The 72,089-nt window shown below is 34.5% G+C and overlaps 1 pseudogene; it reads right to left on the bottom strand.

The window, feature by feature from the left end:
- Positions 1-26,355: 26,355 nt before the first annotated feature.
- On the bottom strand, positions 26,356-27,355 carry LOC110210201 (splicing factor 3A subunit 2 pseudogene; annotated as a pseudogene).
- Positions 27,356-72,089: the final 44,734 nt, after the last annotated feature.

The raw sequence follows: 72,089 nt of genomic DNA on the forward strand, positions 1-72,089 counted from the left end.
AATTAAACTCTCAGTGCTCTAAATAATGCCTTAAACTTTGAAATTGCAGAGAAAGTGCCAATCTGTTTTGGCAGGAGGAGCTTCGTATATCAACAAAATACCATGTCTGAATCCCATTGCTATTATGTGAATTATTATGTATTCTGTTCTGGTTGATGGGGTCAATTTAAGAATAAATGAAACATGACCCCTGTCCTCAAGGAAATCTTAGGATTGCCGTGAAATAATCAAGTATATCTTCCTCAGGGAAAATATATATTTTAGAAAAGGCAGTAATAATGGCCTACATCCAGCAAAATGCATCAACTCATGTTAGCCTGTGTTGTTCCCTCAAGGTCTTGTCCCTTGAAGCATTTTGTTTGCCTAGAAAGAGTTTCTTTTCCACCCAGTTGTTGTTCGTCCTTCATTAGCCAAACTCTTTATAATAAACAGCAGATCATCCAAAATAGCTAATGCTTGCTTCCTAATTGAATGTTTGGATCTTCTTCAGAGACTTCTCTCTACTTTATGTGACTATTCTAAATACTTATTAACTTTTAATCCCTTTAGGATATAGTCTGTATACACTTACACAAGTATACATGTTATCTTCTCAAAATGACACCTTTTTGAGGGCAGCATTTGTTTCATGTGTCTTTGGACTTCCAGTGCTTAGCATAATTTCTTGCGTGTAGAAGGCTCACAATAAGTCCTTGTGGATTTATTATTTGCCCAATAGTAATCAAATATCTCTAGGATTTGGTGTTCCCCAGTTTGCAAAAATTATCATTTTCATTTTCCCAAGTAGATGAATGGCAGACGTGTCAAAATCTCAGCCAGGGCCTACAAGGGGACTGCAAACCAAGCCAGATTAAAACATAATTAGGAAATCTTTCATAAAATATCTGATTATACAATACAATATAGATAATGTTAATTCATGTTTTTCTAAGTCAATATGCAGCCCACAGGGATTCATTTCTTTTTTGGTTTGAAAAACCATTGGTTTAGAAAGAGCATGTAAAGATAATTCCCTCCTTGTTTCTGGTATGTGCTGCTTGCTCAGCATATTCTTGAATCCTCATAGACTGTGTAGCTAATCAAATTCTGAAATCTGCTTTATACCTCATATATAGCATTTACGGAGACAAGGAAATACAGTGTATTGATGGTCCAACTTACCAGCCTGCATTCCTTCAGATTCATAATTATGCCCCAGAAATCTCTTTATCTTGGAAGATCACTTTGTATCTAGAATTTGCACGTCTCAAATATTATCCACTTGGGATCCCTCCCTCTGAAAGAAGAGGGATCCTCCCAGAACCTCCATAGAAGGAAGACACCTAGATCAAACATCTCTTCCTTCCCATCAGGTTGCATTAACCTGGACTCCATCATCTGTGGCAGGTACATACCCCCAACTAATTTTCAACCTCCTTTTTTGTGTGTTGTCTTTCCCATTCAAACATAAATTCCTTGAGGGCAGAAACTTACTTACTGTGTTTCTTTTTGTCTTTTTTGCATTTATTTATATTCTCACCACTACCTGGCATGTAGTAAGAATTTAATAAATATTTCATAGTTGACTGTCTGGCAATGTCATTGTTACTCATACATGACACTCCATTTATTCTCTGCTTTTGCATTTTCCATGCATCTTATCTCATCTCTACCTTCCAGTCTCACTATTTACCATCAACATTTAGTTCAAGCACCAATTTATACAATGTACATGAATTGTTTTCTTCTCCCCTGCCCCAAGCTGCTGGTAGATCCAGTATCTTTTTATCTAGTTTGAATTAAAATCTCTGTATATATTTTGTTCATTTTGGTTATCCAGATAGATTGTAATCTCCTTGAAGTCAGGGGTTATTTCACTTTTATAGTTATGTATATACAACCAAACAGAGTGTTTGGTTAATAAATGATTATCAATTGATGCAAGTTTATGCAAAATAGTTATGAGAGAATGAATGGAAATGAAATATATTGTTGAAGTAGAATCAATAATATATGGCAACATAAAATATAGGTAGCAAATGGGAATAAATAAAGATTGGGTTGTTAAACTTGAGTGATCAGAAAAATTGTGCCATTTTCAACCAAGAAAGAAGTTTGATGGTGGGTCAGACATAAAGTAGAAGGAAATTACTTTTATTTGGAACATTTTGAATTAGAAATATGCTTGGCAAATCTAGGTGGAGATGTGTAACAAGCAGTTGGTCATATGAGAGTAGATCTTAAGAGAGAGAGATTGGGGCAGTTGTACAGATTTGGAAGTCCCCTTCAGAGACATGATCACTGGACCCATGGGAAGAAACAAGATCACCAAGAGAAGGTTTAGAGAAATGTGAGAAGACCCAGTTCTGAGCCTTAAGGAATATACATTGTCAAGGAACACACAGTGAAGAAGACTGAGAAGGAATGGATTAGATAGGCAGTAGGATAACATGATAGGTTTATGAAAGAAAAAAAAAAGGTATCCAGGAAGAGAGGAAGTGGTTTACAATAACAATAATAATAGCTCACATTTATATAAAACGTTACTTACATTATTTCATTTTTTCATACAGTAATCCTACAAGCAAATTCTTCCATTATCCTCATTTTATAAATGAGGAAAATGATATTCAGAGAGATTTAGTGATTTGCCCAGAGTCACACTTGTAGGAAGCAGCTAAGGTTTCCTTCAAGTTTGAGGTTTTTTTTTTTTCTGACAAGTCCAGCACTCTTCCCATTGTTCCTTCTCAACAGGGTTAAAAATGCAGACAGATCAATAAATGAATGCTGAAGAAGTATGATTGAATTTAGCAATAAAAAGATTCTTAGTAACTAACAGGTAGAACTGAATTGATGATCCAAGACTCATTTCAGAACTTCCACATAACAGGGGGGCATTTACTTAACACTACTAAGTTTCTATGCAAATCAGTACTTTTAAAAAAAGCATAGAATAACTATACATAAAAGATCTGAGAGATAGAGACAGAGACAGAGAAAGAGACAAAGAAAGACTCAGGTAAAGACAAAGATGGAGAGATCAAGATCCCGGCAACTAATTTGATTGAACTGAAGGGTTGCACAAAATGTTTTCACTGAAGCTAAGTAAGAATGATTGATTTTTGTTTAAATTAAGAAATAAGAAAGGTTCATTTTTTCATTTCTTTTTTTCCTGGGATCCATTTTTAAGTTTTAATTGCTTATGGACATTGTAGAACATCAAAAACTATTTGAAAGACAAAAGTTCTAGAGTTCTTTTAAATAATGATAATTCTCTACAAAAATTTTATTTTAAAAATAGATTCTGAGTCTCAATTTTGAAATTTTTTTCAAAGGCAATCAATTATGTATACATCTACTTAAAATATGATATACACACGATGATTTTAAGATAGAAATAGGAGATCACCTCATCCCTATCTTGTCTTCCCAAAGTTCCTTATAAGGTTATTTAAAATCTATTAGAATGGTGCATTATTCCTTGTGAAATAATAGGGATGCACCTGTCTAAACACCTGCCTTTAAATGCTGTAGCAATTACATTGACAATTGAGGAGCAGTGAAAATGAAAATTGCGTTGTAGGTAGATAGATGGAAAATCAAATACCAAATTGCAATGATTTTTGAAAGCTTTCCACAAAAAGTAATTTGCATATATTTATAATCAAATCACATTTAATTATATATTTAAAATAAAAGCTTGTTCTTTGAATAAATTGTGAAAAATATTTTCAATTTTTGCTTTTTATTTCTTTTCTAAAGATTTTTCTTTTGCTTTATGTAAATGTAGTAATATTGATTTTATGTTTGTATGAAAAAGAGGAATCATACAATAGGGCATTGGTCTAATTTCATAATGTAAATAGCAAATAAAAACAGATATTTATAAAATTAAGCATATTTGGTACTTGATATAGAAATAAGTTTGGAATAAAGGGTAGTGCTTTTACAAAATCATATACATATGCATATATAACATATTTGCTTTTGTAGAAGCACTACCCATTATTCCAAAGATAGATAGATAGATAGATAGATAGATAGATAGATAGATAGATAGATAGATAAATAGATAGATAGATAGATAGATAGGTAGAAGTGCTCTCACTATGGCAAATTAGCAATTTTGGCTGGAAAAAAAGTGAGAAAAGGAAATTAATTCAAAATAATTCTGGAAAGGTAGATGGGAACTGGGTTGTAAAGGGCTTTAAATGTTAAACAGAAGATTTTATAGTATAATCTTATAGGATCATACAGAGCAACTGAATGTTCTTAAAGAATGGAGTAATACGGTAAGATTCTTACCTTACAAATATCAATTTAACAGTTTTTAGGAGTATGGATTGCATATGAGTGTGCATGGGATCAAAAGATCAGTTAATTTTGATTATTTCCTAATCTGTAAAAGAAGAAATGAGAAGTTAAAAGAGCATAGTGGTCAAATTACAGCAGCTAAGGGAATGAAATATTATATAGAGGGGGAATCAGTAATTTGTAGCCTACAAATTTGATTTGTAGTTAGTAAGATATGTAGCAAGCAATGGTAAGGTTGAGAATGATTCTAAGATTCCGTAGCTGGGTGTCTTAAAAGTCTTTTATGTTTTCAATATTAATAGACCTAACAATGTTTTAGAATGACTGCTCTGCATATAGCCTATGTGGTTTTAGATGGGTTATGTTAAGCAGTATACTAGTCAACAATCACTCAAAGTACTTACCCCTCAACCAGCTACTTGACTAATTACTTTATTCCAATCCAGGGGTTGTCAAACTATAGCCTGAAGGCCAAATCTGACTTGACACCTGATTTTGTAGGGTCAGGGAATATACCAAATCTAAAAAATCATTCCTAACTCATAGACCAAACAAAAACAATGTCGATCTGCCTTTGTCCTTCAGGCCTTAGTAGGCCAACCCAATGAATTCAATGTTATTAGAAAACCATGAGGTATAGTCTGATATTTTATAATAAGTTAATAGAATTTATATTTTCTTGCATTAGTCAATTGACCCTGAGCCCATATTCCATTTTTTAATGAAGAATGTTTTCTTTTTTTTCCCATAAACTTTCACTCATCTTTCTCTTAATATCAACCCACCAAATCTGATTGGCTCAAATAAGCATCTATGTAACTATCTATTAGAATTAATCAACAATGAAATAAATAATAAATATTATTAACAAATATAAAATATATTAATAAAATAAAATATATATAAAATAAATAATATAAAATACAAAATATATGAAATATAAATACAAAAAATAGGATTAATAATATAAAATATTTCAGGATTCCAACAGTGTATTACATTACAGAGATCAGAGACAGAGGTACATCTGCCCATCAACTGTGGTAGCTGACTTCTCGACTGTGGATATAGAGCCCTCAAATTCAGATCTCTCAGGATGACAGTCATGGTTTTTAAGGAATCTTCTTCAAGATAACTTCTCTTATAGCATATCTTCTCCCCAGGATGAGTTAAACTCATTCTTTCAGCGAAGAAGTTTTCTTTGTCCTTTCTCTCCTCAGACATTCTCTCTCCAACTATGATAGTATGGTAGTGAAATATCCTCTCCCAAGATTTTACTCCATTTTGAAGATGCAATTAGAGTGCTGAGAATACTTAAAGAAGATTCTCCCAAAACTAGTGTTTCATAGGTGGTTAAGATAAGGATTGGACAAAGAGCGATTTGGGAGAACAGATAATGAGCTCTGTGATAAGATAAATTATGTGTTAAGTATGATGGTTATGAGATATGCCACTGAAAATGTCTGGCAGGCAGGTGATGATATAGGAGATTCTTAACAAATGGGCATCCTGACTTCCCTCAGAGATCTGTAGTGAGGGAGAATGCATAGCCTCAAGCAAAGTTATTTCACTTTTAGAAAAGTTTAATTGTTATTATTTTGATTTTCCTTATATCAACGCTAAATCGAGTTCTCTGTAACTTCTAAGTTGTCCTTTGTGGTCAAAGAGAATGAATTTAACTCCCTCAAATATTTGGCTTAGTCCAGGGGAGAGTTATAACAGCTGTTGTTTAGTGATTTAGTTCTTTTCTATGACTCTCTTTGATACCATTTGGGATTTTCTTGGTAAAGATGCTGAAATGGTTTTCCACTTCCTTCTTCAGCTCATTTTACAGATGAAGAAATTGAGGCAAACAGGGTTAAGTGACTTGCCCAAGGTCACACAGCTAGTGCCTGAGGACAAATTTGAACTCAGGTCTGCCTGATTCCAGGCCTAGCACTCTATCCACTGCAACACCTAGCCTCCCCTTCTCCAGATTAAATATATTTGGTCTTTTTAATTGGTATTCCTTTTTCATGATCTTGATGTCTTTCTCTAGCCTGGTTTCCCTCTGCTGAATGCTATTAGCTTATTGATGTTCTTTCTATTTCTCTAGGCTTTCCTTCTATCTCTAGAGATCATCTGTCCTACAGCTACATTTCCATCTTGCTCCATTCAATTTTTCATTTATTGCCAGTGGGGCTACCAAGATCCAAGTTCATGATAAATGTTATTGTATCCATATAATTTATTTGATGAATCCCTGAGACATATATGGTAGATAGGAAATCAGAAATACCAAAATTCAAATTCCACTTCAGACATATGTTCATGATATAACCTTAGCCAAGTGACATAACCACCCTCAGCCTCAGTTTTCTCATTTATAAAATGGGAATTATAATGACACCTATATAAAAATATTTACATAAGAATCAAGTGAGATTGGGTGTCTGCATACACACATATATCTATGTAATGTACTCATATATGTGTATATATACATACATGTTTGTATAATAAACTTACATAATGTTTTACAAGTCTTGAAGCACTACATAAATGTTAGTTATTATCATAATTGTAATTAATTTTGCTGCATGGCATAATCATCCAGTCATATCTGTTATCTTTTCTGTCTCTTAAATCCCTTTATTCCGTTTATACAAAATATCCTTCTCCAGGATCTTGGCACCTCAAACCTGAGTTATTGCAATAACCTCCTGTTGATCGCTCCAAATCAACCTGTGTACGTGTGTCAGACTTAACCACCTTCAAACACTGAGCATTATGTTAATATATTCTTAAGATAGTGCCTATAACAATTTAAATATCACCTACCAGGTTAGATATCTAAACTTTTGCGATTATCTTTGACACCGTCTGCTAACGGTAATGTTGGTGCCACCTCAGTTTATCTCATTAAACTCATTTCTCATGGCTGTTCTTGCCATCACTTATGTTATATTTTGTTGTTGTTGTTAGTAGATACTGGAGTGGATTTCCATTTCCTTCTTCAGCTCATTTTACAGATGAGGAAACTGAAGAAAATAAGGTTAAGTGACTTGCCCGGGGTCACACAGCTAGTAGGTGTCTGAGGTCATATTTGAATTGGATCACATTTTGAGGTCACATTTGAACTCAAGAAGATGAGTCTTACTGACTCCAGACCCTGCACTATATCCACAGAGCCATCTAGCATCCCATATCATATTTAATTAATCATCTCAGTGCTTCTGTGTATGTTGTTCCTTTCACCTAGAATGTTCTTCTCCCTCTTTTTTTTCCAATCATGCCCCTAAACTCACCCAGAAACTTTTGGTTACTAGCCACTGTCTACTACAAAATACTTCCTCAATTTGATTTAATTTTCCCTTTATAATAATTTTATTTTAAAGATGCTCCTCTGTTTTATGCATTGTGTGTATGTGCAGGTTGGGGTGGAGATCTAACTTTTGCTCCTACAGAATGTAAACTCTTAGAAGACAGGTACCTTGTTAACACTACTTTTTTAAAGAAGAAAACAGGCTTCTAAATGTTTCTGGTACAAGATATTTATGTCTACATATAGCTATCTATAGGTAATTAATTCTAGTTCTAACTCTAAATCTACAAAATCATGTACTATACACACACCAGTGTGGGGTACTCCCTAGTATGCACAGTCCTTCCACAAATACAAGTCCGCAAGTTTCTGTAATTTAGGATCTTAGAAAGTTGGCTATGATGCTGAACATATAGGTGACTTGCTTATGGCCATCAGAATAGTGTGTGTTAGAAACAAAGCCTGAATCAAGGTATTCCTCACTCCAAATCTCCCCCTTAGCCTCCTTGCAATAATAATGATAATAATAAACAGAAGACTGCTATAGTACCCTATGGTTTCCAAGAGTCTCAGGAAGCAGGCTTGTGGGGTATTCAGGAAGGACTAACACCTCTGATATGAAGGCTTTGCTGAGCTCTTTTCAGGGCTGTTAATCCATCTTTGGTGTCCACCTGCCACCCAGTAAAAACCTTTGGCTACAAGAAGCTCTAGTATGCACTCCAGTCACATGCTAGTAAAACCATCTCAGCAGCTGGGCTAAACTAGGTTGCAAGTGACCAACAGGCCTCAAACATATCAATGACTTAGGTGATTGTCTACCCCAAGCATATGAAGACTTCCCCTGGTGGAATGGATGAATGAGAACAATTTGTTCCAATGGGCCATGAAGGCAATTAAAGCAGGCACTATGGAGCACTTAGAGCTTGGTCAGACATCAAAGACACCAAGGTCATCCATTGAATCCTGGGCCATCTTAATTTTTGTATTGCCACTGGACTTTGATGACTCTAGAAGAGAGAGTGGAGCTGATGACTTTGTGCAACTCTGCTTCACTTTAATCTGATTCAAGTACAAGTCAAGACATTACCCAATGATGTCATTGGTCCTCTTCCAAAACAAAGAATGAACAAACATCTGAGGAAGCAAAACTGGATACAACACTAAGGATTAAGCAATTTATATAGAGACAGAGTTTTTCTTCTCAGAGTTTTCTTTATTCTGGCTTAAAGATTTTTAAATGTCTCTAGTGAGAGGTAGCCAGGTAGCTCTGAGAAAGGTGGTCAACACACGCCTATTACTTCAGTTGATAATGTGTAAAAATTTCTTCACCCACACTTAGTCTAAGACATTGTATAAATTATTCTTCTCCATTTTTTAAAACCAATATTTGTTTTGCTTTATCAAACCAAGAATGTTTTCTAACATTTTCTTGTGGCATATACTATTCTATATGTTTGGTTCCTTTTCTTTATGTTATAGCAATCTCTGGCACTAATGCCTAATCTGTGAAGTTACTATATATAGGAAATTTTCTTGACCAGCAATTCTCAAACTTTTTGGTCTCAGTACCCTTTCATGCTCTTCAAAACTATTGAAGACTCCTTTGTTTATGTGAGTTATATCTAACTGTATTTTCTATGTTATAAATGGAAATTGGTAATTTTAAAATAAATATTTATTTTAAATATCCAAAAGCCCATTATATGTTAGCATAACATTTTATGAAAAAAATTCCAAAGCAAAAATAATGAGAAGAGTAGCATTATTTTACATATGAATGTATGAATATGAATGAATATATGAATGAACAAAATGAACAATATGAATGAACAAAAAGTTCATTGTCCAACTTAATAGAAGACAGCAGGATTCTCATATCTGATTCTTCATGCATTCTGTTGCTATATGTTGTTTTGGTTGAAGTATATAAGGAAAATTTTGTTTCAGGCATATTATAGTTGGGTAAGAGAGAAGTATTTTGACAGGGAAATTATGTGTTAGTATCATTATAAAATAATTGTAATACCACAGACTCCCTGAAATGATTTTTAGGCCATCTGGGGGTCCATTTACCACACTTTGAGAATGACTATTTTTGATAAATCTGCTAGAAGACTTCAACTATGTCTCTTTCTGCCATTCTAATATTCCTGGAAATTAAATGGGTTTCTTTGTCTCCTTCCAAAGGATAATGTATAACAATTTAGTAACTCTTTCCTGTTCAGAGTCAACATTATACCTTTTAAAAAATAATATCACCCAAGAAAAGCTTAAATGAAAAATTACTTTCAATCTTGCAAAGGAGAATGTTTTTATGCCATGTTGCTTCTTGAGTGGAGAGGTCCATATATTTTGTAGACATGTTTGGGACCACTGAACTATCAAATTGTGGATGAAGTTACTAGATGTGATTTGGCTAAATGCTATAAAGTAAAAGCATATATCTTTTAGTGCAAAGTAGTAATATTTTTAAAGCATTGCTCCCTGAATGCTAATTCATTTTCTTCTCTTCAAAGCTTATAGAAGTAGAATTTTGTGTATAAAGGCATGAGAATCATATTTACATAGGTTTGTTTTCAGGTAAATTAATGAGACGTGATATATTTGTGTGTATATGCATTTGTGTATATCTATACACATGTATGTTATGTATCTATATGTGTATATTAGTCAATATCTATCTATCCATCTATCCATGAATCCATCCATCCATCTGTCCATCCATCCATCCATCTATCTATCTATCTATCTATCTATCTATCTATCTATCTATCTATCTATCTATCTGTCTGTCTGTCTGTCTATACAGCAAATGTTCAGTCTTGCTGGTGATTGTTTTTATTCGTTTATTTGATGACATTTTTAACAGTACCACTGTCATATATTTGACAGTTACATACACCAGTTGATTATACTCTATACATTTATTCCTTTAGCCACACTGGAAGATTAATATTTGCTGCCTCCTTGGCCTTTCAGGGTCTATTTGCTCCCTTATGGCCCAGTTGAAATGCCTGCTCCATTATGAAACCTTTCTTGATTTCCCCAAACTGAAATCGTTCCCCTCTTGCCCCTGAGATATTACTAGGAAACTTTGTCTCTCCTAGCCCCTTGCATTCTTTTTTTTTCAAAGATTTTAAGATCATAGATGTAAGGGACCTCAGACGCCATCTAAGCCAATGTCTCTAATTTTAAAGAGGAGCAAACAGATCCAGGGAAATTAACTGTTGTGTCCAAGGTCACATATGTAGTAAACAACCAAGGTTAGGATTTGAACTCAAATGCACTGTGTTCACGTCACTGTGTCATGCTCTCTTGGGGCTCCAACGTATATTCCAATATACTTCTTTGTGTTTATGACGTACTTGTAAGCTGCTTGAGGGCAAAAATATATGTATCTTGTATCTTATCTTGTATGTCCAATACCAAGCACATAGTAGAAGATTGATAAGCTTTCAGGCACAGTGAAGTTCAGTTAAATATCCCTGCTTATCACATATAGCATTCTATCACTTGTTTCCAGGACTTTGTAGTGATTTATCCCAAAAGGCCTTAAATTTACTTCTTCCTCACTGACGTTGCTTAGAATCTAAATTCTAAGAGTTCAAGTGCTATCTCCAACATAAGGCCTTCCCTAATTCTTTCTGTAACTGATGCCTTTCTACACCCTAACATTAGGTTGCATACAAGTTTTATTCACACAAAGCACACACACACACACACACACACACACACACACACACACACACACACCTCCCATCCTCTACTCTCCCAGGTACCTTTTTTATATTACCCTTCTCTAGTACCCCTTTCCAATACATTGATCATATATTATTTTCTAGTCACATCATGCTTTAAACATGGCACTTGGTAATAAATGGGTGTTGAGTTGAAATGATACATGGGGTTACCCAGAGGTTGAATGATATAACCTAGGTCCAAATCTCAGCCCCTACCATGTAATACTTGTGTGGCACTGATCAAGTCACTTAACCCCTGCCTGTGGTGCTCATCCTCAATTGTAATGCAAGAGGAGAAGGGAAAGGGATGGAAAGAAATAAGTGTGTGTGTGTGTATACATATATACATATATATACATGTGTATATATATGTATATATGTACATATTCATGTGCATATCCTATTATGTACAAGGGACTGTGCTAAGCAATTTACAATTTTTATCTCATTTTCATTGGGTAGAGAACACATGTTTCAAAGTTTCCTTCCGGACCTTAAGTTATGATCCTATGAATTATGTCTGACTTTTATGATCTCACTAGGTTATGGCTAGTGACTTATTAGTTTTCTGATCATATTTTTTACTTAAAACTATAAGAACAAAGATTGAGAGCTGGAAAATACCTTAGAGACCTTTGAGTGCAAACTTCTTATTTTTCTAATGTGTAAACTAAGGCCTAAGAGAGGTGAAATTTGTCCAGTTTTACACAACTGGTAATTATCCACAGCAGAATGTGAACCTATGCCTTCCTGATTCCAAGTCTTATGCCCCATGTATGCCACTAATAAATGTGAATTGAATTAAAGAATATTGTGGAGCTAATATGAATGTGTGTGTGTATGTGTGGGTGTGCATGTGTAGGTCCTTATGTGTGCACTATAATGTAATCTAGGACAAATCACTAGCCCACAGGTCTCAGTTACCACATCTGTAACATTAAGCTAGTTGATCTCTTAAACCTTACAAATTCAAATGAACTAACCTTATGATATCAATCTGATTCAAATATGTGCCATTATATTTTTATAATGTCAACAAATTGGCCAGGTTTTTAATGTGTGTGAAATTAATTCACATAACTCTAAAACCACATAGGAAAGGAATAGGGAGGAAGCCCCTCCCTATGTTTTCTTTCTTCAGACCTTAAAAAAATACACTATACACTATAAAATATTAAAATAATCATCCACTTTGAAGAACTAACAGTATCTTCTTTCACTGAAGTTCATGAAGGGCAATATCAACTTATCATTGGTTTAATAATTTTTATTGTTTGTTGTATATCATTCTGCCTATTCTTAAGAACAATTCGTAATATGGACCATATCAATATGGTCACAACTTGTGACATTTGTTTAATATGATGTTAACTGCTTTGCCAAGTCTAATAGAAGAGGGGTTTCATGACCTGGAGCTTAGGAAAACCAATGACATATTTTTAATGCAATTTTGAAGATGAATGCCAGGTGAGCTTTATAGGAAGCTGATTAAAAATGTAATTCCAAAATAAATAGAATGATTGCTGTAGAGGTGAACTCTAAAACCATTATTGTTGATCCATGGGCTCAGGAAAAGAAATTTGAAAGTCCATTTATTCTACAAATGTCTCCTAAGATAAATTTTCCATCCCACATAGGCACTCTGCTTTCCGGAAATGTTGTGAAAGAACGCTTAACACAATATTTAGTGCCTTGTGACTTATGGCACTTGCAAAACCTGAGTGCAAACATGCAGTGAAATAATTCAAATCCCATGCTAATTCATAGAAAATCCATTTCTAGCTTCTTCAGAAGAATACACTAAGCTAAAGGTCACCATACAACATTTCTCAAAAACGCCAAGCCTAGCTTTGGCAGCCAGCATTAGTGATAAAGAACTCAAGGCACCTAGGAGAGAATAAATGGGGCTCTGATTCATTTTAATTTTGTGCCAATCAGAAATGTTTGTGCTACCTGTCTCTTGATTCCTTGTTCCCTTCTCTCCTTTCTTCCTGCCTTCTTGTTTCACTGCTTGAACCGCTGCACACATGTGAAAGAAACTGCCTTTACTATTTAACACATCTCTCATATCTAACCTTTGCCCTGACATTACCCATGACTGGAATGTATACCTTCCTCACCCTTTTTAGAATTTCTAATTTCCTTCATAATTCAGGTCAAATAACATCTTCTACATGAAGTCTGTGCTTAATTCCTCCAGAAACCATCTCCTCAAAAATCATGTCATATTGATTTTGTACATACAATGTTTATAGTTTTACATGTATAAGTTGGTTGCCTGCTTCATGAAATTTAAGGAACTTTTTTTCCCCTTTTTATTCCCAGTATCAAGCACAATGTTTGACCCCCAGTAAGTACTCAATAAATGCTTGTTATTTCCAACCTATTTTCCTGTCTCCCTTCCTCCATACTTCCCTCCTTCTTTCCTTCCTTCTTTTTTCCCTTCCTTGTCTCTCCTCCATTGTTCCTTCCTAACCTCATTTTCTCTCTTCCTTTCCTCCTTCTCTCCCTTCATTAGCTCTCCAGCTAAGGGAGTTCTCCAGCTTTTTTTGAAATTGAAGGTAATTTCAGAAAGAAGGCACCAAGATTAAGGAAAGGTTACTGGCAGAGGTTAAAACATTAGCTAAGATTTGAAGGAAGTCATGAAGTGAAGATGAGGAGGGAGACAGTTCCAGTTATGAGGGCCAGGCAGGGATTATTTTTTCCTTCTTTCCTTCCTTCCTTCCTTCCTTCCTTCCTTCCTTCCTTCCTTCCTTCCTTCCTTCCTTCCTTCCTTCCTTCCTTCCTTCCTTCCTTCATTCTTTCCTTCTTTTCTTTGTTCTTTCCTTTCCCCCTTCCTTCCCTTCTTTTTTTGAGTCTGACAATCCATTTGGTTTCATAGTAAAACCATCAGGCTTCATGGTCTCTAGGGTTGATCTGACACAGTAGTCTTCCAAATGAAGATCCATGTATGTCACACAAAAAAGTCCAGCATAGAATTGTTGCCAATGTAACTGGCCCATTCAGGAACATTAGGCTATTGTACATAGCTTCAGATTTTGAATACATTGTCCCTACATATCATTCTATACCCTACCCTCTCCAACCTCCCACTCTCACATTAGGCCTATCATCTTTCTTTGAACCCTTCCTCATTATTCCCTCTCTACCTTATTTTTTTTTTTCAAATTTAGGACCAGCAGAGAATAAACATCCGTTTCTGAATAGAGGGCATGTGTGAAGGTTGAGCTTTATGTCAATACAGGTTATTCATATAACTCCTATTGCTACATGCTAAAGTTTCAGACTGCCCCATCTGGGCTCTCGTTCAAGAGTAGAGCCAGTCATTTTTGGGTAGGTAGCATGACTTTGTTCCATTTTGAATAAGATAAAATTAAGCAGTATTGTCTAAAACTATGAGGAATTTGGGCTATTCAAGGCATTTATGCTTAATAAAGGGTGATTATTTGTTTGAAACTCATAGACATCTGAATAAAACAAGATCAATAAGAAATGTTATCTTTTGAAGAGATGCCCACCTTTGCAAGTGACCCCATATGTTTATTTCCTTACTCTGTGTAAATCTTATCCATGTCCTTCCATTAATTTCCCAAAGAGGACCTATCCAATACATTTGATGTCTTTCTCTGGGCCTTTTCATTCTGTGGGTACTAGTTTAGTAGTCAGGCTGCCTATCTATCACTTTCTCCTGCAATAGAACTAGCTGGCCTCATTCTCCACATGATTAGTGATTATGTCTTTTTCATTACTTTTTTGTTGTTCAGTTGTTTCAGTTGGGGCTGACTCTTCCTGACCCCATCTGGGGTTTTCTTGGCAAAGGTCCTGGAGTGGTTTGCCATTTTATTCTCCAGCTCATTTTACAGATAAAGAAACTGAAGCAAACATTGTTAAGTGACTTGCCCAGGGTTAAACAGTTAATGTCTGAAGCCAGGTTTGAACTCAGGAAGATCAGTCTTCCTGACTCTAGGCCTGGTCCTCTAGGCACTGGGCCATCTAGCTGCCCCGTTACTTCTTGTAGTCAAAACAGAGGTTTTATATACTATAGCTTATGTACATTGACAATGGTCCTTTGAGTTAATTTTTTTTCTCTTATGCATGTTCTTTCATTTCGTGGCAAGGATGACACAGGTTGGAAAGTTAAGGGAACTAATTCGAAGGCTTGTATGACACACAGAAGTATAGATTGTGACTGTTTTCAGAGATGGAATGAATTTTATAGTTAAATAACCTCATTTTATATGTGAGGAAAGTGAGGCCACAAGAATCAAAGAGTAAGTTAGTTTCAAGTAGGGGACTAGATAAAAGATGGAAAAAGCAGAATAAAAACACTGGACAGAGTTACTTTTAAAAAAACCCTCTTTTTACTTACTGTTCATATTCTACTGCATGGTGAGATGTAATAGGTGAGTAGGTGAGAAGAAGAGAATAAAAATGTAGCCCTTTCCAATTAAATTTAAACAATACCATTAATTCTACTTGTGCTTACATAGTTATTAGTAAATAGGCCTTCAGAAAATACACTTTGATTAGTGTATTTTTCTGTATTATTGGGAATATAAAGCAATCAGCTACTATATTTATATTCAAAAATGTCATTCAATTGAATTTTTTAAAATGTTCATGTTTGTTCATGGAATCTGGAAATAAATACACATTTTAAAAACAAATTGGCTATAGTCATGATTATTGGATTTAAATCCTTTCTTATAAACTGGAGTAATGGCTTAGAGGTAACAAGCAAAATCCAATACGATACTTCCACATGATACAAATGCCTTACTTTTTGGTAGACTGATTTTGCCAATGATTGTTCATATTTATCAGAGGGGTATATGATTTTGTCTACGTGGTCACCTGACCAGTAACCTCAAATAAAGGAATCAGACTATGTTGCCTTAAGATTTTCTTTATTTCAGAAAGTGCATGTTTCTAATTGCCTAAATGAAAAGCATATAAATAAGAAGGGATCTGTGATTTCTTTACCAGTGGAAAGTCTGATTTATAAAAGGGGGAATTTGAACTCTGGTCTTACTCATTCTGAGATTTGTACCCCATTTACTACAGTAGCCTGTACAATAAGTAAACAAGGACAGGTAATGAAAAAAAGGTATAATAAAAAAAATTGAACAGTATGACTCTATGAAGTTCAAATATCACTTCTCTGTTACTATTTGTATGAACTTAGGCAAGTTACTTCATCTCTCCTGATCTCAGTTTCCTCATCTATGAAGTAATATAGTTTCACTCAATGACCTCTAAAGTCCCTTTTCTCTGTATAACTATGATACTATGTTGCTCAGAGAAACTAGACATGCACTGCATTACTTTGGTGGGTGGCTTTCATGTCCTTTCTAGTTTTCTGCACGTATATGAGTTCCATGTTCAGATTCTTATTGAAAATGTTCATGCTGTTACTGATAGACACCTTTCAATATTGGAGAATTTTTAAGTTTGGATAATGAACCAATAAGACATCCAACAGATTAAAAGCCCTAATGAAATCTAAAACTGCATTTCATGCTGTTATAGGCTAAAACACTTGTGTGAATCAAGTGTTCTATTTCCCTAGCACTTTGTAGTTTATAAAGGATGTTTCCCAACCAGTGTTCTGGTGAAGGTAGTGTGTATATCATCATTCCTGTTTTATAGATAGGGAAATTGTGGTTTAAAGAGTTGAAATGAATTTCCCAATACTATACTATCTCAGCATGTGCAATGCCTTTTAAGATTATGAGGATTAAGAAAAGGTTCTAAAATTAGAGTAAAATACCATAATGACTAAAGTATTATATTTTTCCTGGCCACATCCTTACACTCTATTCATTAAGAGATATAACATGTAACACTGAACACATTTTATCAAAGTACTTAATTCATATATATCTTTATATTATGTAACCTTTCTAATGATACCTATCATTTTTTTTTCTCTGTTGCCCTGGGAATAAATATGATGAAACATATGTCTGAGTCACATTTATAATGGCAGCAAAAGCTTAAAAATTGTGAATTTTAAAGAAACATGTTAACTTTGTGATTGGATATTAAAATTCATAGCAAGCCACATAACATCATTGCAAAGAAACTTTTATTTTCCTATTTGATTTTTTAAAGCTTTTTTTTAAAGTCCTAAGGAATAGTAATAATAACAGTTCAACTCAATAGCCATCCCAAGTTCTACATCAGGACAATAATATGCAGAGTTTTTATTTCTTTAATTATTTTCTGAGATGCTGGAAACTATCAACTTTGAAAAAAGTGTAAAAAAACAGGAGAGAAGACATAAATATAACTGAAAAAATAATCTAAAAGAGAATAGCGAATTATCAAATCATTTACAGAAGCAACATGACATTGTGGAGAGAGTGCTGACTGTTGTAGGACTTGACCTTGAATATGAAATCTATCAGACTTATTTGGAAAATAAGGGAGTCAAACTTATTGTCCTCTTAGGTTCCATCCAACTTGAGAATCTGTAAAGCATTTTGTTTTTCAGTGACCAAAATATCTTTATATTTGCTGTAGGAATGGTAATATTCACTCTGAGATGCTTATTTCATTTCACTCGGAGGGGATCATACTTTTCCCCATAATTAATAAGTCAGATTAACATCTTTGTTGGCTATTAGTAAACTTCCTGTGACTTCAAGTCATGAAAAAAGGCAAGGTCACTAATAATGAGGTTCAGAAGCCAATAATCCATTTCACCTTTGGAGTTATGCCCACTGAAATTCATTTTAGAAAGACTGAATGTATTGGAATCTTAATAATTAACAAGTCACTTAAAGAAGGCCTAGATATCAAGCGAAATCAAGGCATCTATGAGCAAGATAGATAGGAATCTGGAACATTGAAAGATGTTGTGAAGGCCCTTATCATACATGATGCAATTCCTGTTTTCTGATTATCATCATTATCAGAGCAACCTTGTCAGAGCATAACTACTTATAAAAGACCAGGAACAAAACTTTGCCTAAAAGAGAGAATACTTTGACCTTTCTTTCTGAAACATTTATGTGGGACAGTGGATAGAGCACTAGACCCAGAGTCAGCAAGTCCTGAGTTTAAATCCAGTACCAAGTACTCATACCATGAGTAAGTCACTTAATCTCCAACTGCCTCAATTTCCTCAATTGCAAAATGGGCTAAGTAATAACATCTGCCTTCCAGGATGGTTGTAAATACAGTATGTGTCATGCTTTAAAATGCTTTGCAAACCTTAAGGCATTATATAAATACTAGTGATTACTATTACTATCATCATTATTATTACCTTACTTAAGCTCTAGTGTCTCTTTGGATGTCAGATACTGTTGCTCAGAAATGTGGCTGTGGAAATGGAATCTTATAGCTCATGAAAACCAGAAAGAAGTACGCTGGATTTTTTTCCCCCTTATTAACACTACAGTAAGAAGTGTGGACAATACAGGCTTGAAATGTCATTGCATATAGCTAAATGACCTAACTAAATACCACACAATACATTGAGCCAACTATTTGAGTTGTCTTAGTTGACTGAAATGAATCACAAAAATGGTTGGAGAGCAAATCATGCAATAATGCCATGTAGTTTTGTGATATTTCATGATTCACTAAGCATTTTTCTCACATCAGGATTGTGAGGTAGACAGTACAACCATAATTATAACCATTTTGCTAAATACATGACAGAGGTTCAGAGGAGTAAAGGACTTACCAATGGGCATATGTCTAATAAGTTGTAGAGCCATAACTGAATCAGTCAACTAATAAAAATTAATTAGATGCCTATGATATGCCAGGTACTATGCTAGGAAAGTATTTAGAATGCAACAACCTCTATATCTAAGGAACTTACATTCTAATGAGCAAAACAACATGTACGTATGTGAACATATATGTAGCATACAAGATAGATAATAAGTATGTACAATGTACATTTAAAATATACACAGAATAAATATAAAATTGATAAATGCATGCTACAAATGCATACAAAAATAGTCAAATACAAGGTAGTTTTGGAGGGAAGACACTAAATGTTGAAAAGGGGGATCAGAAAAAACTACCTGCAGAAAATGATCTCTAGACACATTTTATAGAAAAGTCTATGAGGCAAAGGTAAGAGGGAGAAAAGTATATTCCAGACATGTGAGATTGCCACTGCAGAGGCAAAGAGATGGGAAGTGGGATATTGTTTGTGAGGAAATGACAGAACGCTAGTTTGGAAGGATTGAAAATGAGATGGGGAATGATGTTTAAAGAGGATAGAAAGGTAGGTAGGAACCAAGTGTTGCAGGACTTTAAAAGTAAAATGGAAGAACTTATCCTTTATTCCAGATGTCATAGGAACATAATGAATTTGTAGAATAGGGCAATGGTGTTAAACTCAAATAGGAACAAATCCTGCTCGCTGCATATTGACTTAGAAAATCAGAAATTAACATCATCTGTGTTATATCATATTTTTATTTATTTTGCTAAAAAATTTTCATTTACATTTTAATCTGGTTCAAAATCAGTAAAGGATTTTGGAGGCTCTTATAGCCCAGGCTGAAAATTTGACACCTCTGGAGTAGGGCAATCGCATAATCAGATTTTTGATTAAAGAACTTTCCTTTCGTAGAAGTGTATAGAAAGGTCTGGAGTTAATTAGTACCTACTATGTAGCAGAGAGTGAACTATTCTAAGCACTTTGCAAATACTGTCTCATTTGATTATCACAACAACCTAGTGAAATGGGTGGTGTTATTTCCTCTGTTTTATGGGGGGAAAGCTAAGTCAAACAGAGATTAAGTGAATTCTCCAGGGTCACAAAGCTGGCAAATATCTGAGTCTGGATTTGAAATCGTCTTCCTGATTTCAGACACAGCATTCTATCCACTGCACCAACCATTTGACTCATAGCTAGATAAAGTGAAGAGTCCAAGATAATACCAAGATTATGAATCTAAGTCTCTAGACTATAAATGCAGAATTCCTTCTATTATTTCACATTGCCTTGACTAACTGTCACCAAGATTGGTAAATTCACTTTCTGTAACTCAACTCAGCTATATCTACTAACCTAAATTATTTTATTTATTTTATGGGTTATTCTTCATCCAGGCAGGTAAAAGTTTAGATAGAAATGTTGGCCATAAAAATATCACTTATAGTATCAAGGGCTTGACCTTGAATGAAGTAAATGCTCAAAATACATTGTTGAGTTTAACTGAATACAAGCTAAAAATATTTGATGGTTTTAAATTTAAGGTATTTACCTATAGTCTCAGTAGCTCCTGGAATAACTCCCATCTACCCATTTTCATGAAGAAACCTGTATTTTCTGACATGATTGCAAATTGTCCTTTTATTTTGCCTGATCCTTTTCAACTTTGTTACTTCAAATATTTAATGTGGTTGTTTCACTGTTTCAGGATTTTTTTTTAATCCTTGGGAATCAAAACACACCAGATATGCATAAACTCTCACATCATCTTGCTACTTCTTTGACTTACCATACACTTCGATTTGTTCCCTAAGTGCTTCCTTTGGAAACACTGAATTAGAGAAGAAAATGTCTGCCCTTTTGGAAATATTTCACACTGGACTGCTGAGAGGAAAGATACACCTTGGGGATTTTGGCTGTGGCAGACAAGAGAGAAAACTGAAAGAGCTCAGTAAAACTGGTAGATTTTATAGCATTGTTAATGTTATTTGTGAAAAGGGTGGATAGTTTTCCACTGTTGCCACGAGATCTAAAACTCCTTCCATGGTTACTGTGATGAATTAGAACAGATTTCAAATTGCTTAGGGACCTCTTCCAATGTTACAAAAAATTAAAGTTCATTAATAATTGCCATAAAGCCCTCTTGGATACCCAGTGGACTCACTGAGGTATTTAAAGGGCCAACTGAAGGGAGGCTAATTGCTTTTCCCTTGGCATAGTTAGTGTACCTCATTTGTTGGGACATGGTGGCTGCACTAATTTGTAAACTAATTCTGAGAACTTTCTTGTGAAGTTGGCCATTTTTCACAATATTCTTTTTTTCATAGTTCTAATTGAAGGGGATGAATCCTAACTTTGCTCTTGGTTTCACTTTTGACCTTTGGGATGGCATTGGCAAGGTGCCTTTCTATATCTTGGTCAAGTTTCCTTTGTTTCCTGAATGGGTTCCCTGAACCAGACAGGAGTTCTTGGATTACCTACTTCTGCCTTCTTGATCTTGTCTTAGCCACCTATCCTGTTTTCTGATCTGCTTCCCTGGCAGGGATATACAGAGCCATTAGAGATGTAAAATCAGGATGTCTAGGCTTGCTGCTGTCACAAAAGGCAGAAGAGAAATCTAGGGCAGAAAATCTATGAATGAAGGCCCAAGCCAAGCAGCTAAACAAAGGAAATGGAAACGAATTTGTTATAGTAGAAAGATCAAGGAATTTAGAGTCAGAACACTTGGGATCAATGACTACTTCTGATATCACATACAAACTTCAGGGTATAAAGCAAATCACTCCATTCCTCTGGGATTTGGTTTTCTCAAGTGTGATGTAATGGAATATAATGAAATTATTTCTAAAATTTCTTCTGGCTTTTAAACCTATGATCCTGTGAGTTACACCAGAAAATAATGAGGGAGGTAAATAAAGACATTCAAAAGTGGCAATGAGATGGTGCAGTGGATGAACCTCTGGATCTTCAATGAGGAAGACCTGAGTTCATATTCAGCCTCAGACACTCTCTATGCAACCCTTATCAAGTCACTTAATCTCTATCTGCTTCAGTTTCTTCATCTATAAAATGGGAATAATAGCAACTTCTTGCTAGAGTTGATATGAAGATCAAATGATATATGGAGAAGGTGACAAATATTGGAGGGGACATGGAAAAATTGGGACACTACCTTTTTATTAATTTTTTTTCATATTGTGAAAAACTAGTTATATTTCCCTTCATCCTATCCCACACCCAATTTGTTCTGTTCTCTCTTTTGACCCTGTCCCTCTTTAGAAGTGTTTACTTCTGATTACCCCCTGCTCCAATCTGCCCTCCCATCTATCATCATCCTGCTCTCTTGTCCCCTTCCCCTGCTATTTTCTGTAGGGTAAGATAGATTACCATACCCAATTGAATGTGTATTTTATTCTCTTCTTAAGCCTAATCTGATGAGAGTAAGATTCACTCATTCCTTCTCACCTTACCCCCTGTTTCCCCTCCATTGTAAAAGCCTTTTCTTGTCTGTTTTGTGGGACACTACCTTTTGACCCAGCAATAATACTAGTTGGTCTATTTCTAAAGATACTTGGTTCTAGAATGTTTATAGCAGCTGTCTTTGTGGTGGCAAAGAACTGGAAATTCCAGGGATGCCTATCAATTGGGGAATAGTTGAACAAGCTGTGCTATGTGATTGTGATATTACTGCCGTGTAAGAAATGATGAGCTCAATGATTTTAGGGAAAAAAATGGAAAGATTTGCATGAAATATTGAAGACTTAAATGAGCAGAACCAAGAGAATAGTGTATGTGGTAACAGCAATATTGTTTTAAGAACAACTTTGAATAAATTATTTTGAATATTATAAATACCCAAATGACACTACACACATACATTCACCCCTATTTGTGTCTAATGGTATCAATCTCTAGAATGGGAGGTTGAAGGAGAAGAAAAAAAAAGAAATTTACACAATAATTTTGTATGTTTGAAAGGAATAGCATGTTGTGCACAGTAGATTTTGAGTTTCATGTACAATCACCTTTTTTTGTACTGTTATAGAAGCACTTGTTTTATTCCACAAACTAGAAATAAAATTAAAAAATACATGAGATACTTTAAGGTATTTTTTGAAATTTAAAGCACATACATAAGCTTCTTCCTGTGGTTGTTAATTAAAAACAGTTAAGGCCAAAGACAAGGGACTAGATATCAGGCTATCTAAACTCAACTTCAGGCTGTACTTTGCTTAAGGGTCTGTGACTCATGTTCCCATAGGCTCATCTGCCCCTTGAGTTGGATCAGATGGGAACCGCTTAAGGATCATTAAATACATTTCTTATCCCTAAAAAAATGAAATTTGAAGAAGGAAATTTGTAGAAGAAAATGAATTTGGATAAGAAATAATTTGAAGAAGAAAATGAAAATTTAAGCTAAAATCAATATCACAATCTAGGGTCACAGGGCAAATCAAGGAAGGCTGTAGAATTCAGAATGTTATAAATATAAAGAGACTTTTTACTGATTACTGGGCATCTTCTAGTTGACCACCATTTCAATGAGCAGGTACTGGATGTTCAGTGAGGTCTCTTTAGAGAGCAGGTGTAAGCTATTTGGTTTCATAGGTCTCCCAGGGTGCAAAGTCGGTAAGAAAAGTATGAAACAAGGTCATGAAGTCAGACAGAATCTGACAACATTAAGCCAAATAGAATTCCCCAGTCATACTTTATTGCTTCTTGGCCAAAGGCCATCAGAAACTCATAGAGCAAGGAGCAGGTACAGAATGAACTTCTGAGTCAGTTACATTTAGGAAATTTTCGAACATGAAGACATTTGTTATTTTAGAGGTAATTTCATCCAAGGCTAATAGATCACTGAGTTGCTTTATTAGTAGCATCTAAAATAACATTATATATGATTTTGGAAGGAGTGTAAGAACAAAAGTAAGTTATTTATAATCTGACACACACTTGTAGCTTTGTCAGTCAATGAGTAATTCACAGTTTCTGAAATTAATCTTAAATGAATATAATTCATTGTCATATTCTGAAGCCTAGCATTGTTGGTAGAGTTCTGTCAACAGTGGAGTCCGTAGACAAACCGTCTGAAGAGTATACATGAAGTGGGGCAGCTAGGTGAGGCAGCTAGGTGGTGCAGTGGATAGAGCACTGGCCAGGGAGTCAGGAGCACCTGAGTTCAAACCTGGCCTCAGACACTTGATACTTAATAGGTGTGTGACCCTGGGCAAGTCAGTTTTAACCTCATTGCCTAGCCAAAAAAAAAAAAAAAAAGAAAAAGAGAGAGAGAGAGAGAGTATGAAGCAATGACTATAATTATCAGATATTTTTAGTACAATTTCTAAATAAACATATCAACATATTCCAATAAAACAGAACTCAGTTTGGTCAACAGAAGCAAGATTAGCAACAAGGTGAATTTTCTCCAAGCCATGGTAAATTCAGTACAGTGATTTTTTTTAAAAAATAAAATATACATGAAAGAAGTCAAATGTGAGCCAGGTGTCTATCAAGGAACCTTGCTATAGGCTGGGCATGATGTATAACTTCTAAAAAAAATCCCTGTTTTTATGGGAAGCCTTCCCAAAACCCATTTAATTCTAGTCTATCCCCTCTGTTAATTACTTCCGATTTATCCTGCATATAGCTTGCTTTGCATTTATTTATTTGATGATCTCTCAGCCACCAGATTGCAAGCTCCTTGAGGGTAATGACTCTTTTGTTTCTTTTTGTATCCCTAGAATTTAGCACCATGCCTGGCACATAGCAGGTGATTAATAAATGTTTGTTGTTTGATTGATTAATTTATTGATTGATAATACAAGTGAGAAATGTTGTTGCTGGCTGCAATTCAACATCCATTGCACAAACTTTAAATAAGCTTTATATGGAAGTTAAAAGTACTGTAATATCTGTCATATTTCTCAACATCATTTTGGTAACTATAATATTAAAAGTGGACTTTAAAAGTTTATTTTTAAAATAAATGATTCAAAAAAAACAAAGTTTTGGATATCAATAAACAAATGTATTCCCGCACTTAGAATCATGTCCCATGAAAGCAGAAAGATATACTGCTTTGAGAGATGCTGCCAATAAGGCATGTGAAGACTGAAATCTAAAGGGCAAGATTTCCCCAGAAGAGGTATCTCCCAATGTATTTGAAGGTGGATTACATATATTTCAATTTACATGCCTTAGATTTATTTTTCATCATAATCTACATTATTTTAGCTGATTCTTTTGTGAAAAATAATGTGTACAATAAGTGTGCGTGTATTCGAAGAGGGTTAGTGTTATTATGTAATCGAATGGATCAGTGACCTTATCCATCTGAAATTCTTTCCAGTGATGCAGGTTATAATCCATCCATGTTTGTCCAAGCTGAATGACTTTTGTCCATGTCCTCCAATGCTTTTGTGCCAAGGTTGAGGGAGGGATTGATCTACCCAAGGTGCTAAAAGTCTACTCTTTCTCCTGATATTGCAAAGCTATCAGTGGGATAGCTTTACACTAGTTTTCCTTCCATTCACTATGTGGCCAGGTCACCTTCTATCATTGAATTCTTTGACAAAATCTTTTAATCTTTTGGAGTTCCTAATCAGTTGTATGTTGTAGCTTGATCCCACCCAACATGCAATTCTACTGTACCTTCTACTTAGTAATCCTTTTAAAATTCTTCAGAAGCAGTTATATTCTATCTTATTCCTATATGGCAACACGAGTAGAATGCTGTTATTAAGAAAATGACTCTTTTCCTTTGTTGAAAGCTTGGCATCATTAAAGGAGCTTTGCAATTTCCTGAAGAAAATATATCTTACTTTCCTACCTGTATTCAATTTGGCACTAACTCATTTTATTCATTATTCGATAACTCCCAACAGAACAGTTTTTGTGCACAACGTGCTATGTAGCTCAATTGCACCCCAAAATCACACATGTAATAGGTAATCCTTATTTACACATACCCACAACACAACCTTCCCAAATCAACCTAAGGAGACATTAAACACTGGCTGATTCCTATAATCCTTTTAAAAAAAATAAACAAGGTATAAATTTATCTATTTAATCAACTTTGAGGTCAGAGTTTAAACCTCTTTACAAAAATGCCAAAATTTGTCTTTGGGAAAAATGATGCAATGTAAATAAAAACCAACTTGACAAGAGAAAAGGAAAAAAAAAACTTCAATTAGTTGGTGAAGGAGAAATGTTTAAGGTCCTTTGGAGGGAACGGAAAGGCTCAACTTTAGAGGCATAGGAATTAGGGGATGTATTTCTTATTTTTGGAGGTACATACCTGGGACTTGGGAGTGTTCCTCTGAAGCCTAAGGATGAATCCTAGGAGCTTGAGGGTAAACTTCAGTAGCTTGAGGGTATACCTCTAGAGCTTGAGGGGAAATACCAGCTGCTTATGGGTGAACTTGAAGAATTTAGGGGTGTACCCCAGGAGCTGAAGGATGATCTCTTGGAGCTAAAAGGTATACTATGGGTATATACCCTGGGAGCCAGGAGGTATACTCAGGAAATCAGGGGGTATTACTTCAAGAGGTGGAAGATGAACTCCAGATGCATGAGGGATCATCTGAGGAGGCCCAGGAAGGCTGAGAGAGGGGGCAGGACCACTGGTCTCTCACCTGGAAGTGGTGGTGTCAAGGACTCTGGCAAAGGTGGTTGAGGAGGCAAACCATACATCAGTTGAGATGGGGGCCACTTCACTCTAGGAAACCTGTCAGTAAGGGCTAAAAGAATAGGAGTCTTCTCTATCTTAAAAAAATAACTAGAGGGGAAAAAAAAACTTTTTGGGTTCTCTCTTCCAATATGTCCAAAACTTCTCCTCTGCCTTCTCAATCTTTCTGCTTAGCACCTTGAAAGCAATGGTTCTGTAAGGCTTAGCTGCCAATAAAAGATACTGCCAGGATGTCTCTGGGGGTTCAATCCTATGCTCATACAAACATGTGGACCAGTCACATGGCATGATGCTCTCAGCAATATCAAAATACTCACTGTGGAGGAGGAGGCTCTGCAGAGCCATCTCTGTGTTCTCTTGCTTTGTCACTTCATAACCTGGATAACCAATTTTCACAGACTTCTTCTCCTTCACTTCCACTTCCACTTCTCTGGTTCTGACTGGGCTAGAGTCCCCTTGGCCTCTTTTGTTGCTCTCTAAGCCTAACTGATTTTATGATTTAAAAAAAAATTCTTAATATGCACTAAGTTGCTTCCCTCTTTGTGAAATGTCAATCAGACATGGCATTTATAAGAGCAGAAATGATACTGAATAAAGTACAGGTCTTTGTTGATCTCAATATATTCAAGGGACAGTTGTCAGAGGTATTCATGACCATAGGCACTGAAAAAAATTGTTTGCAATGAATTAACTCTGGGGAAAAAATGAGTTTGACCGGGAAGTGTTATCTACTCTGATCATTTTCATTCCTCATGGGAAAAAAAAATAGAAGCAGCTTATGTAAAAACATATCTAGTTAATGAGATTGAGGACTCTTGAAATGTACTGTTAGATACAGGATCATGGGACAATCCTGAGGCTGAAGCATCATCCTGAGAATAGAGTTGAAGTATTCTATAATTGTTATAATGTCAGTTCCTTGCAGTAGCTGGACAAAAGATAATCTTGAAAGTTCCTCAGGTATCATTCAATTTTTCTTCAGTATTTAATTATGGCTCTAACATAAGAGTTTGACTTCTGTTATTCTCACAAGATCATGTATTTCAGATCTGAGAGGGAGGATGGGGCCATATAGTCCAACCTTTACTGCAAGAGAAATCCTTTACAGAGGATTCATGATAAATGATTATTCACCATCAATTGAGAGGGAACTCATTTCTCCTTGAGGCAGCCAGTTCCACTTTTAGACAGCTATAATTGTTAGGACTTTCTTACTATTGCTATTCTATAGCCATTCCAGTGATTTCACAGGTATCATCCTCTGAATCCTCAGAATCACCACCTTCTCCTTGTGTTCTCTGTCTCTCAGTTGCTTCTATCATCTGCTACAGAGATCATTCGATACTGTAGCTACTCATTCTCTGAAGCTGCCATCTGTTGGAACTTCTAGTTTCATCTATGTCTAAGGGAAGGGAAAAGAAAGGAGTATTATTGCTCTCTTGTGACACTGACCCAGGTCAACATACCTCTGAGTGAAATTAATACATTTTGAAATTTTCATTTCTCCTGGTTTTTTGTTTTTGTTTTTTGGTCATGCAAAGGAAGTTAAGTGACTTGCCTAGGGTCACACAGCTGGCAAGTATCATGTGTCTGAGGCTGGATTTGAACTCAGGTCCTCCTGACTGCAAGGCTGGTACTCTATTGACTGTACCTCCTAGCTGCCCCCAATAAAGTAAAGTCTTTTTTTTTGTTGTTGTTGTTTTGTGAAGCAATTGGGGTTAAGCGACTTGCCCAGGGTCACACAGCTAGTAAGTGTCTAGTGTGTGTTCTGAGACTGGATTTGAACTCAGGTCTTCCTGACCCCAGGGCTGGTGCTGTATCCACTGTGCCACCTAGCTGCCCCTCAAATTTTCATAAGAACATAGATCTAGGCAAGAAAGAGGCTTTATAGGCCATTCAATTCCAACCTTTTATTTTCCTGATGTGGAAACTGAGGCCCATAAATGGCATGTGACTTGCCCAAGGATACATGGGCAGTTAATATCAGAAACTCATCATCATTGTCACTGCTCTTTCCACTTAAAAAACAAACAAACATCATCACCCAAAAGACTGACAAGAGAGTCATTCACATAAATCTTCACTCCTTCCTTATTCTTCCTCTTTCCCTCAGTTCTTATTCCCTGTTGAATTAGGTTGCAAGTATTCCTTTCACCTTTTCCTCATGCCCACAGATAGCCTGCAGGGCCCTTATAAGATTCACTACTTCCTTTGGATCTTTCCATGGTTTAATTAAACATATATACCAATTTGTATTTGCCCTATCAAATTCATTATATTCAGTGCCTAGCCCTCACAAATTGCTTTCAAACTTCAATAAATACACAAGAAGGAATTTAGTGATGCTGGAATTCGGGAAGACTAGAACTGGTGGTATTTGTTCTAACTTCCTGAATCATGGCCATTTGCCACAAATTCATGTCATAACAATGCCCTCAAAATGTAATTATAACTACATAAAAGAAATACCTAGAATATTAATATTGTCTATTGCGTCCTCATTAGGTTGTTTCTTGTTTTAGCTCTAAACTCTACTCTTTATTTTTAAAGGATATATAGTCTCATTAATTCTTTTCCAAAATCAAATAATTTTTAGGAAGATATATTTTCAGTGGTCCCCAAGGAAAATTCATATTCTCTGCAGCTTTTAGGAAAAATGAAAGGGAATGACAAGTGCTGGTCCTGAAGCTTACTGCCTTGAATGTTCCATACATTCAACACTGTCCTTGCTATTGAGGTTAAAGTTAAGGCTCTGTCAGTTCTGTACTTAGCCTGGGGGTGTAACCCTGCTGCTTTCAGTAAATAGATCTGACAATAATTGACTTAAGTCCATATAGGATGTCTGCTTATTGTCATGTGTTTAAAATGCCTGTATAAGTAGAGGAATCTAAAAGATATATCATTCTTTCATTCAATAAAAACAACTCATGAAAATCACCAGTTTGAAAAACACATGTTTGTGCTTTAAGCAGGCCATGTGACTTCCGTCACTGGCTTCATTTTTGCACCAGGATGATTTAGCTGTGAAATGCTAACAATTGTTCCCTGTTCCTGCCAGAAGAAATGAGTCATTTGACATAAGTGATGTACCCAATTGAGTAATTCCAAAAAGAAAGACAAAACTTTTCTCTTTCATCAAGCATTGAATTCTTTCCTAGATTGTTTGTTTGATGTACTCTGATGTGACACAAAGTAAACTGAAAATCTAGAATGACTTTCTAAACAATGCTTCTGTGTTTTTGCATCAAATGGTTTTTGATCAATCAATATGTTATTCATATGCCCTACACCATGTAATAGCCTAAGGTCAAAGTAAGCAGCTTCAATTTCTAAAGCAAGGTATTTAAGGATGAGGTTGATATGGTCCCTGCTACAGTGGAATCGTTAGTATTAAAATTGAAGGGCTATACCATTCATTGTCTGTGTAGAAATCTTAGTACAATGTAATTCTTGGAGATAACTGCCTTAATATCACACAATTTATATTGTTTTCTTTATCTTTTTCTCTCTTGAAGTTCACTATACCTTTTTGAAAAGTCCCTTGCTTCTGCTGGTCACCTTCTCTCAAGGCGGTAGTTTAGATTTGATTGAAATTTGTGCCCTTTGACTTGAGCCATTTTGTGAAAGGTTGACGTTTCTGATTTGTAGTGTAATTGGCATCTTTAGTGGGAAAACTTTGAATTTCTGAATTTAAGCTAACAAAACATGTCATGTTGTTCTGAGGTGGCGTTTGACCTTTTTTTTCTGATAATGATTTAGAATACAGTGACCCACATGAATATCTGTTCCCTTTGAAGACTGAGAAGTTGATGAAACATTAAAAAAAGAAATAAAATGTACTCAGCTTTGTGATAGAAACCCATGTAAAAAAGTAAACAAATCACTTTGTTAAATAACTCATTTTCAATTTATTTTCTAGAAATTTTTATGGAAGTAAAGTATGTGAGCCTAGCTTAATGGGTAGTAGTCAGTCTTGGGAATCAGGGAGACTTGGGTCAAAGTGCTGCCTGTGACACGTACTTGATATGTGAACATGGGAAAGTCATTTAAATTCTTATTGCCCACTCCTTCTGTCTCAATCACCACCTGAACCTGAGGCAATTCTTCAAGATTTCTTGCAGAGGATTTGCCTATCTGCATTTCTTAAATGTTGTTCCATATTGGTAGTTCCCCACACAGAAGAAATCATAAGTCTAGAACCCATCTGAGATAGAGATGACCAGAAAACCGGGCTAATCATTTTACTGAGCTGGGGGAAAAGTGCTGCACAACATGAATCCTAAAGCCCTTTTCATCTTTAAACTAGTGATCTTCTTGTGCAAGTACAACTTAATAAACAAACAAATATTTATTAGTCACCTACTACATGTCAGGCATTGTGCTTAATTGTAGATATAAATATAAATAATAAAACAGTCCTATATTTTTGTCATTTAAACAAAGCAAGACAGCATTTTTATAGAGAAGACAACTGTTGTTTGTCCTTCATTTTGAAAAAGGACCAATGACATCATTGGATAATGTCTTAACTCCCAAGTGAATTAGATTTAAGTGAGGCAGAATTGTACAAAGTTGTCAGCCTCTCTTTTTCATTCAGAGTCATCGAAGTTGTGTCAAGACAACAAGTCAAGACAACTGCTGATGGCCCTGGATAAAGCAAATGACCTTGGTATCTTCAATGTCTGACCAAGCTCTAAGCCCTCCATTGCACTTAATTCAACTGCCTTCATGGTCATTGGAATAACCTCTTCTCATCAGCAAGAGGAAATCTTAACATGCTTGAGATAGACATGCCCCATAACTCACAGAAAGGCAGTTACCTTCAACCTGAGTTAACCTATCTGCCAAGATGGTTTTACTGGACTGTGGCTACTGCCCATGCTACAGCTTCTTGAAATCACAGGTGAGAGTTGAGTGCCAAGTGGAAACCAGGGGAGACAAAAATACAGAAAATAATGTAAATGTACTAAAAATAAATTATTACAAGGTAATTAAATTCAAGTTAGGTGGAGGGAGAGGTCATTAACAGAGAGATCAGAATAACCTTCATAAAGAAGACACTTGAGATATATCCCAAAGGAACAGATGGATTCTATGAGGCATAGATGAAGAACCTTACCTCCTACCCTCTCCCTTAAAGGCATGAAGGAAATTCTTTCCTTAGGTATCATAAACCCTTTTTTAAACCGTTTATCTGTCACTTACCAAATTATATTGTGTGCCGGTAGCTATCCATGTAACTCTTTGTGTGTTTTATTTTCCTTCCTAGACTGTAAGCCATTTTGGAACTATGCAAAAGAGCTCTGGATATAGGGTCAAGATGCCTAAGTTCTAATACTTTCTTCCCCACTTATTATCTTTATGACCTTGGCCAAATTATTTAGCTTCTTGGAATGTTTGTTCCTAATCTGTAAAATAAAAAGATTGTTCCAGAATGACCTCTAATGTCCTTTCCAGTTGTTTACTTATGAGCCTTTGATTCTTGAGGACAGAAATACTGACTTACTCATCTTTGTATTTTCCTCAAAGAGCATGGTCATGGTGTCTGGTACCTGAATGTCATCCTAAATGTCTTTTTTTTCCTGAAAACCTACCATTATTTATCTTGCCTCACACAGTGCTCTTGACAAAATGGATGCTCAATATATATTATTCAATTAAAATGTGGGCAAATTTTCCCTTCAACTGGTTTTGGGATTTCCATTAACTTGACTTTATCCTTTCACATTCCCTTCCAAAATTTAACTCCTTTTCTAAACTAGTGCCCACCTGACCTTCATTAATGAATCTTAGAAAATAGCATAATATAAATACTTTATGAGTAGTATTAGTAGTAATATAGAGGTCTCCCTGATAAGGAACCAGAAGAGCTAAGCCCATTTTCAGAGGGAAGACATGAAGAACAGGGAAATGAAGTTTCACCTAGCAAAATCATCTCAAAAACTCTGAAGCCCAAAATGTTGCACCTCTTTGTAGTTTGAATTATAATTATACATGACTTTAGATGCTTTCTGAAACTTAGAATATTTCATGATTTAAAATCACAAAATACTCTATAGAGGTGATTTAGTCATTTGGTTCAATTTAGTTTACCAAAATTGAGGCTCAGATTAAATTATCTCAAATCCTATAACTCCGGACTCAAGCCCATATCTCTGAACTGCAGTTGTCATGTTCTTTCCACCTCACTGTGATACTTTCTCATGTGCTCCTGTTGAAAAACATTGTCATTAGTTATCTTGGGTACTGTCAATCCTATATATCATGAACATTCCTCATGGGGCAGAGGGATATGGTTCTTTCTGTTCTCTTTAATGTCGTGTGTGTCACTCTGTTTCTTGTAGATTATTTCCTCCTCTGATCATGGACAATGTTTCTATAACATTTTCCAAATATTGCTACAATTATTTTTTAAGATTAACTTGACATAAAAAGCCCTCAATAGGATATATAGTAGAAAGAGCAGGAAATTCAACAACTTTATTATGAAAGATCAGCAAAAAATGCATGCTACTGTGTTGTGTCTAGTTTCTCTTTGTGAATGGAATATAATTCAGGCTGTAACTTCCTGCAGCAGTTCAAGTAAATAAGTGCATTGTTGCACTCTTCTGCAGTTTCTACAATCACTAGACATGGGGCAATATGAATTACTTTTGCTTTTATTCGGTATTTAAACATCCCTCTTGTTACATACCCATAATCCATATCTTTCACTTGTATTCACTATGATTCTATAAATATTTAGTTTCTGCCACACTTGCCAATTTAACATGTGGCATTTTCCAAATCTGGTTTTGAAGATCTGCTTTTTCCCTTCAGAAGCTAGGTCTGTGGTGCTATTAATTTGGAAATTCCTTGACATTTCTAGTGGATCAAGTGTTCATCTACTGTATTTCATTACCTCCAATGAGTAAAAAATACTGTTAAATACTACTTGAGAAGAACTGGTTAGTCTGTTGCCCTTAAAGTGAGAAGACCTAGTTACCAATGTCACCTCAGATGCTTACTAGTTGTGTGACCTTTGAAAAGTCACTTACCCCTGTTTGCCTCAGTTCCTCATCTGTAAAATGAACTGGAGAAGTAAAGGGCAAACAACTCCAGTATCATTTCCAAGAAAATCTCAAATGGGGTCACAAAGTCAGACACAACTAAAATGACCAAACAATAAAAACAGATCCTGCACAAGTCATTTAATTTTTCTTGGCCTTAGTTTCCTTATATATAAAATTAGGATGATAATAACTCAAAAGGCTATTATTAGATAGACATATTAGATAGACAAATTGGATACTTCATGTGAAATGCTTTGTAAACTTTAAATTGCTATTTGAATGTTAGGTATTGCTATCATTATAATGATATAAATGCAGCTTTTAGAAGAACAATCTGAACAGGTGATTTGGCAAATATTTTTTTCTTTAGAAAATTTCCTCATTCCTTTTTTTTCTAGTGCACTCTCCTTTCTCCGATTGTTCTTCAGTTTCTTAACTGCATATGGGTACTATTCCTTAGGGCCAGTCATTGTATTTCATATCTTTTTGTCTCCCCAGCCTATACACAATTTCTTGACTATAAGAAGTACTTAATAAATTACATGTAGAAATAAATTAATTAGATCCCCTAATGATGCATCCTCTGATCATATTTTCATTTTAGTTTTTTATCAGTATCTCTTATTTTTACAGCACCATTTTTAATATGTCCCTCCATGACTATTTGTAGCTATACCTTGCAACAACAACATCAATTTAAAAGAAACATGCATTTATTGATGAGGGTGGTGGAACATGCCTGCATTCCCATCTACAGGGGAGCCTAGGATGGGTGGAATTCCTAATCTCAAGAGTTTTGAACTACAGTGGGCTACTTCAATCAGGTTTCCACACTAAATTCAATATTAATATAGTGAGCCCCTGGGAGGGACAGTGAGGCGCCAGTGGAGGGGCAAATTGGCCTAGGTTAAAAAAGTTTCTTTTTTTTAAGTTAAAAAACTCATTTTGACCAGATTTAGCCACTGTACTTCTAGCCTGGGAAGGTAAAAGAGAAACAGTCCTTAAGAAGAGGGAAATGTAAAGGAGGAGAAAAGCAGTCATCAAAACTACCTGATTCATCAACCAAGTCTAACAGTATATGCAATATTCCCATAAAGTCTTACATCAATAATCAAAGGATGGAGGAGTATTTTCTCATTCCTTCATTGAGTACAAACTTGTTCATTATAAATAGAGCATTCACTTAATTTTTTTGGTTATTATTCTATCAATTTACATCATTATAGTGATTGTGTGAAATATTTTCCTAGTTCTGTGCAGTTCACTCTGCTTCAGCTCATATTAATAAGTCCTCTGACTCCATATCCAGTATTATTTTCACATCCAATCTGATCCCAAATAATCACAGAGGGCTCACAAATCCCTCACAAATTAAATTAACTAAAAATGTAAACTAAGCAAAACAGGATACACACACACACACACACGCACACACACATATATGTATATGTAAGATGCATTTGTATGTATATATGTACATGTATGTATGTGTATAATACACATATATGTATAGAGATATACTATATCTATATCCACCTATCGCTATCTCTATCTACACACACACAAACACATGCATATATATATATATATATCTATATATAGATATATAGATATATAGATATCTATATATCTATATATCTATATATAGATATATATATATATATATATATATGGAGAGAGAGACACACACACACACAGACAGAGGCAGAGACAATATAATTGGAAGTAACAACTATAGCAAAATAATACTAATTACTATGAAATTATAATGATCCAGTCATACTCAAAAGTATATGAGACTATGTCTTGTTCCTTTATGGGTATAGTTTTGTTGTCTTTTTTCATTTAAAATTTTATTTATTATATTCTTTGTTTTAAGGGAAGACTTTCTGGGATAGAGAGAGGGGAAGAATACATTGATAAATATAGGTGATGTAAAAATAGAAGGCATCAGTCTGTTTTGAAGAAGAATATAGGATACTGAAACATAGTAATTATGGCCTTATGAAAGAAAAAAAACAAGCCAAATATCATCCATAACATTTAATGTCTTTCTAGTTTTGAGTGATATGTTCCAGAGACATAGAGGAATGAGAGGTGGGCCATATCTTTACTGCTTTGAGAATTTTGTTTATATCATTCATCACATTATTAATAAAAAATAACATGAAGCATTTCCATGATTATTGCTATTAGCTAGTATATTGAGGATATAATTATTTTTTATAGTATTAAGGAAAATAATAGTGTGAGATTCAGTATTTTGAGTTTCTAGCTTTGTCATAAACTCATACTATGACCTAGGAGAAGTCAGAACCTCCCTGAGATATAATCTCATTTATGAAATGGACAGAGTTAGGATATAAAATTTCTAAGACATCTTCTACCTCTAAGATTCTGTGATTTTCTCAAAATGTATCGCAAAGATTCAGGATCCCTACATTCTACCATAGCTAACATTTGCTACATGTAGAAAATTATCATCTCTGAAAGTTTCTTCTCAAAAAAATGCAACATAAAGTTGACATCAAAAAGTAGGAAGCATCATTTTTCTCAGTATAAAGAAAAGAATCCAGATCTCTGAATAACACCTGTAAAAAAAAGATGCTATAAATTCTTTCCATAGTAGAAGGTTCTCAGAATTTCTTTTTTGAATGACTACATAAAGATTGCATTCAAATTCACAGTGCTTTTCCTGATTCATATATGCAAAAGCCAGAAACAAGTCAATTTAGGCTCTCTGGTTCCTTCTGTTCAGTCTATGCAATTTTGTGAATTTCCCTTAAGTTTTATGATAAAACCAAGATAAGGGAGTGGGTAGAGGGGGAAGATTATGTTTTGGTGAGTAATTTCAACTCCCCCCTACCCTATCACATATGCTCAGAAACAGATAAAAATGGGTTTCTGAGCTAAAAAATTGGGACTATTCATAGATTTAAAGAGGTTATGTGTTAGAATTTAACTTTAAAAAGTTGGAGAGTTGAAGAAGCATAAAATTTGGCCTATTTAATTTCCAGGCATCTATCTCATACCTTTTTCCAATTTCCTTTGGTTTCAAATATCTAAATGGAATTTTCACACAGCATTACCTCCTCGAATAGCTCTGCCATTGCTTCTTTCCCCTGACCCAAGTGGGACATTTTAATCCTTCTGCTTCAGCCTTAAAATATTCCTGAAGCAAAGACAAATGGTCATTATGAATTCCAGGTAGCCACTATTTAAAATTAATTAAATATATAACTTTTTGCACATCAGAATTGATAAAGTAGGGCACTGACTAATTTTACAAAAGTCTCAGAAAGGAATTCTTACAACAGAATAAGATAGATTAGATGGTATCAATAAAATGTAACACTATATCCTTGTCCCTTTGGGCATTTGGATGATATAAAATAGAAGCTAAATTCTGAGAGCTATAGTTGTAGAAAGAGAGAAAGCCCACGCAAATGAGATATTTCTACAAACATGGGAAGAATAAGGGGAGTAATAGGAAATGGGAGGGAAGAGAAGAGAAGAGAAGAGAAGAGAAGAGAAGAGAAGAGAAGAGAAGAGAAGAGAAGAGAAGAGAAGAGAAGAGAAGAGAAGAGAAGAGAAGAGAAGAGAAGAGAAGAAAGAATACTCCCCAAATGATAAGCTTACAAAAATAATTGTAACTAGTGGTTTTAATCATGACAAGGAAGAGGTCCACTTCTTCCTCTGGTGTCTGAAGCAAAAGAAGAAATGCCTTTTTAGCTGCAGGATAGGGGGAATGAGAGAGCTCAAGATGTATATCCTCAATTTTCTCAATGAAGTAGGAGCTGATGTCATCTGCTGTGAGAAAAGTGTGTGGATTAGGGATGGGACACGAAGAGAAGAGGGTAGAGGTTTTAAAACAGCTGTTATGGTAGGAGCATGATAGGCCATTAATTCAGAGGTTGAGGAAGGTATACCTATAGACATAGCAGTGAAAAGCTAATTGGGATTGGATTACATGAATTTGTAGTAGATCAAGTCTGCACAGCTCAATGACTCTTCCCAGCAATATAGAGCAGTAGGAGGGAAGAAGGTGGATAAAGTCAGAGACTAGAATGCTATGTCAATTAATTTCAACCCAACGCATATTTGCTGAGCATGAACTATGCATTTAGCATCTGGAAGGAAAACTGAAGCCTTTATAAAACCATAGAGTATAAAGAGTAGAAAACTGAGGAACTTCAAGCAACAAATAACTTCATTAATGTTAATATATACATGATGTGTATACATATTTTAGTCATATATATTTATGTTTAGTTATCATATTTAATTAATGTATTATATAATTTATTTATGTATTATTTATATGTATTACTTATCAAGAGAGAGGTAGCATGGAACAATGAATAGAGAATAGGCCTGGGAATCAGGAAGCCTGGGTAAAAATCATGCAAGCTAATTTTCTTAAGTATCGAAAAATAGCATGGTAAGACATACTTTAGGAAAATATTTTTGCAATTAAACACCTCTTAGATGAACTTTGAGGTAAAGATAATTTCCTAATTTGACAAATTAATTTATTTATAATATAATTTGATATGTCCCATTTAAGTTTCCCAAATGTGTTATTTATATTTCTTGTGACTGACTTGTGATTCTGGATTTAAGCAATATTTTTTGTTACATTTATGGAAATATCAGTGATGTGAATTCATTTTCTTGCTCCTGAAATCTGAATATTGAGCATTGCAAATACAGTCTAAAATACTTTACCTGCTTTTTAAAGATGTAGACCCTTTAATTCGTCATTGTTGTATCTGGTCTCACAGTAGGGTTATAGCAAAAACTTATGTTTGAGGATTTACAGAAAATTGGTACCCCAGAAGTCAGTGCAAACATGAGTTTTCTTACTATGTGAGGCAGCAAGTAGGCAAAAACTAAAGCACCCATACAAACTACATCACAGCTTAGACATATTTGCCCACACAGGGCCAATCACTCATGTAAGGGAGATGTGTACCATGGCAAAATCTCAGTAGAGGTATGTGAGCAAAGGGGCATCTGAGCAGAGAAGTTATAGACCTTAAAGATGGTCTTGGTAAAGAACAGGCACTAGATGCCCATATAGGAGGGAACATTCTAACCAGACACAGATAAATGGGAAATTCTTTGGGTAGATTAACAATATGAGACTCAGTGAGGGAGTTTCTTACTGAAGACAAGACATTGGGTGAGAGTATGAAACTGTAATCAAGGATCCTAGAAATGAATTTTGTCACATGTCCTTGCAGTTAGCCAAAAATCTGTACCAATCAGGAGCCACAATATTTTACGGGTTTGACAGAATAAAAATGAATCAAGGAAGAGGAAAAGTAAAGGCTATTTGTTTATATATTTGTCAGTAACACAGCCTATGTGACTCTATATTTGAGTTCTATTATTTATACTGCAAAATCAAATAATGTATTTCAAATATAACAATCATCACATTAATTTATATTTTGAAGATCATTTCCCTCATAATAGTAATCATATTGTTTTTGCATGGCAATATTACTTTTCTCTGTGTTCTGAGAATCTTCAGTCCTAAAAACAGTAATATATCATTATCAAATGTCTCTCCCTTCTTTTCCTCTCCAAAGGAAACTTTTTTTCTTTTGCAATTCTTCTCTCCTTTATGTGCAATGATATTATCTCTAAGGTTTTGGAGCACCTCTTAGAGAACTCTACATCACACTGAGAACAGGATCTTTTTTTTTGTGCACTTGAATGCATTTTTGCCATCACTTTCCTGTGCTTTCCCAGCACACTGGATGCTGCTATTTTGTGATTGTAGGAGTGAGAAATGAAAATGCCAGATTTATGACAACATGATGCATTGATTCAACCCACATGAATATCATTAGTGTCATAGTCTGTCGTCTTGTCTTGTGGCAAGTTATATTTTCCATAAAAAATAATACTGTAATTCTGATTTTTCTTGATATTTTGCATGCTTTTAGGCATTTTAACTATCCTAATAAGGCTCACAATAAGTTATTTTTTCTTAAGAAACTTGTGAAGACAATTTTTTTCAAGAACCTTATAAATTAATATAATGAAAATCAATGCTGCATAAAATAATCTTAAAATTGTATGTAATATCTCTCTAAAATAAAATAGTACAAGCAAGTGTCACATCTCTAAAAATTCAAATGAAACTCCCCACCCAGTGTAAATTTTATTAACTATATAAGATGTGGATTTGACATTTGACATTTATTGAATATATAAATGCATGCTTGTGTGCATTTCTATAGTCATTCTTCTAGACTTGCCTTTTATTTTGCTCACTTACATTTAACAACTAACATTTGAGAAATATACGCAGCTTTCTTTGTTTTTGTTAAATGCTATAATATTAAAAGTAATCCCCGAGAACCATAGTTTTAGAGTCAAAAGGGGCATTAGTGCTATACCACTCCTTCATTTTCTGTGTGATCAGAGTAAGAGTAAGAAAATCTGACCTTAAATATCTGAAGTAACAAGTAGCAGACAGAGCAAAGGATTCAAACCCCCATCTTCTGACTCTGTATCCAGGACAGAAGCAGTAACGAGAAGTAGGTAATAATTGAGGCCTAACAATGGCTAGTCTCTGGAAAGAATCAGGAAGGAGAGGAATCCAGAGGAGCTTAGGTAGAAAACAGAAAAAGAAATCAGATGTGTGAAGAGGGTGATTAGGGTCATAGAATTTTAGAATTACTAAGGAGTTTATTAATCATTTAAGCCAACCATCTCAAATTTTCTAGAAATTTAATGAGAGAAAGCAAGGTGCAGAATATTTTTTTAAAATAGCTTAAGAATTAGAAATATCTGATTTCAAGACTGAAATCTGAAAATACAAGCTTTGTGACCTTGGGCACTTCATGTAATCTATCAATAGCCCCAAGACAACATTTAAGACTGTAAATTAGAGAAGATTCTCTGATGTATATCAGAAGCAGTGATTTCCACAAGAAAAGATTTGTACACAGGTAATATCACAACTTTTAAAAACTTTTTTTCACATTTACCATAAATCCAAAGTAGAATACACATTTACATGAATTTAAACTACTTTATAAACTTTTCTATGTGATCCTAGTGGCATATGCCTTGCGATCACATTTAAGGGATCTTAATATTCTTGCATGATATCTGATGCTAAACTGTTCTGGTAGGAAGGAGCAGGGAAGGGAATAACTATTTTTATAACAACAGCTATGTGCCAGTCATTCATTATACTTTTTTATTTTTATTTTATTTTTTAAAATTTATTTTATTAATTTATTTTGATTTATCAACAATCACTTCTACGTGCTTTTGAGTTTAAAATTTTTCTTCCCCTTCCTCCCCACCACCCTCCCTAAGACAGCACACAATCTGATGTAGCCTATACATTTACATTCCTATTAAACATATTTTCACATTAGTGATGTTGTAAGTAAAAATTAAAAGCAATAGAAGAAACATCAGAAAGAAGAAACAAAACTCAACAGAAAAGAAAAAAAAGTAGCAATTAAACCTCCATGGGTCTTTCTTTGGATGTGGATAGCATGTTCCATCACGAGGCCTCTGGAGACATCTTAGATCCTTGTATTGCTGAGAAGGGTTAAGTTTATCAATATTAGTCATCAAACAATGTGGCTGTTATTGTGTACAACGTTCTCTTGGTTCTGCTCACTTCACTCAGCATCAGATCATACAAGTCTTTCCAGGTTTTCCCGAAGTTAACCTGTTCATCATTTCTTATAGCACAGTAGTATTCCATTACATTCATATACCACAACTTGCTCAGCCATTCCCCAATTGATGAGCATCCTCTCAATTTCCGAGCTGCAATGAATATTTTTGTACATGTGGGTCCTTTTCCCATTTGTATGATCTCTTTGGGATATAGCCCTAGAAGCACTGCACTTTTTAAAAATAATGTGATTTTCATACAACTTTGTGAAGTAGGTGCTATTATCATACCCCTTTTACATTTGGGAAACCTGATGCAGAGGTTAAAGTAACTTTCCCAGGTTCACAATAGTAGGGAGTGTCTAAGGCTAGATTAGAAATCAGGTCTTCCTGACTCCAGGCTCTATACACTGTACCATGTAGCTTCCTCCCTAGACAGAGACTATTAGGTAGAGATTTCTACAGTACCTACAGATTGCCCAATAACAGGTTGCTTTTTAATGAATATTGAATAAAATAATGAGTATAATGAATATACCCAGAATCAAACCCAAAGAATATAACTAATTTTTAATAAGCATGTTTTCCCTGTTCTATAATTTAAAATAAAATGAAATAAAGAGGAATTCTTGAATAACCTTGAATAAGACTGATCTAAACTTGCTGTCCATATCTTAGATTCTTTATTTTTCACCCTGAAAAGCAATTGCTAAAAGCAGTTAATAATACGGAGGCATGCCTTTATCCTTTATAGAGAAGTGTCAGTTTACACTCATCCTACAGCTGTTGCAGAAAAAAAAAGATAAAACACATTATTTCTTTACACACAAAACAGACATAATTTATCTAATAAATATTTTTTGGTTTGATCAAAAATAATTGCAAATTTTTATGAATTTATCTAGACATAAAAATGCCTGGCTATGGTAAAGCTAATTTACTGTAAAGTAATACAAAGAAGGGTATGATCATTTGTATTATTTACCTGTTGGACATATCCAGAATGATTAAACTTTCCTCCATGAAATAAACATTTTAAATTGTAATTATCTATCTATCTATCTATCTATCTATCTATCTATCTATCTATCTATCTATCTATCTATGTATCTCTCTATCTCTCTATATCTATTTGTCTTTCTATCTAGAGCCATTTTCATGCATGTGACCATGGACAGCTCACTCACCTCTTCTCTTAAATATTTGAATTCTTTAGGTTAGAGATAAGAATTATATCTTAGTCAATAAAGATGTTTATACAGGGTGTCCCCTACATTCACAGATGTTGATATACCTTGCATTGATATTTGGCTCTGAAGTAGGACCAACTATTGGTGGTCTCTACCAGTAAAATGAGAAAAAAAAATAGTCTTCAGAGTTCTCACTCTCTGAGGACTAACCAAGAGTTGGGGGAAAAGAAAGAAAGAAAGAAAGAAAAATCTTAAAAGTCTTAGTCTAGCAAGTATCGTAGCTCTTCCTATGGGAAGTCACAGCTGTAGTGATGTAATTTGAAAAAAAAAATTCCTTCCTCTGAGGCTGTTTTCTTTGCTACTACTCTCTTTAGACTGACCTTAGAACTTGATAAGACCTAATTTTCCAGTTTCATAAGCATTGAAGTCCAACATTAGAAACTCCAAATCTAAATCTAGAGCCTAAACAACAATATTGGTCCAGAGTTCTCAGGCCTATCATTTTCTTAAAAGAAAGATGGGAGAGGAGGGGAAAAGTAGGACTGTATGCACAGGCTAAAGTAGTACTCTACTAAATCAAAATGCATTATGAAATGGGATTTGCTTGCTATATTTCAATTATGTCATTTGTAGTACTTCATTATGAAATAGGTCTTCATAGGGAAAACATTTCAATTATCATGAGGAATCTATGTTTTTTTTTTTAAATTGGCAAGCTTGAACATTTCAAGGCCACTTCATTAAAAATCTATTTGATTTCTTGATTTTACAAGTTATAAAATGTTTCTTATGGCTGCTATAGCTGGCAAGGAAGCATATGGTTCTTTGCTTTCTGTGTGGTTCTGTGTCCCTGGACAGCTAAGTTTGGTTTGGTTTGGTTTGGTTTGATTCGATTCTAAAATTGTGATAGTCTTTTTTTTTTTATTTATTCATATAAAACATGTATTAGTCAAGTCACTTCCATATTGTGGCCTTAGTTTCATATTCTAGGACTAGTTGCTTGGACTAGATTATCTCCAAAGTTTATTCCACTTCAAAAATTCTTGGTCATCCGCTTAAATATACATTTCCATCACTGTCCTTTACAGTGGTTTTGGAGTACTAGGTTTCCCCAAAATGAACAAATCCAGCAAGTGATGGTAAAAAGAAATAGGTCTTTATTACTGGCACATTTATTTCAAATTGGGGAAGGTACTTAACTTGAGGTACCTGGAGTAGTGGTGGAGGAGGGTAAAAAATAAGGGGGGAAGGGGTGAGCAAAAAGCAAAAGAAGAGTATGCAAAGATATATTAGGATCACAGTCATCTGAGAGACAAGCAAAAACCTCTACATTTCCAGTTTGCTAAAGTATATCTATGAATTACAAATCAGGAGAGGCCAGGAATTGGATGAAATGATTTTGATTCCATGATAAGAGGGAGGAGGATAATGACCATTTGAAATGCTCCCATAAGATCTAGTACTCCTGCTAGAGTAGACTGTCTCCAGTTCAGTGAAGCCAAAACTGGGTTATCACACATGACAGATCTTTTCCTTGATGTAGAAGAAATCTCTCAATAGGGACTTTTGTCTCAGTCATATTTCTAGTCTTGAATGACACAAGTAGAAGCTAATCATCTGGGAAAATGAGAGTATGGAAAGGAATACTCCAAAAATGGACAATTGGAGAAAGTGGGTAGAAGTAGGACACTAGGCAGGAGAAGGAGGCATATCTGTAGCATAGAGAGTTGGCTGAATGACTGAACCCAGAGAACCAAAGATTTTTCTGAACATGCATAGTGGTATACTCCAGAAGTAGAATGTAAGCTTCTTACATGGTGGGGTACTAGTAGATACAGTAGAAGGAGCTGGATTTAGAGTCAGACAAACAGAGTGCTCACACTGGTTCTATGACAAGGGTCACTTGTGTGAACTAAGGCAAGTCACTTTACCTTACTGGGCCTCAGTTTCACCAATACCGAAAAAGCAAAACAAAACAAAAGTTTAGACCAAATGACCTCAAAGACTGACACTTTTGAGTGTTCGCACTTTTCTCTTTGTGTCTCCAGAAGTTTGAACAATGCTTGTAAAGTAACAGATATGTAATAAATTCTTCTTGGATCCACTTGAATTAAAGTTTGAGTCTATTTTTTTCATTCTGTTATATTCCGTTCTACTTTGCATGACTTTGCAGTCCTAGTACCTAGCACGTAGATTTATAATTTATTTACCTTCAAAATGTATTAAGCACCTACTGTGTGTAAGGTGCTGGGGATATGAAAAAAAAACAGGATATCTTTTATTTCAAGTAATTGGTATTATTTTGGGGGGAAAGGTAGGGGATATAAGATGTTCATTGCTAAGTAAACGCAACATAATTTCAGGGAGAAGAGAATCCTTGTAACTAAGAAAAGTCAGGAATGACTGGTTTTAATTCAAGTAGAATCTGAATCATAGAAACTAAGAATTTTAAATTACCAAAGAAGCAATTTACTCCAAATTGTAGTTGTACCAGAATCTCCTTTACAAGCATTGGAGATGCCTGTAGCACCAGCACTATCACAGGTCAAACTACTTATTGAAATGAAATAAGGCACTCAGGAGTCCTTGAACAGTTAATTAAAGATTTACTTTGTCCAAGTACAGCAAGGATATGCAACAAGGATACAGTGGCATTTGACTTCTCTGAAAGTGGCTCTTCTCATCTCCACATGGAAGTGTGTGGTCATCACAAGAGGATATGGTTAAGGTTATATTGATTCCCATGGTCTTTAGAAAGACACCGACTTCCCATGCCTGGAACTTTTTATGCCTTTAGATAACAAAAAAAAAAAATTTATAGGGCAAGCTGCGGCCAACCAGGACACAGAGACAACTTAAAATTATTTTAGAGGAAGCTAAAACAGGTTAAAAAAGGCAAACCAGATTGACCCAGGCCTACCTCATTTTGTGAGTGACAGGAAAGAGACTGTGTCAAGGAGATATTCTAAAATAATATTCCTGTTACAATACTGTACCAAAGCACTTGCTTGCACTCAATCAAAACTTGAGCCAAACCTTGAAATAAAAGAGGAATTCTAAAGATATGAGAAAGGAGTTTATTTGTGGCTGTTTCCAGGAAATAGCCTGGAAAAAGCACAAGAATGGAAGATCCATTTCTAGGTTTGAAGAATAGAAAGAATCGCAGTTTGGCTGCACCATAGAGTAGTTGAAGGGAGGAGGAAAATATAGAATAGTAGGTGGGAACCAGGTTATGAAAGTCTGCAGATATTAGACTGAGCAGTAAGTATTTTATCGTTCAGTGAATAGGGAACTACATTGGCACTTAATAAATTGTTGAATTGATTAGACTTAAAAGTAGCATGTTATACTAAAAGGTTACTCACTCATCAGTTCAGTGCTCTAATTTTAGAGCTGAATAAACTGAGGCCCAAAGAGGCCAAGCGATTTGTCTAAAATGTAGCTGATTATTTGGAGAGTCATAGATGAGAACTAAGGTTACCTGGCTCCCAGGTCTCTATGTATCATGATATCATGTTATAAATTGTTCTCATATCAACATAGCATGCAGTTATATTTACCTCCTATGTCTTTCCCTGATCATTTAAAATATTCTTTACCAAAATCTTCAATGTAGATAGTTTCAGAATTATCTTTGTAAAGGAAAAAAAATAATCACAGTCAATTAAACTGACATTTTTCATTCCTTAAAAAAATTATCTTTAGTCTTTGCACAAAACAAAGAATAAAACCCCAGTGATTTGCCCCAAACATTTATGTATTATGAGGCAAGATGAAGCTAGTATCCTTCTCTTCCAGTTGCTTTATTCTGCTGTGGATGAATCTTGGTGATGAGGTGAGGTGAGGCAGATTGTATATAACCCTGGGAATACAGCTTTTTAACACAGCTGCTGAGTCAACTCTGAAAATTCACACTTTTTCTTGCTACAAGATAAAATGGGCTCTTACATGTACCCAACACCTTCTCCTAGTTCTGCTATGCTGCAAAAAGAAATTAACAAACTCTTAAAAACTTGTTAAATTTCATGTTGATATCCTGTTAACACCTGGATCTGAACAGCAGGAGAGTTTTGACTGTGCCGAACAATGGTATCACAATTTATGCTATAGAAAGAGGAAACAAATAGGTGAAAAGAAGTCTAGAATCAGAATTATGGAACTGGAAGTGCCCATGTAGATCACCAAGCCAAGTTACTTTATTATTCAGGCAACCCCAGATTTGTAAGTGATTTCTTGAAAGGTGTGCAGCTGGTTAATAAGAAGTTAAGTCTCCAATGAAATTCTTCTGATTCCTAGTCTAGTGCTCTTTCTGTTACCATATGTTAACCTCCCCACCCATGTACACCCCTACATACATTTAAAATCCTTAGTAATTATTGTAACAAATAGAAGAAGCGTGCCATAGCCAATAGAAAGCTGACTTATGAGCCAGAAACATCTTTGTTGAAGCCTGTGTGACCTAGAGCAAAGCAATTAACATCTCAATGCTGTAGATGGCTTTTAAAGACTAAAAACTACAGATCAGTTAACTCTGTATTGCAAGAAGGAGTTTCTTTATCTGGTTGTTCTATCACTGAAACCACAGGTCTAGTCCCTATTACTTACATTAGCTGAATATAATAGAGTTAAATTATCGTATATCTTTTTGCAGATAAGTTTGGTCATTATAATTTTATAAAATTCATCTTTGATCTTTTTGTCATAGTTGCTCTTCTTTCCAATTACATTGCTTTAGTCATTGTATAAACTACTCCTGCTTACTTCAATTTGCATAATTTCATCTCTCTTCTCACATTTTGTTTTATCCATTAATTTTCATCATTTCTTACAACACAGTAATACTCAATTACCTTCATGTTCTAAAATGGTTTGAGCCATTCTGCAATCAATAGGCATTTACTTTATTTCCTGTTCCTAGCTACTATAAGAAAAAATGTTACTTATAAATATATCAATGCACACAGAACCATTATTTTTATCATTGACCTCAAGTTATATGTATAGCTGTAGACTGTCTCAATCAATGAGTTCATTTTCAGTATTTTCATCACTCTCTTAGCATAATTTTAATGTCCTTTCCAGAATTATTGGATCAGTTCACAACTCTACCAACAATATTATTAAGCCTATCCATATATAACCCTTCCAACATTGACTACATCCATTTTTTTCATTCTTTGCCAATTTGTTAGCTTTAATTTATCTTATTACTAGTTAGTTGAAACAATTTTTCGTATGATAGTTACCTGCAGTTCTTATTTTGTTATTTTTTTCATATTCTTTGTTTATTCACTGAGGAAAGGCATTTGTTCTTGCACATATCTTTTTAGTTACCTGCATTTAATGGATATAATATCTTTATTAGGGTTATTTGATGTGAAGTTTTTGGGGTTTTTTCTGTTTTTTTCCCCAGTCAACTGTTTCCCTTCTTCTTCTGACTTGATTGATAGAAAAGTTTTTGAATTTCATGCAAGAGAAAGTACCCATTCTATTTTATTTTTATATTTGTGATCCCATCACTCTCTTGTTAGGCTAAAAATTCTCCCCCTGGCCATAGCTGTAAAAGGTTGCCTAAGCTGTTGATTTTCTACTTTTATTTTTTTTTAATGTGCTAACCTTAGGTATTCAGGTTACATATCCATTTTGAGCTTATTATGGTCTATGTTGTAAGGCATTGATATGAATGTAATTTTTGCCAATGTGATTTCCAGTTTTCCTAGCAATACTTGTCAAACACTGAAATTTTGGACAGTTAATTTACATTTTTTTGTTTATTGAACACTCAGTTTTTAAGTTCAACTGTATCTGATTCTTCCTTATCTATTCTGTTCTAGTGATGTGCTCTTCTGGTTTTTTTAATTAGTACTAAATAGTTTTGATGATTAGTGCTCTAAATAACTTGAGATATAGAAGAACTATTTTTTATTCCCACTTTTAAAAAAATGTTTTTTTCTGACATTTAAAAATTTTGTTCCTCCAAATGAATTTTATAATTATTTTCCTAAATCTGCAAAGTATCCATTACTAGTTTTTTTAATAGCATTAAATATGAAACTTAAATTAGGTAGCATTGTGATTTTTATTATATTGACATAACCAAATCATGAACACTGAATATGCTTCTAGTTAGTTAAGCCATTCTTTAGTTATTTTATTTAGTTATTTTAGACACTTAGTAATAGTTTGTGTTACAAAATGTATAGATCTTGAATATGCCTTGATAGCCAGATGCCTTGACATTTTGTGTCTTTTTTGAGTATTTTGAATATGACTTTTATTATTTTATCCTGGATTTTCCTATTACTATGTAGAAATGATAATTTTTGTGAGTTTATTCTATATTCCATATTTTTTAGCTAATATTATTAGTTCTCTTATTTACCTGAAGGAAAAAAATCGAGATATCTAATGGAAAAACCTTAACAGTTTTAAAAGAATCAGTGCTGGCATTATAATAAAAAATTGTTATTACAATTAATATCTGACATTTATATAGCACTTTAAGGTTTGTAAAATACTTTATACAAGATATCACATTAGATCTTCAAAATAGCCCTGTATTTCTGACTTTACAGGTAAGGAAACTGAGAGTGAGGGAGGTAAAGTAACTTAAACAAGGTCAAACAATTTGTCTTAAACATATTGCTTCACAAAGAGAACTATCATGCATATGCAGGCTTCCTTTGTAGGTTTAATCATAGAGAGAAAATTCCTATATAATATTTAACAGTATCAACTGATGGATTTAAAGTAGGGTTACATGGTTAACGAATATGTTTGCCACTACCATAGAGAGTGTTCCATTCAGAGTCCAAATGGAAGCCATATTACCTACAGAATGTGAGATTCTCTAAATCAGTGATATCCAAATCTACTCTTTTAAGGGGAGAGAGAGAAAGAGACAGAGACAGAGACAGAGACAGAGACAGACAGAGACAGAGACAGTCAGAGACAAGAGAGAGACAGAGACAGAGACAGAAAGTGAGACAGAGACAGAAAGAGACAGAAAGAGAGAGAGAACCTTTATGTATATATTTATTTATACATTATATGTATATGCATATACTATTATGCTAATAATTATATACATTATACAACATATTAAGTAAGCTTAAAAGAATGAGATAAACCATGAAATAACTGATCCTAAATTTACAGAGAACCACTGCAATTTGGGTAATGGTCATGCCTGGCCTTTATAAAAAAGCATTTGGAACAATATAGATGATGCTTTTGAGGCAGGGGAATCCTTGAGTAGGTAAACCAAGAGGTTTTTTTGATAGAGGGTTAAAGTGATTCAGGATTGAACTGGGATCATGGTTAAGTAAGTTTAAGAAGGGGATAGACATGAGAAACACAGAGGTAGAACCAATGAGATTTGACAACTGATTGGATATACAAATGTGATGTGAAGGAAAGTAAGGAATTGAAAATGATGAAAGGGTTGTGAGAATCTGGAAGGAGGGAATAATGATGGCACTGTTTTCAATAATAATGAAGTTTGGGAAATGGTTGGGTTTGGGGGGAGATATTTGAAAAATTCAGCAGCAGCCATCCATGGTAACTCATACTATGTGACAAACTATTTTGGACATAGACTGTGCTTTCTCAAAAAAGCGTGCATGTGTGTTTGTGTGTGTGTTGGGGTGATGTTTTACTCATTGGTCACTGTCCCTAGGTCAGAGCATACACTCTAATGCAGCAGCTACAAGGTGAACTGGGAGGGAGAAGATGGGCACAGAACTTGGTTTTCTTTTTTCTGAAATTAAACACCAAATAACGTGAGAATTTCTATATGTAAAGTAGAAGACAAAAGTAGGATTACAAATGAACCTATAATCCTGTATTATGTACAGTTTTCTTTTAAGTATATTATAAAATCAGCATGTAATTTTCAAAGCTATCCTGTTTGTCTGGATCTATTTCTTACCTTCCATTTTTTTCCCTGTGCTTTAAAAAAAATATTTAATGCCCTTTCCTTTTTTCATTTTCATTTTTTTTAGAGGGCAAAACTATTACTAGCCTGCTATTACTCTTACCTCACCCCCATGAATTGAAAAATAAAAGCAGAAAAAGAGAAAGAAAACTCTTGTAACAAATATGCATGATTAAGCAAAACAAATTTCTACAGTTTCCATGTTTAAAATGTTTGTCACTTTATGTACCTTGAGTACAAAACCTCTCTGTTAGGAGGTAGGCAATATGCTCCACCACTGGTCCTCTTTAATTGTGGATAGTCATTGTATTCATTAGAGTTCTTAAGTCTTACACTTATTATTCTTTATTCCATTTGTTATTGTATAAATTATTTTGGTTCTGCTCACTACACTCTTTATCAGTTCTTATAAGGCTTCCAAGTTCTCTGAAATGATTTCTTTCATCATTTCTTTTGGTAAAATAATATTTTATTATATTCATATGCCATAATTTGTTCAGCTCTTCCCAATTGATATGCATCTTTTTGTTTTCTATTCTTTGCTACTATATATGCTTTTGAAGATTCTGTGCTCAAATCTTGACTCTTCCTCATAAAATATGCTTGATTTGGAAAAGTCGATAACAATCTGTACTTTGGTTTCCTTACCTGTAAAATTAGGTGGATGGACTTGGTAGCCTTTCATCACCTTCCAATACAGAATCAATAAATTTATGAAGCAACCAGTTTATATTCAATATATTGTGCTAGGTTCTTGGAGAGGAGCATGGGACAGAGAGTATAGACAATATAGTGACTGATTTTAGTAATGCTTGTTGATTGAGATAGATAAATGATAATAATAAGTGTGGAAGATAAGAGTATGAATTGGGGGAGGAGAGGTCATGTAATGTGATACAATATTGTCAGGTTTGTTTAGTTCCCTACTTTTCAGTGTCAGGTATTTATGGATGAAACTTTGCTCCCTCTTTGTGCTTTCCTTTATTCTAAGTGACATAAATCATGCCCAAATATCAATCAAACTCCAGCCTTCTGAAGTGTCATTTAAACCTAGCAGAATTGTTTTTTTATAGAATGTTTTAAAATGCAAAATAGTTAAAATAAATAGTACTGGTAAAATATAAGTGGTGAAAAAAAATCACCTTCCTCTTAAAGAAGCAATTCCTTTGTGGAAATATCTTTGAAAGTAATTGTTACAGATTTTCCTTTCAAAAGATTCCACTTCACTTATGAACAAAAGACGTTTGATCATCTGTCTCTTCTACTCTCTATTTTGAATATAGGAAAACCACAAAATTATGTCTTTAAAAGAAATTGGCCAAAAATAGAAATTAATTTTAAGTGTTCAATCAGCATTTCTTTTGCTTTATGGTTTCATTTATTAGACTTCATTATTTTTAAATAATTTGTCCAAGCATATTTACTCTATTAAATGTGTGTGTGTGTGTGTATACACACACACACACACACACACACATAGATAATGTATATATATATATACTATACATATACAAATGTATGTATATATATGTGTGTATATACATACATACACACTATGAAAAATGATTTTTACAGAGCATACCCCCTAGCCACAGCCACTTCTCAAAAGTTCTTCACAAGGATATTACTACTAATAAGCTTATCCTGGTCAAATTCAAACCCAGGCCTGAAATGATTTAATCTGCTCAGGTTTGGGTGGGGACAGATTCTTCTGTCTAGATAGTCCAAGACTTGGGATGGTATTTCCTCTGTCCAGATGGCAGGATATCAACCCCTGTTGACCAAAATTAAATGACTTAAGTTACATACTCAAGAACTCATTTTAATATAGCCCACCTCCCAGTTTGTTGACCAATCAGGGTTAATTGGCACCCCTTGGGAATGTCTACTGTTTGAAGGGCATATAACCCTGTACTCCCAAATCCCAAATTGAGCCAGTTCTTAACTGACTCACTTAGAAGGACCCAATTTTGGACTGAACTCCCATGCAATGCAGGTCAAGCCAGCTTGAGAGAAATTAAAGCATGGACACACACCCACCCCAATTTTGTTTGTCTCTGTCTTAGAATAGATTCTGTAATTTATTGGGATTTGACAACACACACATAGTTGTGTGTCTATAGATATGTGTGTGTGTGTGTATATATACACACATAGTTATGAAATGCATGGAGGTAACCCTTTTAGAAAAGTTCATGGAAAGTATTTGTACTTATTCAATTAAGGTTAAGCTGTCAGGACATTACTCTTGAAAGAAGACAGAGAAACAACCTCCCTAATTACAGTGGCACAATATTGCTATCTTCTGAGATGACTGCAAGAATTGGAATTAGCCACTGAAAGCCATTTACTTGTTAAATAGCATCAATTCAGAGCAATAATTTTAATATTAATTGAGGCTGTTTCTTAGAATGATTATTTTAATGTTCAGTCACTCATTAAAATTGTTTTCATATGAAGAAAACCTGATGTTTGACCCCACCATCTCCCTCTGGCAAATGATCTGTTTATATAATAAACTTTAACAGGTAACATTTATCCCTGATTTTACTGTTGGACCTTGGATTCCTCAGCTATAAAATTAGAGTATAAGACTCAATGATATTGAAGGTCCCTTGCAACTCTAGATCTATGATCCTTGTTTTTTCCAGTTTAAGGTCGACAAAGAACTTCTCCCTCCTTGCCCCTCCTCCACCCACTGAAAAGACAAGCAATATATCAATTATACCTATGAAATCATGGAAAACATATTTCCATATTGACTAGTTCATAATCTGAGCAGCCTAGAAGTGAGAGCATTCTATCCAAGGCATTGAGAGAGACACTTGAGGAGGAAGGAAGAGATGAGCTTTTCTTCCTCCTCCACCATGAATTCCCTACATACATGCACACACACACTTTTGACTAAAGACTTTGCAAACTTAGAAAGTTCCAGAAGATTTTGGACTTCCCATTGACAGCATCAGTTCAATAGCAATGGTACTATGTGCTTTTAGAGGCAAGAATAAATGGCAGAGAGAGGATTCAACAAGGAGCCTATTGGAAATAATACCATACCTAAGAGGACTCTCGGGGGTGCTCCAAAATAGAAGACGATGATTTCTAGTAAAAATAATTCCACGTGCTCTTTCCGCTTTTTCCCCCTAAATGTGTTCTGAGCTTGAGCCTACTTTCCCTTGGATTCTGTATGAACTTGTTAGAGAGAGTGCCTTCATATTTTGTATCAACCATTTCTACTATCACATTCTTGTAAATATCTGCTTCTAAAGGCTTAAATTAAATCTGTCTGGTAACAGATATTTGCTCATAATCATTGAGGTATGCACAAGAGTGAGAATTTTTTTTAGCTATAGTATTAGAGAATCATCCCCAGTCCCTCAAATTCTCCTGAAACCCTGATTGGAGACATACTAGTCACTGGGAATCAATTTTATCATTACTAGGTTAGCCAGTGCCATTGGGAGAGTAGTTCTAGAGCTTTTGTTGTAGAATATGCCAGATCACCTCCACCATTGTGGTTACCATAATTCTATAAGTGCAGTTTAGAAGCTTGATTTAGGTGAAAATAACTCGTTTTCTTAAGTTGTTTTATTTTAATGTTGTTACCTTACTTAAAATTAGCTGTGGCAGAGTAGAAAGCATTAGCCTTGAACACAGAGGTTAAACTCCTATCTTAGACTTTGGCAAATCATTTAATCTCTCAGTGCTCTAAGTAATTCTCTAAGACTATAATATTCAAAGATGGTGCCAACCTACATTGATAGATGGAGTTTTAGCACTTGAGAATTGTACCTAATGAAAACACAGGTGCAGTCCATGTCTATTCAGTTTCTTTTATTAATTTGCTTAGTAAATTCTTGGAGGATGAGTTTAATTTTACCATTAAACTACATTGTTAGTGACAAATTGAAAATTAAACAAGTGATAATAAAGTTTTACAGTACTTAAAGGATAGTTCAATATTTGTGTAATTATCTGAAAGAATTCACTTCTTATATCAACAAGAGAACACACATCTTCTTTGATTTACCTTTTGGGCAATCCATCTGCAGTATGCAATAAACTTCAGAGCACAACTTTCTTTTTTCCCAATTTAATAATTTTCTACCAATGATTTTTCTAAACTTGTATAATATAGTAGTCATCTTAATTGTTTGAGTCTTACAGAGTTAAAATAAGGGGTCCATAGTTTGACAGCTACTAGATGCCAAATGTTGGGGTGATTTTGCTGATTCTAGATTCAGTGTTCTAGGCATATACCATGCTGCTTTTCACAATAATCATAAAGCTGAGGCACCATTTTACTTTTTTTTTACTTCACCAAGTAATTTCATGGATAGAGCTAGCATCATGAAGGCCTGAGTTCTAATTCTACGGCTGACACATAATGACTATATTGTCATATGGCTCAATTATCCAAGGCCAAAATAATAAATAATTTGCAAATCTACATCTGTGGAAGGAGATTATAGATGGAGTTATTACCATTAGAGAAAATCATAGAACTGAAATAGCATTGTATTAAAGTAGATTTAACACAATATTCAGAGTCAGGAAAAAAAAATAAGTTAAAATTCCATCGTAGATACTTAGAAGTCATATCAAAATGGACAAGTCCCTTAATCCTCTCTGAGCCCTATTTTTCTCATTTGTCAAAATAGGGAATTGGAATCAGTGGCCTCTAATATTTTCTGTCTAAATCTATGATCCCTAATTCCAAGAACCAGTCTGGGGGACAATGTATTTAAATAATAAAAGCTACCAAATCGCAGGGTTTTTTTTTCATTGAAAGGAATACTACCTTTTGTCCCCAAGTGGAGGTTTTTTTTTTTTTTTTATAATTTAAGGGAACATTGGCTGCCTAATAGGAAGGACAGTGGAATGTTTGAAGTCATGTCACTATGGAAACTACTTTCTTTTTATACAATTGATTTTTAGAGGACTGCTACCAATGTTTCTTCCAAGCCAACACCTTTACAAAAATTTCTTTCTTAGCTATCACTTTAGCTTTGTGCTGAGGGTGTTCTATATTTTTAGCCTGCGGACTATATGATTTTCTTTCCTTCCACCCCCTATTTAATTGAAGTATGTTAATTTTTCCACCCAGGTACACTGTCTTTTCTAGTCTGTTTTCCCTGAATTCCTACTGATGCTAAATAGCAAAAGTTTTTACCTCCTTTCCACTCACTGACTTACCCATCTTTCTCTTTAGTTTCTCAATAGATCTAATATATACAGCACAAGGCACTGTTTAACTCTATAAATAGGGTGATTTAGCAATAAAGGGGGATGACAGGTTATAACTATATTACCTGGCATTGTACTCTGAGAATCATGTGGATAAGTTCAAAAGTGCTTAATATTTTCCCAGAACTAATTTAGCACCACTAAAATATATTTATTAGCCCTTAATTCTATGTGGCACCATGTAAATCATTGATTTAAGAGAATGAACAGATGCTATTTAAAGAACTTTAGATTTCAATTCAGAGGAATTGAATTCAAATACCAACTCTGCTACTTTACTACTTGTGTCATCTGGAATAACTCACTTCCCCTATGAGGGCTTCAGTTTATGTAAGTATTAAAAAGAGAGTGCTGGACAGATGAAAGCTTAATAATCTTTCCAGCTCCAAACCTGTGTTTCAACAATCATTTAAGAAGTGCATAGAACCAAATGGAGAATTTCTACAAGATTGGGTTTTTCCTCCCATGGTTACAATTAGAGATATAATGGCATTGGCTATCACAGTGGGAAAACTTGGCTTAGGGAAATATGGAAAAGTCAAAATGGAGCAGATTAGTTTCTAGGATATTCATTTGATAGTAGCACATGTAATCAGATGTATATAATGCAAAATATTAGAAAAAATATAACTGGGGTGGGGGAAATCAGTTGATTAAGGGTTTCCTGATAAATTCCTTTTACATCACATCCATCTTAGTATCCCTGCTAGCATAGGAACATGCTTTTTCACATGATTTTATATATATATACATATATATATGTATATATATATTTCCTCCTTTCTCTCTTCCATTTCAGACATGTATTAGATAATTCTTAACTTTTTTTTTCTTTTCAGGGGTACTATCCAGTTATAAAATATAACCCCTTTATAAACTTTCTAAGAATTCAATCAGTTCTGGAATATCTAACTACAGGTCTGAGGAACTTCCACTTACCTCTTTAGATGTAAATTAATATAATATACTTTCTTATTCTTTACTATCAAGTAAAGGACAATTTTTTTCTATTTTTTTTTCCTGATTTCTAATTCCATTCAGTAATCTTTAACTAAATTCTTATTATGTTCTGGGCACTGTTGTTAGCTTCAGAAATATGCAGGAAGACAATGTTTAATTATTCCCTTCCCTCAAGGAGCTTACAATCTACTGAGGGCTAGAGTGCAAATAAAAATGTTCAAAAAACTAGTAAATCTCTTCACCTATTGCTTGCTTTATTTTATATCATTTTACTCTTTTTTATTTTTTGTGTGAATAACTAAGTATATTTCCATTAATCGTGTCCCACCCACCTTTTATTCTATTCTTTTTTGACCCTGTCCCTCCTTAGAAGTGTTTGCTTCTGATTAACCCCCTCCCCCAATCTGCCCTCCCTTCTATCATCTCCCTGCTCTCCTGTCCCGCCCCCCCATTTTACTATAGGGTAAGATAGATTTCCATACCCAATTGAGTGTGTATGTTGTTCTGTCCTTCAGCCAAATCCATTGAGAATAAGATTCACTCATTTCCTCTCACCTTTCCCTGTTTCCCCTCCACTGGAAAAGTCTGTTTTATGTGAGATAATTTACCACATTCGACCTCTTCCTTTCTCCTTCTGCCAGTATAATCCTCTCTCACCCTGTCTCAGCACCAGCAAAGAGATTCCTTCAATCCCTCTCTGGTCAGACATTGGATTCCCCCTCAGTCTGTGGGCTGGAAGCTCCAGAAGCAGCTGCTTCCTTGGGGCTGAGGGAGGGGACTGGGGCTGATACTGAGCTTCTATCTCACCTCAGTCACAGACTTTTTCTTCTGACCTAAATTGTCTTTGGCATTCATGGATTGAGAAGTCTGGAAACCACCACAGTTGCCCGTGATTCAGTCCTCCAAGGGCTGCTCCAGGTTTGCTGAGGCCTGTTTTGCTTGCGTGACATGCAAAACTGAGTTCTCCCTGTCCGATGCAATATACCTTTCCAATCAGCCATCCAGGTTGTCTTGGGCTGGAAATGTGTTTTACTCTATCTTCTTGTGGGTTCTGCTGCTTTAGAATTTGTTTAGAGCCAATTTTATATGTATTTGGAGGGGTTTTGGGGAGAGCTCAAGCAAGTCATTGCTTTTACTCTGCCATCTTGGTTCTACTTTATGCTTAATAAATAGAAAAGAAGTGACAAAAGCAAAAAGCAGTGCTATCTGCTCTGCCACAATATAATTATAACTCAGTAAGCTAAGAAAGCAGTGAGAAGTAGCTTCAAACTTTTAGTTATGCAAATTTTGCCTAATATACATCAAATTAATCTGTTGATTTACAAGTTCCACAAAGTAAAATTACATACTTTGGGGTTTTGCTTCCTTAGAAAACACGGGATTTAATTTCTTAATCTTTACTTTGCCTCTCCTCTGCAAGGACATCCCACAACTCAATCAGAAGCTCAGGGTTCCTCTCTGGGTAGCTGTGAGTACTGCTGATTATTTGGGATAATGAATACAACATGAAAACAGAAGATACTATAAAAATATACACAAATACTTATGTTTGTTGATGTTTAGTCATTTTAGTTGTTTCCATGTCTGACTCTTCATCACCACCTTAGGGATTTTCCTGGCAAAGATGCTGGAATCGTTTGCCATTTTCTTTTCCAGCTCATTTTACAAATGACAAATTTGAGATAAACAGTATTAAGTGACTTGCTTAGGGTCACATATCTAGTTAGTGTCTAGGGTTTGATTTGAACTCAGTTGTTCCTGATTGAGGCACCTACACACACACACACACACACACACACACACACACATACACAGAGACATACATACATATGTGTATATATATACTCTGCAATTATAATGTAAAGCTTCCTAGTTTTTGCCTGCTTAAATTATATGATTTTGTCATTTGAGCTGGGGGGTAGGAATGAATTGATCCAAAGTCTCCTAATCATCTCCCCTCAATATTATTGAATCCAGAGTTAAGTTTCCATTAGGCAGATATGTGTATATATACATAAATATACACACACAGCTATGTATTAATATAGACATATATATGTGTGTGTGTATATACATATACATAGCTATGTATTTATATAGACATATATGTGTATTTATATATATACATATATATGTGTGTGTGTATATATACATATATGTATATATATGTGTGTGTATATCTATCTATCTATCTATCTATCTATCTATCTATCTATCTATCTATCTATCTATCTTATGTTCTAATCTACCCTAACCTGTCTACAGAAGGCTGATATGCATAAATTGCAAGATGGGATTTCCTTTTAAAAGCCAAAATCAGGAAGAAAAATATGGAATGCTTCTCCTTCATCATTTAACAATAACTTCAAGGTGGCCATTCCTATAATTTGAACTGCATTCAATAAGTGGGGTATTGAAAATAAATGCTAGGAAAATTACAAAGTAAAGGTACAAGGCAAAATTAAATCCAATTTGTAGATTACTCAAAATTCTTATTTGTTCTATGATTTTATTTTAAACTAGAAAAGAGTACAGGTTGAGCAGGAAGAGTGAGAGCTTAAATGCTGTAGTTCTAAGATGATAATTGAGTTAATTGATATTTAACCATATGCAAAATACAATTTTTCCCCCTGCTTAATGAATCATTTTCTGTTTGATGAATTGACAAATATAGAGGGATGCATCATCTTATTATTTTCAAGAAAAAAAAAACTTCATGTAGTTAGTTTTTATCTGATTATTGACAACCTGTTTGCCTCTCTCCTCCTTACTCTTTCTGCCAGCTTTTAGGACAGAATAGAAGTAGCTGAGTATAAACTAGTAGTTCTCTGATTACAGATTTGCTTTGCAGAATCCTGCATAAAATGCATGGATTGTTATCTCGAGATACCTCATTCATTCACTTAAGGTTTTTTTGTTTTTATTTTTGTTTTTTCTCAACTTTCATTCTTTTATTATCAGGTTAGCTGTACCATATATTGGGTTCTCAGGTTCAGACTTAAGAGGGTTCATATCAAAGAATTGCAAAATCTTAGAGCTGAAAACAGCTTAACAATAACACACTCCAACTTCCTTCATGTTTCAGTTGAGGAAGCTGAGCCTAAGGAAATTGAAAGCCACAAAGGCACCAAAATAGGAGAATAATGATAAGAGTGGAAAGTGTTTAAAAGAAGAGTGCATGCGTACATGTGTGTGATATTTTCACATGTCTCATATAACACTAATGAAGCAGGAGACTTCCTTTGACTAGGATGGGAATAGAATTTGTTATTTGCTTTAGACAATGATTGCCCACATATAAGACATATGTATTGAAGAGTGGTATGGATGGTCATGGTAAATATAAAAGTAAAACTATGAAATATTGGGCAAAATTGAGTTAATGATCTACATCAAATACCTGGAAGTACAGAAGAATATTCTGGCAAAATATTTTCTTCTACATATGACTTTTAAATATGGTAAAACATTAAAATCTTTTATAAATGTGAAGTATTATTGATGATGATGATGATGATAAAAATAACAATAATAATAATAATGTCATATTAAGCTAACACTAAATGCCAGTCCACTTTGTAAATTTTATCCCTTTTTACTAAAAAAAATCATCTATTCCCATTAGAAAATTTTAACTTTAAAATTTTAAATGTAAAAATAAACCACGTTACTTAGATTCTGTTGTTTTCTTTGTTGTGGTTTTTGTTTTTTAAACAGAAAAAAACCCGCATTCATACAAACATTCACTTTTGGCTTTAGCCCCAGTTTCTTGATGATTACCTGTTTCTATGAGACATGGGAGTAATGAAGCTCTGACTTTGAGATTACATTGAAAAAGTTAACTCAGTGACTCTAAGTAAGCTCAATGAATACAATTGTTCATCTCAAAGCCAATTACATTTGAATTATATTGTATAGTTTATATACTTCTTCAAATCACTGGCTTTGGAATGTGTTGGAATCTGACAATACCACACATTTAGAAGGCTCCTAACCACCCTTCAGGTGCTCTCTCTCTCTCTCTCTCTCTCTCTCTCTCTCTCTCTCTCTCTCTGTATGTGTGAGTGTGTATATGTGTGTATGTGTGAGTGTATGTATGTGTGTGTATGTGTGTATATGTATGTATGTGTATATATGTATATATATAATTCGCTTACCCTGCAAAACTTACTATAAATATAAGTATATTTTTCTAGAATTTGTAATATTATGACGTTTAAAATATTAATTTAAAAAGAGGTATTAAAATAATTTGTTGTTAAAAATAATATGATTTTTTTCTTCCCAATTAAATTCTTCTAATCATATGTAGGTATGCACATATTGACTATGACTAACCTCGAGGCAAAATTTCCCAGATCACCCAATCAGAACTTGCATTTATGAAAGCTATGTTTATGTATCTCAAAGGGCCATCATGTGGGAGAGGGTTTAGAATTGTTCTGCTTGGCCTCAGTCAACAGAAACAGGAGAACAGCATGAGAGTTCAAAAAAGACAAATTTAGTGTATAGATAGCTTGATAACTTTTTGGGGATAATTCCAGATTGCTCTCTAAAGTGCTTGGATAGTTCAGAATTCCACTAACAAGAAATTATCATCTCATTTTTTTCTGTATCCCCTGCAACATTTGTTGCCTTACTCTTCATTCTTTTTTAGCCAATCTTATAGGTATAAAATGATATCTCAAGTATGTTTTAATTTACATTTCTCTAATCAATAATGATTTAAAACATTTTTTCATATGCTAACAAATCATTTTGATTTCTTCATCAGGAAAACTTCCTATTCATACCCATTCACTAATTCTAGGGTGGGACTCAGGGGAGAAAAAAAAGGGGAAAAAAACCATTTACATCATAACTTTGTTGTGCATTTAAAAGTAATAACAAGTTGTACATAATAGATTTGCGACTTCATGTACAATCATCTTTTTTAAAGAAAATTATGCTTTTATGGAAATACTTCTTTTATTCCATTAATTAAAAATAAAATAAATAAAAGTTAAAAGGCAAATTTAGGCTTGATGTCAGAAAAGTATTCTTAACCACCAAAGTTATTTAAAGGTGGAGTGGGCTACCTGAATAGATGATGTGTTTCCTTTCCTTGAAGTTCTTCAAGCAAAGATAATTGGGGGTATGCTTTGGGTGAGAGAGACTTCCTCTTCACAAATATGATGGTTGGAATTTTTTTCTAGTTATTTATTTAAATATTAATGGATGCCAAAGTCACTTCCAATGCCAGATTTTGTGACTTTAATATTGTACTGAAGTAGTTTCTTTCTATCACAGGTTCAATGTGTTTGCATTAGCAAATTTATTAACTTCAGAACTGAAATATTTAATATTGATCTCCTGCTTCTTCCATATTCCTGTCTGACACAGCTTTGATGTTAAGGTTGGAGTTGTATGTCAAGGTCTAACTAGGATAAAATCAATTTTTAATAAAAATTCTTCACTGCATGTGACAGGTCCATCTATTTTAATTGATAAGAGTGCATACTGGTGTTAAAAGAAAAAACCTTTTCTCTCAAGATCTCAGTAATAAATCAAGTGTCTGTAATTTTTTGTAGAGACACAATACTATGTGGGTGGCTCGAAGGAGAGGGAAGTTAATAAATCCCTTATTTTGAACTGTACTTTAAAATATGATTGTTTTGCAATGACATTCATACTTCCTGCTAGGAAACTTTCATTTGTTAATTTCAATCAATTAATCAACAAGCATTTATTATACATTTACTGCATGCTTGTCACTGTGCTAGGCTACAATGATAGCCTTTGGGATATAAAGACACAAATGAAGTATTTCTTGCCTTCAAGATAATTGCATTCTTTTTGTTGGAGAAATGTACACACATATAGGTATATACAAACGCAGTAGGTTAAAAAGATAAGCTGACATGTATAACAGAATTATACTGGTAACTAATTAACTTTCTGGTTACTTTTTAGTATGTTCTATTACTTATTCCCATGTTTTATCAGCCTGATCTCTAGGGTAATTTTTGCATTTACTCATTAATTAGTGAAGTTTCAAAAAAAATCCCTCAGTCACCTAGACTCAGAGCTTCAACACCACTTTGCTAAATAATTCTAAATAGACAGCAATTTTTGTATGTTGTTATTTGAGGATGACATTGTGTAGAACATATCAAATCATAAGGCATTACAGTGTTTTTTGAAAGAGATGCATAATCACTTAAAGTTAGGTCTGTCCATTAGCACAGAAAACATGAAATAATTAACAACAATAACAACAATAAAAACCAATGATACTGCATGTTGTCCAGATTAAAACATCATTTGGAAGGATATATTGTAGATTTTGTGCATTGAATACAGAGAGAGAAAGAGATAGAGACAGAGAGAGACACAGAGAGAGAGAGTGAGAGAAGCAGGCATACTAGTGTTAGGAAATAGCAAAACTCTTTTCCTCTCTCCATGCTTACCATGAAAACAAACTGGCAGCAAGATGTGGAAAATCACTGCCTATGAATAACATTTTGGATGTGAGAAGGCAGCAACTTATAATCAATAAGAAGCTTCAAATATGAACAAAATGGAAGGATGTCATACAAAAAGTATGATAGAGAAAATAGTCTGGTCAGTATTTGAGGTTGAGGGTTACCAAATGTATAGCCAGACTGTGTCAGTAATATCCTTGTGATGTCAAGAGAAAGTCAGGTGGATTCCAGCAGGTTGTCTGAAACCAATGTGCAGAACTTTGAAAGAAAAATATATATGTGTATGTATTTATATGTATATGTGTGTGTGTGCTTGTACACATACACATATATATACATACACACACTCCTATTTTTGTCTAATAGTAGCCATCTCTAGGGTGGGAGGGAGGGAAGAAAAAAAGGAAAAAAATAGATACAGTAATCTTATATATTTAAAAAGAATAGAAAGTTGTACAAAATAGATTTACAGGTTCATGTGTAATCATCTTTTTTTTTATTATACTATATTATGGAAATGCTTGTTTTATTCCACAAATTAAACTTAAAAAAAAAAGAAGGGCATAGACAAGATTCACACATGGTAGACAACAATGAATTTCAATCAGCATTATGATGGAAACTCATAACTCTAAGTTCCTTGATCCATTTGAATATTTGAGTATTTGAAAGGATATCAATGAAGACAAATCTCCCTAATGACACATATTCTGGAATGTGGGACATGAATGCTGCTCAGGTTTAATAAATAGACTTGGAGTTATCGATATCACTTTATTTGAAGAAAGTTCTAAAAAATTTCCTCATTTAAAATAAGAACAGGATGCTAAATGAATGAATCCTTATCTACAAGATTGCAGATAATATCATCACAAGATTCTATTTAATAACAAACCAAAAAATGAAAAAGAAACATCATTTTATTAGCTTAAGAAAAGTAAAAACATTTTGACTTGTGAGGTAAAAGAAAATTTGAGTCCCTATCTCTTGAGGGAGAAGTTATTACTTTAACCAAATTTGCCACCTAAATGAATATGTACTTTTGCTGGGAATGAGGACTGCTTTAATTGCTTTGAGTACTGTTTGATTTTTTTTTAGGTAGGTTCATTATCATCATAATCAAAAGCATTTATAAAACACCCATCTCTACCTGGCACTGCGTACAAAGTGGATTAAACAGTGCGAACCTCTTTCTCCTGGGCTTACAGCTGGAGAGGATATGTTTGCAGTGCAGAAATATTGCCACTGTGAATATTTAGCACAGTATTCCCATATGTGTTAGCTCCTCCCCAGTGATAATTCAGATGTCTCTGAAAATTGTATTTACAGGTTTAGGCCTGAAGTCTACCATACATTATGAAGAGTCAGTAAACTACTACATTGATTTAATAATGGCTTACAATGCCTAATAAGAAGTGTTTACCATTCCTTAGGGCAACTTTATCCATTTCTGATTCTTAAGAAAATAAATAAAAATATTATTTATTGACAGATATAATTTTGAGATGTATAGTTACATTGAAAATCTGGCAATCCAGCTTGAGAGAATAAACCTATCAGGAAGATTAGACTTCTTTGACAGAAAATATCTAGGATACCATGTTTACAGCTGAGTAGTAAATTTTAAGAAATATAGTGACAAAGTGGAACTGAATGGTGGACATGATGGTGAGAGGTTTGGAGATCATGCAAACAAGGATGGTCTAAAGGAACTGGGACTGTTAATTTTCACACAGAGAAGACTTGTCTGTTGGGGGTGGCAAAGCAGAATATCTGCCTCCATGTATTTTAAGGGCTATCGCATGGAAGATACATTAACTTTTTGTTAATAAAAATGGCTGAAAGTTGCAAAAAGGTAGACTTCTGCTTGATTTCAGGAAAGTCATTCTAACAATTAGAACCATTCAAAAAAGTGAAGTGAGTTTTATTTGGAAATAATGGGGTTAAGTCTTTCTAAGTCTTCAAGTGAGAGACCAATGTTTATTAAGTTGGAGAATTGATTCTAGAATATCATCATAACTTAAATAATAAAAAAAAGTACAATAAACTATAAGAAGTGTAAGAAAGTCATAGAATAAAAGTATAAAAAAGCAAGGATTTCTTAAGTGATCTCTTTGTCTCCATTTTGTTCTTATTTGGATTAGTTTTATTCATGAAACTAAATGTAATATTAATTAATCAAGGAAAGTCTGTAACTTCATTATAAAACATCTTTGTTGGTTAAACCTTGTAGGCAGTAGTCTCCATAGATATTTCAAACTCAAAATATCAAAAATAGAATTCATTATCTTTTGCCCCAAACTGTCTCCTCTTCCAAAATTCCTCATTACTGTTGAAAGCTCCAACACTTTCCTAGTTATCCAATCTGAAACCTCAGAGAATGAGACACCAACAATTCCTCTCTCCTTTTAACCCCACCAATCCAATCTGCTGCCAAGCCCAGCCATTTCATCTTTCATGGTAATTCTACCATATTCCACCTTCTCTCTTCTGACACGGCCATCACTGTGGTGCAAACCCTCATAACCTCATTCCTAGACTATTACAACAATGTGCTGGTTGATCTCCTAGCCTCAGGTCTCTCCTCATATAAATCCATTCTCTATTCTGTTTTGAAAATGATTTTTCCAGGGGGCAGAGCCAAGATGGTAGAAAGAAGCCAGGAAATTGCCTGAGCTTTCTCCAGTTTCCCTTGGAAATGACATTAAATCAAGCCTCTAAAGAGATTCTGAGGTGACAGAACACTCAAAAACACAGAGTGAAGCAATTTTCCAGCTTAAGATGACTTAGAAGGACTTCAGGAAAGGTCTCTCTCAGTTGTGTAAAAAAGGAGTACAGCCCAGCACAGATGGCCATCCTGGCAAGCCAGCAGAATGCTCCTAGCCACAGCAGAGATCAGGAATCATGATTTTTTGGTCCTGGCTCATCAGGCTAGTGGCACAGCAGGCCAGCTGTGAAGCCTCTAGCCCCAGTGTAGAAGGCAAATTGCCTGTCCTGAAACCCCAGCCCAACAGGCATGACCACCCAGCACAGTGGGCAAACCACCAGCACCTAAGGCCTTGACTTGGAAAGCCAGTGACCAAAATCTTTCAGGGGAAAAGATGGACAATCAATGAAATAGGGGACGTTCAAACTTTACTAATGAAAAGATTCCTGGCTTGCAGCACAGGGAGCTTGGGATGCAACCTAGGAACAGAGCTCAACTTTTAAAAATGAGCAAAGCCACAGAAAGAGCCCTCACCAGAAAAAGCTACTACAGTGACAGGGAAGATCAAAACACAAATTCAGAAGAGGACAACAATGTCCAAATGCCTACATGTGAAGCCTCAAAGGTGAATATGAAATGGTTTCAAGTCTAAAAAAGTCCTCTTGGAAGAGCTCTCTTTATTCTCCTTTTATATAATCTAAGATCCATAAATACTCACCCTCTTGCTCTTCCTCACACATGATCCTCATACATGCTGTCTCCACTCTGGATATTTTAATTGGATAGCCTCTGTGACTAGAATGCTATCACTTCTCTCTCTTGGCTTTTCTGACTTTCTTTTAGAATGAACTCAAATCATATCTTCAGAAGGATTCCCCAGAAGAGGCATGTTGGAAGCTTGAATGAGATGATGGGTTTAAAGTAATTTGCAAACCTTAAAGCCTATACAAGTGCCAGTTAGTAGTAGCGGTAGAGCTACTAGTCCTAGTAATCATAGTAGTCATAGCAGTCATAGTTATAATAGTCATGGTAGTGGTGGTAGCAGCAGCAGCAGCAGCAGAAGCAGCAGTAGTAGTAGTACTTTTACTTTTTTTATGTCTGGTCAATCAATAAAACAATAGACACATTTGCAGCTATTTTTTCCCCCCATTTCTGTCATGTAAATACTCACAATGAAAATTTTTAAATGAATTCTTATAAGCCAGTTAGAACTAGCCTTTCTCTCTCTATTAGTTAACTCCCTCTAATTTTTTTTATTAACTGTATATATTATCTATGTACAGTTTTTTGCATATTGCTCCCACCATTAGAATAGAAGCTCCTAGAAGGTAGATAATATGTTTTTGCCTTTCTTTGCATCTCCAGTGGTTAATATAATGCCTGACAAATATTAAGCATTATTAATTACTCACCAGCTGATGAAATTGGGAGCTGAAGTTAGATAATTGTTGAAATTCTGACAATCAACATCAGGTTGAATATCCCTCGTCACAATTAGAAGCAGACTAATGTCATTTGTTAGCAGAAATTATCACAAGTGTTAGCAAAACAGTGGGTGCAGTAGAATTCCAGAAAACTAATTGGTAACAGGTTAATTGAACTTAAATAATGGAACTGGGAGTTTTGAAAAAGCAGTTTATAAGTGTTAGCCATACCTACTACATACAGAAAATAGGAATTTAATTTATAATACATTGAGTTTTGTATGTGATACTATGGAGGATAAGCTATCATTTTTTTTCAATACTAAAATGCATAGCTCAGTGCCTAGTACATAGTTGGTTTTATATAAATGCTTATTTCCCCCACCCCAAATGGCACAATAGATAGAGTGCCAGGCTGAGAGTCAGGAAGATCTAAGTTCAAATCCTGGCTCAGACAGACGTCTGACAAACTAGCTATGTGTCCCTGGGCAAGCCATTTTCCTTATGTAAATTGAGGATAATTATAGCACTTACCTAGAAGGGTTGTTGTACAGATCAACTGAGATGATACTTGTAAAATGTGTAGCGCAGTACCTGATATATAGTAGGTGTTATATAAGTGTTAGCTATTTATTATTTTTGTCTTTATATCAGTGCAGCTATTTTCCTCCGTGAGAAAAATGAGATAACAATCCTTCATGCCTTTCTCTTTTTGCTTTTTACTTAGTTTTTGAGTTATTATAGCCAAAAATCAAATCAAATATTGGTGGACAACATTCTGGTGAAGAAACTGCTGTCTAGACTGATAGTCCCAGTGGCAGTCCAACTGTCCTCTACCTAAGTCTGGTCACCTCTGTATTATTTTATTCAGTTCTGTCAAGACACTTGAGGAAGGGCATTGATCAGGCAGACAGCATATATAGAAAGTCAACCAGAATTGGGAAGTGCTTCAAGTCAATGTCATTTAAGGATCAGTTGATGAAAATTAGGTTTTTTACTTGAAGAATTGAAGGGCTAGGTGTCTTTAAGTAGGTTAAATCTTATCTTGTGGAAGAGGGATTAGACTTGTTTTTATATCACTAAAGTAGAACTAGGCTCAATAGAATGAAGTTGAAAGAAACAAATTTATGCTTAATTTAGGGAGAAATTTCCTAAGAATGAGAACCATTCAAAAGTGAAGACAACTGCCTTGGTAAAGCAATGAATTCTGCTTTTATGTAGATCTTTAAGAAAACAAACTAAACTAAAATATTACTTGTTAGGTTTGTTATAATAGGGATTACTTTTCTGTAATGAGTTGATCTAGATTCCCATTGAAGTCCCTTCCAACAAAAATTCTGAGTTTTGTAGTGGCTAGGTGGCACAGTGAATAGATCCAAGTGGATCCACTTGGCTTCAGATCAACAGCATAACCTAAGTTTAAATCTGTCCTCTGAAACTTACTAGCCATGAGACATCATCATCATCATTTGATTACTTTTGTGATTCTGGCCATTGGATGACAAATATAGAATGTGCTAGACTTTATCCTTCCAATAGAATATAAATGTCTATAGGTAAGGAACTATTGCTTTTTATTTTCCACATGTTATCTCTAGTGGCTAACATGCTGCCTTACAAATAGTAGGCAATTAATAAATGCCACTTAAGGTATCCTTGAACCTGAGGTGGCCTCCACACTAATTAAACATTGTAGCAGACCTATAGTCACATCTCATTTATTTTTCATCAAGAAGCTACAGAATGTTTCCTAAATGCGAAACTCCCATATAACTGAAATTTATCACTTTAAGTGCAAAAGTGTTTTTAAAAATTTTTTTGTATCAATTATTTTAAAATCTTTCTAAAATTTAACACTTCCTTGCTTTCATAAACTGGGAACACAGCTGTGTTTCAATTAACTGTAAAATTAAAGGATTGGACAAATTGGTCTATTCTGATTCTTAATCTCATGATCTAATAACTTAAACTGTTTATGATGATGCACAGTCATGATTATGCATGTTACTTCTTATACTGCTATAAGAGTTTCACTCTCTGGAGCTGTCTAGATATATGACTTTTGACTCCTACACTAAATGGTCATAGAGTGCTTTGATTTGAGTTCTGAGGTCTTCTTGTTCATTTGTTTTCTTTTCTTTTCTTTTCTCTCCTCTCTTTTTTTTTTCTGATAGGCTATCATCTCAAAATTTCCAAATATAATTTTTCCATTTCTCATACACTGTGGTCAGGAAAGCAGATATCTAGTAGAACAGGAACTCCTCATATGGAACGGCTCCATTTAGTTTTGTCTTTGTATCCCCATGGCCTAGCATGGTGCCTTGTATATAATAGGTATTTAATAAATGCTAAATAAATTGAAAAAATCCACTCCTTAGATAAAATCTAAGCTTGATAGCCTAATATCCAAATAAGAACATATAAGGTACAAGAAAATAAAGGCATAATATGTTTCTGCATCAACAAAATATGTGAGATTTTTAACAGGTGTTTTTGTTTGCTTATTTTTCTTTATAGAGAGTTTTTTTTAAAAAATTTAGTCTTTTGTGGCTGAATTCTACATGTTTGAGACCATTTAATAAGCAGCTTCAAGTTTTGTGTGTGGTATTATTGTGTCTATACATTGTATCATTTGAGGTTTCTATTGGAATTAAAAATGGTGACAATAAAATTAGACATTGAAAATAGAGGTTGACTGAAAAGAAATGTCACACAAATGAGCTGAGAAAATAAATTACGGTCCAGAAGAAATGGGTTGGAGCATAAGATATTTCCTCATTATAAGATGTATGTTGAAAATCTTACTACTTATATGAAATTTTTAACATAATTACATAGGATTGTTGAATCTATTTCAAGCAATAAATCTACCTTCTACGTAGCAGATACTATAGAAGGTGATGGGGACAGAAATACATAAGTGAGACATTCTCTGCCCTCATGTAGCTTACTATATACTCTCCATTTAGAGGAAACTAATGGAGTGAGAGTTAGAGGGCTGTTTGTGATGTCCTGAAGACCTGGGTTCAAGTTCTGTTTCTGTCATTTACTGAATATAAAAAGTCACTTAAGCTCTCAGTAGTCCCAAGCAATTCTAAATGACATGGTGTTGCTCTGAATTGCTAGAGGAAATTCCTCACACAAACATAAAGGGTAATAGCAAATAATAATACAAAGTTATAGTGATTGAAAAAATAGTAGATAGGGCAGGTAGGGAGCTAGCCTTAAAATCAAGAAGACATGAATTTGAGTCCTGCCTTTGATTTTTTTTCAACAAAATCTGCCTTTGATTTAAACTAAATCTGTAATCATAGACAAGTTACTTGGCCTCTTAGTAACCCCCAGGCAATTCTATAAGACTATAAATCACAGAAGAGTTTAGAGGTCACAGCCAGTTGGTCAATAAATATTTCTTAAGTGTCTGCTATGTGCCAAGGACTGTGCTAAGTACTGGTGATGTCAATCTGGTGATTATACATGAATATCATAAAGAACAAAGTATAAATTTCAATGTTTTTGAAAATGTAGAGATGTAAAATATTCTTGGTATTGATTTGAGAATCTATGGAGGGATATTTCCATATAGCCATGCAGTGACAGAAGGGTGATGCAGATTGGACAACAACAGGGGCTCTTAAAAAAGCTCCATTCAACTGCCATAGTTTGGTACTTCTCCGATTTTGGGAGGTAGCTCCTTAGAGGGTACCATATGTTAGATTAAAGACCTTCAGCAAATCATTTCAACTCATTTGGCCTTGGGGAGCTTGTGTTCCATTAGTATAATGTAACCTTGGGCCTCAACTCAAATCCCAGTCTTCCTGAATCCAAGGTCAGTTACCTACCCAATATGCCTCACAGATTCCCTTTTACCAGATTAGCTTCTCATGAGGGCAAGTACTGTCTAATTTTTGAAGATATATCTCCATTACCTATCAGAGTTCTAAAATAGGATAGTTAACATTTTATAACATATTAAATGGTTATGTTGATTATTCCTATCGCTGGTGAATAACAGTCAATATATTTATTCATTTTTTTCATGATTTTCATATTTTCATGTCTTTTCATGTTCAAAGTCTCTGAAAAACCTTAAGGTGATGAACACTGTAGTATTAACCACACACACACTTACCATATCCTTTTATAAGTACACTTTAAATAAGAAATAAAATTATACTTGCCCTAATTGTTATTTCAAAAGGTAGGTCATTTTAAAAATAGAAATTTACACAAATTATACTTCTTCTTTAGAACTGTTCATCTTACTGCATATTGCTTAAAACAACATATTGTGCAATTTTTGCATCACTGGCATTATGGCTTAAAGTAAAACACTAAAAAATAATTACAGAATTTTAAAAGAAATGTTTTAATATTCCCTGAAGTGCAGCCTCCTTTAACCTCAACACTGAGCAAGAATGTGTGAAACCTGAAGTCCTTATAGAAGTCATAAGTAGGGATGTCATTTTAATAAGGCATAATGTAGGTCCCTGCCCACTTGACAAGCTTTAATTAAATAATAATTCCCAATTCACCCTGAGACTTATGGTATGTGCAAAGTAGTGTTTGTTGCATAATTATTAGGAAGGGCCAAATGTATTTTTGGAAGAATCATTCCAGTGGAAGAAAGGAAGTTGGTTAAAAGAATTCATTGCTTAGGGGCTTTTTAACCATGGATTTATTCTTTTTTTCTTTACATTTATCGTTTCCCTTTGTTCCCTCAGCTCTTTCCTCCC

The sequence above is a fragment of the Phascolarctos cinereus genome, unplaced genomic scaffold (assembly GCF_003287225.1).
Source record: "Phascolarctos cinereus isolate Bilbo 61053 unplaced genomic scaffold, phaCin_HiC Scaffold_2;HRSCAF=192, whole genome shotgun sequence".
In the NCBI taxonomy this organism is placed as follows: domain Eukaryota; kingdom Metazoa; phylum Chordata; class Mammalia; order Diprotodontia; family Phascolarctidae; genus Phascolarctos; species Phascolarctos cinereus.